Raw genomic sequence first — 72,089 nt, forward strand, 5'->3', positions numbered from 1 at the left:
GGGTCTATAATTCTTAGGAGAAAGAGGGTCCTTATTGGCTTTGGAGATCACCATTAGGTTACAGTTTAGAATGTCTCCATTCATCCAGGTCCGGAGCACGCTCCGTAGAGGCTCAATTAATATGTCCTTGTATTTTTTATAATAAATGGCAGTAAATCTGTTCAGGCCCGGCGCCTTCCCCAATTTCTGGTTAGCAATACGTTGGCTAATTCCTCAGCTGTAACGTCTGCATTCAGAGACTCCCTTTGCTCTTGGGAAATGATGGGTATCAGGAGAGGCTCCATGAAATCACGTCCCATAATATACACACCCCCCCCCCCCCCCGGTTATAAAAGTTTAACCCCCCCCCTCCTCCTTTTGCCACTTTTTTAAAAAAAATAATAAAAATAATAAAACAAAATTACATATTTGGTATCGCTGCATCCATAAAAGTCTGATCTATCAAAATAATGTGTTATTTACCCCACATGATGAACGTCGTCAGAAAAAAAAAGAAAGAATGACAGAATGGCCCTTTATTTGGTAACCCCCGTCTCCAAGAAAAAATGTATGTACTTCAGAAAGAGAGAGAGAGAGAGAGAGAGAGAGAGAGAGAGAGAGAGAGAGAGAGAGAGAGAGAGAGAGAGAGAGAGAGAGAGAGAGAGAGAGAGAGAGAGAGAGAGAGAGAGAGAGAGAGAGAGAGAGAGAGAGAGAGAGAGAGAGAGAGAGAGAGAGAGAGAGAGAGAGAGAGAGAGAGAGAGAGAGAGAGAGAGAGAGAGACGCATTATTAAGGGGTTAAGGTCCTATTTAAAAAAAACTGGAAATGCTGTGATTTTGTCTTCACAGCGTCGCTGTGAGTTCATACAGTTCATATTCGGGCGAGTTTTGTGCGTCTCGCAACAAATGGGTGTTAAACAGACAAGCGTCATACGTAGGACGCGTGCGGCTGTGTGATTACGTGGGCCTGTGTGCTTGTAAAAATGCCCATTTCTGTGCGAGTGCAGTACGATTTGCAAGAAAATCACATCGTATCGCTGAACATGCATTTTTCACGCCTATTTTTCATGCATTTTCAAAGAGACAATTAAAAACGCGTATGAAACTCACATAAACACGCAAGTGCGGTGTGATTTTTTTTCTCACTCACTGGAAATAATGGGGTTTTTTTGTGCAGACGCGCCGAAAAATAGAAGATGCGGAGAGGTTTCAATTTCGTAACATTGCCGCGCGAAAACAAAAACGCACATGTAAACGCGCCTACTGAAAATAATGCGTTCTCTTCCCGTGCGTCTCGCAGCACGCAGAAACCGTGCAGGAAAATCATCTTCGGAATGTCCATTTTATTACTTGCCTTCTAAATCAGAACTGCACTGCCATGTGTTGCTATGACAACTGCGCAGCTCTTGCTCGATATTAGGCGACTTGCGGACAGTATATACGGTAGTATATGGGCTAGAGAACATAGTGCAGTAGACACCGCATGTTGTTGCACGCTCTCTCCAGTAGGTGGCGCTGCTGTACTAGCTTTCGCTGTAACGTCGCCTTGACAACGGCGCTGGTTGGCAGCAAGGATGACGGTTGGTCAGTTAAATCTCGCGGGACTTTCTCCCGAGATTCTCGCTTCGCACCGGAAGTCTCCCTACAGTAATGGAGGAATGGATTCTGTAGGCAGGAAGACTCTGCTGGTCCGGCATCTCCCTTCTGAACTGAGTCCTGGAGAGCACAGGACGCTGCTGGAGAAGAGCGGGGCGGAGAGCGTCCGGCTGTGTGACGGGAGACTGGTGAGAGGCGGGGCCTGTGCGGAGGGTCACGTGGGATGGTGGATGATGGGAGTAGTAATCCTCTGCTCTTTATTTTCAGAAAAATGTGGCTTTTGCAACCTACCCAAATAAATATGCGGCTGCAGAGGTAAGTGGTGCCGGCGGGACAGGCTGCGTGCTTATACCGGGGTCACACCGCCGTATCTCGCAGGCTATGAGAGATATGACGCAGCTGGTGTGCCATGACATTACCTACTGGCTGCACCCCGCCCATCGCCACGTAGTATCTCGCCATGTAATATATCCCAACTTAGGACATGCTGACATTTATCTTGCATGCGTATTTCGTGCAAGTCGTGTGAGGAACAACATGGCCGCCTATGGGAGATCGGTACAGCGTATTATTCGCATGGTATACGCTGTACTGACACGGTCCTGTGAGCCCGGCCCTAGATGATTCCGAACTGTATATCGCTTGCGTGCCACACGGTGTAAGTGCATGGACTTCCGTTGATCCGTCCAGGTTAGCGTGTAGATACGTGCGAGGGATAGATCGCAGCGCTCTATTTCTCCGTGTACCATGCAGCGTGGGCCCTGTACGTTGGTATAGGCAGCGAACACAGCGCTCTCCATACGTAATACATTGCATACGGGCGGCGATTCATATGTGACCGCGCTATGAAACGCAGCCGGGAATTAAAACAAAAAAACCACTGCCATGCTGCACATGGCCGCGCCATACACGGTCGTGTGCAGGACACTCGCCATACGCGGTAATAGCCAGCGTCACACTGACCAGTAAAGCACTGCAGGGCACCCGCAGCGTCTTACGGACACTTAGGCCTCATGTCGACGGGGAAAATCAGGCCCGCCGCGGATTCTTCTTGTAGAATCCCGCAGCGGGTCCCTCCTTTCCCGCAGACATGAGGCTAAAAAGTAATTATTACTTACCTGTCCGGACGCTGCGGAACTGCCCTCCGTCGCGGCCGGATCTTCTTTCTTCGGCCCGGCGGATGTGCTCGGCATGCCGGCAGGGTGCCACGCGCATGCGCCGTGCACTCCTTTTTTTTTTTGAACTCCTCCTCTCCCGTGGGTGTGCCGCGGATCTGGACGGCTTCCATAGGCTTCAATAGAAGCCTGCGGGAGACCAGCACTAAAATGCAGCATGCTGCGGGTGTTTTCCCGCACACGCAATCCACTCCTCAAGGGAAAATGACATCCGCAGGTATTTAACTACCTACAGGTTTCTAATGCATCCCTATGGGGCGCGGATGACGCGTGCGGGTGACCCGCTGCGGATCTGTCCCGTGGACATGAGGCCTTAGAGGTGCTCTCTGCGCACATCACACGCCCGGACTCCATGTACAGGGGTTTTCCACTCAAAATATTATTGATGCCTTATCTTCAAGATAGGTCGGCAGTGTTGATCGGCTGCGGCTCGGTATCCAAGCTCAGCGGGTGCTTGTTGTCAGCGCCGCTGCATGCAAGTGACATCAGTGGGAGCAGCTCCGACAGTTACAAGCGCGGCCACTGCAGCGTTTGGAGCAGCAGCTTTGGCTCCCTCTGTCTATCACTAGTCAGCTGATGGGGGTCCTGAGCGGCGGACCCCCACTCATCAGCTATTGCTGATCTATTATGAGGATGGATCATGGAAAACCCCCTTTATCGTATATGCAGGGTAAAGCTCCGTATACACTGAGGGGGGCCGGTTCCACATCCTTCCATCTGTCCCTTACCTCCTGTACATTTGCAAGGTATAAAGAAAAAAGAAGAAAATCCGCGCTCCTTCAGGAAAAAGTTATCCTCTGGTAACCAATGGTTATGGAAAAAACCTCAGTTTTATTCGTACGACGCGTTTCGCCCTATTGCGGAGGTTTTTTCCATAACCATTGGTTACCAGAGGATAACTTTTTCCTGAAGGAGCGCGGATTTTCTTTTTTCTTTATACCTTGCTACTTTGACACGGATCCATGGAGGGATACGGTGATAAATCTGCTGGCTCTCCTTGTCTCTAGCCTGACAGGATTTAAAGGAACTCTGGAGGAGGATTATATATATATTCAAAGCACACGTGGATATGGGGTGTTAGTGGGTCCCTATACAGGGTCCTGCTATACACCGGGTAAGTGTATACCCAGCGCATTTGGCCAATAGGCACAGTTTTTTTATTGGATTTTATCCTGTGGGTGCTATATATATATATATATATATATATATATATATATGTTATATCTTGCTCCTGTACATTTGGTCAGTTAGCGAGAAGTAGGGAGCACAACGAGGTGAACGCAGGCGACACGGATGTTCAATAGGGAACAGCGCTATAATCTAATGCCCGATTTAAATGGGACGAGAGTCGTATAAAAACTGCCCGAGCGGGTGAGTCACCGCTGAGGTCGTTGGCGCTCGTGCAGAGAATTTAGACTGGCAGAGATCACCGGTGGATCGCAGGCTTCTCGCTCAGCACTTTTATGTGAAGCGAGGAGCGTTTACACGCAACAAGAAGCTCGCGATCCAGTGATTATTTTTATGCTGAGTCAGCAACAACGAAAAGTGACCGAACAGTAAACAATTTTTTTCATTTACACACAACGATTATCAATCAATTTTGTTCGCTTAAACGGATTTTCAGTGATCGTCGCCCCTCAGTAAATGACCATAAGTCGCTGATCAAAGAGGTGCTGCGGAGCCGGGAGGTGTGTATTAATACTCTCCGCAGTCTGAGTGTCTGACTTCTCAGAACGCTGCAGCTGTCTACGGGGGGAGCGTGCGCACAGCGGTCTGCCTGTGGCATAGCAGCTGATAGCAGAGACGGCACGGTGGAGCTCGGCTACGTGCTGTACAGTAGATTGTTTGCTCCAGGCTGTAGATCTGAAGCCGCCCGATGAGCCACTGCTTGTCTGCTGGATGTCAGCGGGGCAGTTCATGCCAGGAGTTAGGCTAATAGTACTGGTGGCTTCTCACAGATTTTTGTCATGTCTGTAAAACCCCAAATCTGTTTGCTTGCGTTGTATACAAATTCACCGTTCTGTCCGATTGGAGTGAAATCTTATATGAGCGTCCTTCGGCACCAGGCGACGAATACTGGCGGGATTAAAAATCGAAAACTCGCTGACTTTCCCCTGTAATTTTTGTAGCCAATAGCAACCAATCACAGCGCAGCTTTCATTTCTCTTTTTACCTCATACTGCTGCACTGTGATTGGTTGCTATTTCTTATACTACTGGAGTAAAATGACAGCTGTGATTGGTTGCTACGTCTTATACTGCTGAGGTAAAATAAAAGCAGCACTGTTATTGGTTGCTATGGGCAACAGCTTTTTATTTTGGATGACTTCCATAACCGTGCGGTGCTGGGCTCATTGTTGTGACCCACTTTGTATATTCCAGGACCGCTATTCATAAAATTGCCGTGCAATATACGGGTATATCGCCCAGTTTTTTAAATGCCACAGTTTTTCATGTGGCTCTCTTTTTTTTTTTTTTTTGCACTGACGGCTTTCATTGAAGTTAACGGAAACTATCCAATCCACGGCCCTTCTGCAATCACATTGTGGAAAGGTCGCGGATTCCGTGTCATTGCTAGGCGATGATGCAGGATTTTCACACCAAACATTCTGTACTGTGCATGTCTGCCGGCTCGCCGTGCGGACCATCCGCAGCACAGATGAAAATCAGGTACGTGCGGGCACTGCTGTTGGCAGAGCCGGATTCTGCACGCAGAGTCCATCTGCCATGTGCAGGGGGCTGTAATATGTGTATTTGTTCTCCCCTCCAGGCTCTGTCGGTGCTCCACCAGCTCCAGGTACTCGGCCATACTCTGGTTGTAGAATACGCCAAGGAGAATGATGTTCACCTCGCCGACCAACCGGCTTTCTCCGAGAAGAAGAGGAGGTTGGTCACCTTTCTGCAAAATATACATCCAAGCTGGATTAATTAGGCCAGCCTATAATAAAAGCTATTTCACAGAAACAAAGTACCCGAAAACATAATTCTTTATTAGTACGGTATATGCACTAAAGACCTTGGGCTATGGACTAACAAGACGAACAAACAGATAAGAATTTGTGCATCAATGTGAGTTACACTGAGGCTTTTTAGACTTCAAAACAACAAAAATGAAGTGTAAAACCTGCACCTCTTATTAGTTTGTGGGTAATTAGAGCATCTAACGAGAACAGAGATGCAATCCTAGTAACCCACGTATAGTACTCTCCCACCTAGATGGACCCTGATGTGGAGTAAGGTTAGAATAAATTGATGATCTTATATTACGCCTTTATGAGCCACTTTTTAATATATATATTTTTTTAACCATTTCCTATATCTCTGAATGCAGTTGGCAGCGTATACTATAGAGACCTATATAACGTACTGGTATCCATGAACACTCTCTGTCTTATGTTTGGCTTGCAAATGTTTGTGTGTGAAAATGAGTGTTTGCCTTTTTCTTAGGATATTCTTGAAGGCAAGAATGGTGCAGCAGAACTACCTGAACTCACCAGGCTGGAGGAATAATCTTCAATTCAACATCTAATATTAATTTTTTTCTTTAAAATTTGCAGTGGAGAGAAAGCCGCTGAAACTAAAGACTCAAAACTTCCTGACCAAGTGTCCATTGAGAGAGGAATCGCGCCCAATCACGGGTTTGTGGTTATAAGTGTTCATTTTTGTTGTGAGCTGTGCTTGTGGTGATTTGGAAACATCCCTCGTCTCCCGTCCCCATTGTATTTTATTCTCTTAGATGTGATTATTGGATTAAATTGAGACAAAGCAAGAAATGGCATCTTTATCTGACAATCCTGAGACTACAACATACTGATAAAGGGAAAGTTTTACAGGGCATCTCCATTTATTTCTCTTTTTATTCCTTTACTACCATATGTAGCTATCTCATATATATATTGAAAGCCCTGACTGACTCGCCACTAATTCTCTAAAGGCCCATTTACACTGAAAGATAACCACTCAAACGACAGTGTTAGTGACAGTTTTGAGCGATCATCTTTCTATAACTCTAAGTAGCTACTTAAGAGTTAATGCAAGCCGAGTGGTATGCCGCCATAATAGCTCCGAGAACAAAGCAGCTGTTTTGTATATGCAAATAGTGCATTGTTCTCTGAGCTTTCAGCTGCTGAGAACTGCTAGCGGGATACCAGCAAAAGAATACTATCAGCGCCGCATGCTGAGAAAATTGGCGTGCGGCGGTGATAAGTCATCCGTGATTCCTATCTTGCTAGAAATCACCGATGAACGAATAGTGCACGATGGCAGCGTGCTTTGACACAACGATTATCACTCAAAAGATGGCTTTTGAGAGTTAATCGTTGTCTAAATGGGCCTTAACTCCCCGGTGTTGCACAAACATGAAATTTTGCAAGAGCATTATTTAGGTCCTAAATAGGGAAAGGGGTCACAACTTAATTATTAAATGCTAAGTGCAAAAGTATTGGCACCCCTATGTAATATAACTTCCCGGCGTCATACAAGTCTGAAATTTGGTGCAAGCATTCTTTAGGTCCTAAGTGAGGGAGTGGGAGAGGTGGCACATTCTGCAGTAGGACATCGGTACGTGCAGCCTGAGGAGAATCTAATGAAGAATTATATTCCTCGGTTCCTCTAAAGTAACTTTGACTTTTTATATAATTTTCTGTGCGAACAACACGTAAACACCTTTATCAAATTAACTCGGGTGAAGCTGGGTATATCAGCTAGTGTTATTTATTTATATATAATATCTATGAGTTAGTGTCACCGGGGTTAGATATTTCCTGCTGTATCTCCCTGTCTTTTTCCTCGGATGGTCATGTGATCTCAGTTCTGACCAGCTCAGGTTTACTTGGGGGTTATGGATTCATTTTCTAGTCAATTTCTCAGTCTGTGTGATGCTGTTACACAGATCTACTACATAAACTGCCTAGAAGTGGATACATAATCTATGGTCACACAGCTGTAATAGAGGAGATCACATTTCATCCTCCTGACTGTATACTTTGTCTGTACCTTATTTAGGTGACTGTAGAAGGTAACCCTTGTGTGCTGCCATATTATACCTCCTCCTATAAGACGCTATGTTATTTCCTTTAAAGGAATGCTTCTAGGAAAGAATACCCCCACAATAAGTCCTACAATGCAGCATGCCATTAAAGAGCCTTTGTGGAAAGCTAAAGGCACAAAGGTGGTCCATATGGACCCATATCAGCTATGTGCAAAGTTGTAATTGTATTTTTTTTTAACCATAGATGTGATTTAGTCCATGAATGATTTGGTTTTTTTGTATGCTAATTAAGCTTTTCATATATATTTTTTTAAATGACTAATCTGCAATTTAATGTTTTCCCTGTCAGACTTGTATTTCCAATCAGATCCAGTCTCAAATACTTATACCCTCCTCCTACAAGCACCGTATTGGCCAACATTGCAAACGCCTTGGCAAGTGTTCCCAAATTCTATGTACAGGTACGGCATTTTTTTTATTTCAGCATTTGGAGTGTTTAAAGGGATTGTCCAGGCTTAGAAAAACATGGCTGCTTTCTTCCAAAAACAGCGCCACCCTTGTCCATAAGGTTGTATGTAATATTGCAGCTCGGCTCCATTGAAGTGAATGGGAGCTGAGCTGCAATACTTACAAGAGTGACGCTGTTAAGGAGAAAACAGCCATGTTTTTCTAACCCTGGACAACACCTTTAAAGAAAACTGGTAGGAAATGAATTCATAAATATTTGTATTTGTAGTCAGAAGCTGCCTGTAAAAAACATGTATGAGAATCATTGTGCCAATGTGGATACAGGCTTGAACCTGTAAAAAGGATGGCAGCGTCGGATGTGACGTCTATAGCACTCTCTACAGAATCATTGTGGACATCAACACCACAATAAAAGTCAGCCTTAAAGTCTGTTTTAGGCCATTTGCAGACTCTTTTCCGATTTGTTGAGGAATTTGTGGATTCCATATTGAAAATCCACAACAAAGTACAACTTAGTATATGTGAATGAGGTTTACTAAACCCTATCCACCTACAGAGGGGAAAATTATTATGGCTCTCTTCTATTCTTGACTGCTAGAGATAGCTAAGCGCTGTGCTGACTATCTCCAGCAGACCCACTAGAATGAATGAATGGTGCGGCGGTGCACATGCTTGACCGCTACTTTATCCATGTGGGGAACTTCTATGTGCTTGTTCTTGTGTTCATTGGCGATCCCAGGGATTGGATGGATCACAAACCCCTTATTCTGGGGGTAGGGGATAACGTTATATGTTGGCACAACCCCTTTTAATTGATGACATTTTATTTTACTTTAGGTCTTACACTTAATGAATAAAATGAATTTGCCAGCCCCTTTTGGACCGCTTACAGCACAGCCTCCTTTGGTGAGTATAGGACTTCATGAAAAATTGTCAGAGAACTGTATGTAAAAAAACATTTTTTTTTTTCTTTCTGCATTTTCAATATTGATATGAATTAGGGTAAAATCCAAATGTTCAAGAAAAAAATATTTGTGGCCCTTTACTCTTTCCAATCCTCATCCGACATTGAGATTTCCCTGCGTTGCTCCCATGTCGGGTGAGCTCCGAAGCATGTTTTCAACACTATGCAGAAGAGAGGTCCAACATCGGATTTCTCCTCTGCATACTGTAATCATATATATAATATTCCCTTACATTTAATTTTTGTGCTTCTGTTAAGTGATTTCCAAGGAATCCACTGTGTGTTTTCCCACCCAAAATAAATAAGAGCTGTGTGCGGGTCGCAGGGAAACTTGATTGGAAAGGGTTAATGTTCCTTTTACGCATGCATTTTGTGAGTAGAAAGTTTACAAATTTTGTTCCCTACTAGAGATGAGCGAGCGTACTCGGTTCGGGTGCTTTTGCACTCGAGCACCGCTTTTTCAGAGTAACTGACTACTCGGACGAAAAGATTCGGGGGGGGCCGGGGGTGAGCGGGGGGTTGCAGAGGGGAGTGGGGGGGGGAGAGAGCTCCCCCCTGTTCCCCACTGCTACCCCCCGCTCCACCACACTGGCGTCCGAGTAGTCAGTTACTCGGAAAAAGCGGTGCTCGAGTGCAAAAGCACCCGAACCGAGTACGCTCGCTCATCTCTATTCCCTACCAATGTCTCCAGGATATGTCAAAGCATTATGATGGTTAAATCAGCTTATGTGTTCCTTAAATCCTGGAACAACCAGGAACTGAAGTTCCTCTGCTTTTTTCCTGCATACTGGCTCATCTCTCACACCTCTGTGCAAAGAACTGCAATACGGTTCAAGTCAAGTGAATCGGACTGTGTTGCAGCTCCCATGCATAGTAAATGCATATTGAAGCCACTATGCATGGACGAATTGTAAAGGAGCCTTAACTTTATGGTGTTTATTCTGAGGCTGTGTATGGATCCTGGCCATCAGATCCAAGCCAATTAGGAGGTAATGACCTATTCCTGTGATATGTCATCACGTGTAATGATGGGTAACCCTTATAAGCTGATGATCCAGTCTAAATGGCTGTTGGCTTGTTTGACCAATTGCTATCACTGCTGAGTTCTCTATGAATAGGGATTTGCTGAGTGTGCTTGCTTACTCCCATAAGGTAATCTGTATTAGCATCTGCCAGACCTCTCTGGCACTGCTTGTCTGCTAAAGAAAGCAACCAATTTGGGCATTGTTAAATCTAAAATGGTTGACCCTTACTGCCCCTGCCCACCGACCTTGCAGAACAATCAAACCGTCCCCAAACAACCTACCTTATTTTTGGGCTATGCTGACCGTTCCATGCTCCATTTTTGATTTGTGCATTCAACATGTTTTTGCAGTATGCAGGCTATTTGGCGAAGCCTTCACCATATCCTCCAGTTCCACCGGACCTCCCTGAGAACCCTCCACTGCCAGAGTTGGATGATGATTATGATATGGATGTCTCCAGCAGAGAAGAGTCAGAATATGAAAGTGGGAATGAGGAGGAAAAAGAGAGGTAAATTCAAACACACTGCACACCACATCTTAAAGCAGTGAATTTCAAGAACAGGGGAACAGGTACAGTTCGTTTATCCACTGTAAAAGCATAAATTATAGTCACCATGGTCGAACTATAATATATAAGAATTTATTTTTTTTTTATTCTAAGAATTTTACTGAATTTTTCAAAATAAAGGTTAGAAAATCTTCTAAACAAAAACCTTGTATATGACCGTACAACTTTCATGCCAGTGTATATTTATTATTCAGAGTCTGCGGATATACAAGATTAGATTGTAAATGGAGATGAGCGAACGTACTCGGATAAGCACTACTCGTCTGAGTAATGTGCCTTATCCGAGTACCGCTGTACTCGTCTTGAAAGATTCAGGACGCGCTGCGGAGCGGGGAGCTGCAGGGGAGAGCGGGGAGGAACGGAGGGGAGATCTTTCTCTCCTTCTCTCCCGCCCGCTCTGCCCCGCTCCCCGCTGCGACTCACCTGTCAGCAGCGGAGCGCCCCGAATCTTTCAGGACGAGCGGCGAGATACTCGGATAAGGCACATCACTCGGACGAGTAGTGCTTATCCGAGTACGTTCGCTCATCTCTAATTGTAAAATAGCTTGCCATTGGAGCTAAATCAAAGTAAAAAAACAAAGAAGTTATAAATTCTGGGTTTTCCAAGTAAAGCTTTGGAGGCCGTATAAAGGGTTTTGTTCTGCAGCTCCAACTTCTCTTTACGTCTGTCTCCTTTATGAACTGCTTCCTTGGCTGCAGCCCTAGTTTGTCGGACGTATTTTGAATTCGTTCTGTTGTCTAATATACCATTAAATGTCTTTATTTAGGACTGCTTTTCTTTTAAAAGAGCTGGTAAATCTGCTCCCAAAGAGACCAAGGGTTAAAAAGCAATCTCGTCCACGGAAAAAGATGAAGCTAAAGGACCTAATAGCAGTTCCTGCCGCACAACATGGGTGAGTTATTAATATTTAATAGCAAAATTTATATTGGACTATCTTTAACGAATAGTGATTGTACATGTGAGGTAATGGTACCGTACAGAATATACAATATAAAGCCGGGCTCACACGACCGTATGCGTAAAACGCTGCATGGGTCACACGGCGCTTTATAGCTGTGGAGCTGGCGCTTACCTGGCATACTGCTGCGTATGGCGGCACAATTGCGTATATATGTGCCCACAGAGAACAACGGGCTCTATTGCAGGTATATCCACTGCAAAATAGAGCAGGCTGCGTTCTTTTTTTTTTTTGCTTGCTTATCACACAATTGTGACATGCTAATGTGAGCGGAACTGCATAAAGCAATGTAATTGCCTGCGAGTTACCGAGTATCACACTGGCTTTCAGCACTCGCCTAATGCGCGGTAATCATACACCCATGTGAGCCCAGCCTAAGGTTGTTTACTTCTTTTTGTTTGTTCAGTAGAAACGCTGCTCTGTTGCCTATAATATTGTATCCCTCTGGATATTATGGGGTCTCTTGTTTTTATCTAAATCTTAATGTGATTATCCAGGGTAAGACCTTCATAGCCAACCCTTACAGTAGACCCTCAATGTATATTCTGTGGTTATCCAACCCCACAAACTTACTAAATGGATTATGTCCAATGTTCCAGCCATCTGCACGTGCCCTTATTGCCTTCTGAAGTCTTTGAGCAGCCAAGTGTAATAGCGCCTAAGAAGATGGAACTTCACATCCCTGCTGACATAGTTACAACTACAGAGGGTAAGCAAATTGGAGGATGTTGGGCATTTAAATAATACACAACTCTGTGGTTTTTATACTTTTTACTTTACTGTAAATTACCTGAAAAAGAAAATGCTTATAAGGTCAAAGTTGTCCAATGAATGTAATCAAATGTTAGTTTGTATTGTGGGCCGGCTGCACACGAACGTGTTGCATTTCGCAAGCGGGAGCCCACAGCAGAATCGGTGACCATGCGTACCAGTCTTCTTTCTTCTTAATCCGTTCTGCGGATGGACCTGGCGGCACACTATATATCTCTGGTATATTAGTTTTACTAATTAAAACAAGATGAGATTTGCGTTTATGCATTTATAAGATATGCTTTACAGCAGAACTCGTGGTTCGTAGATTCAGTGGAAAGAGGGGTGGGGGAGGCTCATTGACCTCTATGGGAGAGTGTTCTGGGCATGCTGTGTGATCTGTGCAGGGAGGGGAAGGAGGTGAGCTGTGACCATAACACAGGATCCACAATTTGCAATATGTAATCTACACTATACATAGGGCTTATCTTTAATTGTAATCCTGCTTGGTCTAATGAGATGTAGATACTGAACAATGAAGGTGAAGCGACCCCACCCCACCCCCCCATAGTGGTTGTTCTTAGTTTGCTAAGGACTATAGATGAGCGAGTATACTCGCTAAAGGCAATTGCTCGAGCGAGCATTGCCGTATCTCCCCCGCTCGAGACTGCAGGTTTGGGTGCCGGCAGCGGGCACGGAGCTGCGGGGAGAGTGGGGCGGAACGGAGGGGAGATCTCTCTGTCCCTTTCCCCCCCCCACCTCCCTCCTGCTGACAGCCGCTACTCGCCGGCACCCGAACCCGCAGTCTCGAGCGGGGGAGATACTCGCTAAAGGCAATGCTCGCTCGAGCAATTGCCTTTAGCGAGTATACTTGCTCATCTCTACTAAGGGCTTATGTCTGATTTAATTAGTGGTATACGTGCACATGTGGAGGTGCTGCCATCCGGTGTAACCCTGCAGATAGCAGGTCACGCAATATATTGTAAATGAAGAAATCTACTACTAGGTGCAACCCTCCTGGGAGCAGTAGCAATGAAGATATAAATGGTATTCTTGATTGAAGTAAGAGGTAAAAACCAGCAAGAAAACTCGTTTGGAGGCACAGCCTCTTCAGTTATGTTGTGGTGAAACACTATATAGCTAATCATCTGAAAAGTAATGGGATACAAAGAAGAAGTATTGGAAGACGCAAGGACTAAAATAAAATAGGGAAACAAATGAAAGATTTATGATGTAGATGAATAAACATAAAATTTAAAGAGGAAACAATAAATGTTACAGAAGTAAAATGACTGGTCAATTCATATGGACAGTGTACGACTAATTCTAACATAGATGCCTCATCGTGTAACTTTAGATGTTTCAAGTAACAGAAGCCAAATATTGAATCAGAAATGTCACAAATCAATATATCATAATGGTGAACGTTTTATGCCAAAATTGTGGCGCATTTAGACACGGCATCTTTTCTATAAAGCTATCCCCTTTTGTTGGATGTGTCTAAAACGTGTCATTAACTTGGTGGAAAGTACCATACACAGTTCTTGGTGCAATTTGCGCCAGAAAACTGCCATTCTGAATAGTAAATCTGCCCCAATATGTGTTCTTTTGGTTGGTATAAAACCCATTGGGGCTGGTCATGATAATCTGCTGCCTGCAAAGGGCTTTTTACTAACAGAAAAGAGCTGGCAAGGGGTGCATTCTTGTGGGGTTTTTAATCTAATTTGTCCAGTTCAGTGACTGTTTGTTTCCTACAGCCATTGCTTCACGCTTGGAGACCAATGTGGCACCTGAGGGAGACGGAGAGGTTTTTGGATTTGGGAAGATCTATCCAGTTGATAAACCCAAGGATGAGGAGGAGAATGAGGAAGATGATGATGAATTGCTGAAGGAATTTATTTCCAGGAGGGAGCTGGAGAAGGGAAGGCTTTCTAAAGAGGGTAAATATAAACTGCTGATGATTAGTAGTAAAATGTCACATGTGTAGCAAAGCTGCCGTCAGCCAATAATAACCAAACTGATTTCAGAAATTAAGCTTGTATCGGATTGGCCCCATTTAAAATGTAACTTTTATACTTATTGCTAAAAGACCAAACAAACACATGCATATGCTAAATCCATATATGAAATCATCGGTATCGCAGGGCAGCAAGAATAAAACCAAAAGGTGATCATGGAGAAAAATGAGAACCGCGCACTAAAGGTGAAGTATTGTAGGACAGAACCTTACAGAGTGTAGGAATGTACTGACGTCTGACATAGGTTGGATGTGGAAGCCCCAATTCTTTTAGGCAGGGGAATTTACATTAATTAAAAAGTTGTGAGCACTCTCCATTGGCAAGTAATACAAGCTCTCAACTTCCTCCCAGGTGTCATAAATCAGCTCAGGGATATCTACTATCTAATAAAAAAAGCTTTATCAAAAAGCTTAAATAAGCACCAACACTTCAAAGAACTTCTGCTCCTCTAACAGCCTATGTATGCATCAGTACCCTTGTAACTTACACTCATTGTCAAAATTAAGCCCCTAGAAGGAGTTGTCGGTTTGGTGCAAAACGTAGCATGCAGATATGCAAATGATTACAGTTGTGGCGTAATTATGTGAACGGTTTTGCCACTTGAGGCTCCAAAAGTGATTCCACCCTTGGCCTATAAAAAGGCTCTCGGAGGCTACTTGTGTGTTGTGACCTCTTTTTCTTCTAGTGTAGAGCATGTTGACCACTAGATGCCTCTACAATGTAATCAAAGAGATTTTGCCAGTTAAGGTTTGGAGGCGGAATGACATAACTAGAATTTGAGAACCTAGATGGTCATATCGACAAATTGCCTGCGACCTGAGCCGTTTTGACCAGACTTTTAGGTGGTGTTGGGACCAGTGGATGCATGAGGACACACATGCAAGGCGTCTGGGCTCAGGATGCCCTTGACAGACTGCCAGCAGAGAGGATCATCTGATCGTTCGACAAAAAGCTCCAACTGTTTCATTGTCTACCATTCAGAGATGGGTGGTACCATCTTACAGGCCTCTGTATCTGTCGGAACCATTTTCAGGCACTTGGCTGAAATACATTTGGTTTTGCGGCGCCCATTACGTGTACTACCTTTGACATCCACCTACTGTCACATCTGTTTGCAGTGGTATTGTAAGAGGCGAAATTGGACTGTTGCAAGGTAGAACAGAATTGTCTTTAGTGATGGATCCAGGTTTAGTTTAGGCACTGACAACTCCCTTGTTCATGTCTGAAGACTTAAGGGCGAGCTCCTCAATCGTGCCTTTGCTGTGGAGTGGTACATTGCCCCCACTGCTGGTGTGATGGTCTGGGGGGCATCACATATCACAGTAGAGGGACAATGACAGCTCAGCGATATGTTCAGGACATCCTGCAGCCACATATGTTGCCTCATGGCAGGGCTTTCAGGAGGCATTTTCCAGCAGGATAAGGTTTGGCCGCACACACAAGGGTGTCACAGGAATGCCTCCACAACATCGCCACACTTCCGTGTCGTGCCCGGTCGCTGAATTTATCGCCAATAGTATGTGCATGGGACCATCTGAGATGCCAACTTCGACAGCCTTTGAGTTAGCACACTCTAGAGTCTGTTACAGCAAATTTGGGGCCAATATGCTGCAGGGTACTATAGGGAAGCTGTATGTCTCCATACCCAGACGTTTTACATCTTGCATCCAAGTTTGAGGCAGCCCAAAGGGTATTAGAGCCCCCTTCAAGTGTTCAGTTTTCTGCGATAAATGATCCTTTTGCTCTGATATTGTAATCACTTACGTATATCAATGTTATAATCGCACACAAAGTTTCATTCGATTCCAACAACTTCTAGGGAAGAGAATTATTATTTTTTAACAATAAGTGTACTTGCATTATTAGGGGTCTCCCTTCGATCACCTTTACAATCTACTGCCTGTTCGGCACTCAGTAACTCTATTAACATGCCAGGAGCATGACGACACTATTGGTTACTACATGCAACAGAGGCGTGGGCATTCAGATCCTGGGCTGCTTTTGAAAAGTAAAGTACGCATTAATGCCAATACATGTATATCCCTCCTTGATGAACTGGTGTTTCCGTATTTAATGACGGAAACATTGTATCCTCTTATGTTACAGTGTACGGAGCTTATGTATCAAATTGATGATACTAATGATTTATCCAGTTGTATTATCTTTCTGCCTAGCAATAAAGTCTTCAACAGGGGCAGGGTAGCTAGTCTCCAGCTGGGGATCACCCATGTCAGGGCAGTTATAGGCAGCCCACTAGCACAGGGCCTAATAGTGCAAGACCAAGGCTGCTCTGTTTTTGGTTTCATTCTTTCAGCCCTTACATACCTATGATTTCCTATATAGATTTAGTATGTTTCTTTGACCTCAATTAAAATGTCATCTTTATTCTTAAGTCAAAAAACTACGTTTTGTGGTGGTAATAGTAATATGTGAGTGGACATGAAAGACTAGGTATGTATTCAAGCAAGGATCAGCCTTCCCTTCTGGAAGTCACCCCCATTTTAAAATTAATTTAATGGTTAAAAGGTCCTTTTTTGGACTTCTGAGCTTTCTTTTTTTTTCTTTACCCAAATACAATTCACATAGTTAAAAATATTAATGTGAAAGATTGTATAAAAACAGCCTTTGTGTTTCTCCCTTGGACACCCTCTGGGCTCCAGCTCATGACTCTGTTACCCAGTAATTAGGGTTATGAGTTCCCTTCCTTGAGAGTGAAGTCATCCCAGCACTACTGATGAAGGGGTTTACTCCGAAACGCGTTTATTAGCTGGATTTTAATTTTAATATTCTAAATAAAACGAGAAGTGGGATATTCATCCAATTGTTCTGGTACCGCTATTGCGCCTACACAACAGATTTTTCTTTTAGCATATACTACTCTCCCACCATCGGTGGGTTAATCTGGGTGGCAGCACCTCCTGTTATCTACCATTTCCAATTCAAGCACTTTAAGACCAGGGTATCTTCCCAGGCCTTTAGTCTCAGTCTTCATTGTGGGTTTGCTCCACTTCTCTCTCCACCTATTTCACTTAATTGGAATTGACTTTCCAGTTTGGGCCCTATTATATTGATGACAGAAGGGTATATAGAATGATCTGTCATTAATGTGGTAGACATATATTTGTTCTAGCTGCATTGAGAATTGACTGCCTATGCCTCAGTGGATAATGTTAACGAGAACTTGTCAGAGGATACAATCGACAGGACTGTCTGCATTCCAGTCCTGCGATACTTCCCTATTTTTTAGTTCTTATGTCCAGCTCCTGGCGCCTGCACTGTCAAGCGAGTGGTCACCTCGCTCCCTCTCAATAGGTAACATCGAACTAGATTGACAATCTGATGTGATCCATTGGGAGTGACCGATGGGGACGGCCCACTTGACACATTGAAAGAGCTAGACCTAAGAAAAGTCTGTCTGGGTGAATGGAAATAAGAACAGAAAGGAAGGACGGACTGACTAGAGTCACTGGGCCCACTGATTGCTTCTCATGACGGGTTCTCTTCAAGGTACCTCACAGGGGCAAAACTATAGGGGATGCGGTTGCACTCGGGCCCAGGAGCCTTAGGGGGCCCATAAGACCTCTCTTCTCCATATAGGGAGCCCGGTACTTTGAATACAGCATTATAGTTGTGGGCCCTGTTACAGGTTTTGCATTGGGTCCCAGGAGCTTCAAGTTACGCCTCTGGTACCTCACTATACTTAAACTAGTTAACGTATATTTCCATTTACTGAACTAAGTGCTATTAAGTATTACATGGCACCACTAAAGTCAGTGCGCATCAGTTTAATAGATGGTCGCATTGAGTCTTAAAGACCTATTATTTGAGCAGAGGTACCTGTGTTTGACATCTTAATGCCCCAATAGGATGCTTACCTAGGAATTACATGAGATTGCTTAATTACAAAATGAGTTTTCTTTTTCTTCACTTTTTTTAGAAATGCGAAAGCTCTCTGTGTTTAAGAACTACGAGCCTGGTGAGCCCAACTGTAGACTCTATGTGAAAAACTTATCAAAACAAGTTACAGAAAAGGTATGCTGCTACATTTGTGTTGAATTGTCAATCTACACTTTATCTCTTTTCTGAAGTTTTTGTTTTTGTTTGTTTTTCAATTCAACAGGACCTGAAGTTTATTTTTGGGAGGTTTATTGACTTTTCATCTATTACGGAAAAAAACATGTAAGTTGCAGGAGTCGTGTTTTTGTGTTTGTTTTATATACATTCTAGGTTTTTAAGCTATAACTGAATAAGCTTTATCGGAGACCTAAACAGTGTTGTGTTTTGGAAAAGTACTCGGGTACTTGTTCTAGTTACCAGCCCATAACCCTGCCTCTTGGTGGTCATAAGCATTTACTCTCGCTTTCTCTTTATTTTGATCCTCATGTTGCAGGTTTGACATACGTCTAATGACAGAAGGCCGGATGAAGGGACAAGCTTTTATAGGTTTCCCCAATGAAGATGTGGCAGCAAAGGCCTTAAAACACACCCATGGATATGCACTTTTCGACAAACCAATGGTCATTGTATCCTTTTATGAAAATTACCCTTGATTTGTTAGTTTTTTGTCCCTGCTGTCTCGCTGCTGGGAGGGAGTTATATGAGACATATACTGTGAGCTACAAAGAGATCAGTGATGTACATCTATGATCTATATTCCTTTACGGATGAGTTCAAATACTGTTTCAGTAAAGGAACATCAGAGTGACAAATTAGTAGGCAGGCAATCACCATTTTCAAAAATTTTACATCACTCCTCGTGAAATTCAAGTTAGTGACAATAACAAGCTAAGGCGTGAGTACTCCTGCATCATGCATTGTATGACCTGATTTAAAGAGGTTGTAGCAAGATAACAAGTTCACAGGATTGGGGAGAACTTGCTGATCGGTGGGGGTCTCGCCATTGAGACCCTTGCCGATCTCGAGAACAGAGATTCTGTGTGCCCTGTCCTCCTATCTGCGGGGTTACATCACCCCCTGCAGTGAGATAGAGACTGCATATAGTCCCCTTTTCTTTTTGCTGGGTTCATTATGCAAGTCCTGTAGGCCATTTACATTAGAAGGGACCTTGGGCTGCAGTTCTACTTACATATTCAGACGTTGTGTTCACAGCCAGTTATCATAAAATCGTTCCTGGATTTTATTTTATCCAGGTGATACCCTGTATGTGGCTCTGTGTACTTTTTCCCTTTAGATACTAGCTACAAGTAGGGCGCATTAATAGTTATGAGCAGCTTACTGTTACAACAGTCACACATGTGTTATACTTAGAGGTTGTCTGGTTACTATGTGATTTTATAAAAAAAATTTTTTTTAAATGACAAGTGTACAGGTATTACAATGACAAATCCAGAAGTCCTTACATGTCCGCAGCCCCCCGCAATTCTCCCGGTCTTTGTTTTGGAACTGCGACCACCTGACTGCTGCACCACCCGGGTGCCGTTCTGGTATATCCGCTCTGATGCTGTGAGTGGATATGCCATGAGAATGACACCGGTCAGGTGTTCCAAAACAAAGATCGGGGGGATCGCAGGGGCTCACAACATGTGAGGATTTCTGGATTTGTTATTTTAACACCTGAGCACGTGTTTTGTTTTTTTGTTTTTTTTGTTAATTTCTATAATAACATGACAACTCCTTTAGAGTCTGTAGTTGAGAATTACTTCTGCATCATTATTTTCATTAAATTGGTACCAGCAATTTGCGCGATCAGCTCGTCCTAAGCCTAACACGGATAAGAAGCACAACAAGCGATAGCAGGAAAGGTAAGATACACGAGTAGTCTTGATCGAACGCACATGAATCTCGGCATAATCGCAGGGACATTTATAATAGGAAAGACACTTCGTTACAACTTTTTTTAAATCAAGGAATGCAAATAAGTATATTTCCTATTTATTTTTTACAATTTTATTTAACCAGTAATTGCCTAATAGACATCTGTTAGAAGATTAGATGTTGCCAAGGTTCTTGGCTGGGACACCATATAGGTATGCTATTACAGAAGATTGAGAGGAAAGGCCAAATATCCCAGTGTTGTACTGCGCCAGTTGTCTTGGGGTTCTGAGCTTTTTGTATATCTGCACATTATGTAGTGAATCCAGTGACATTACTACAGTCCCTATAGCAGTATGCAAGCTCCTGCTCAGAAACTTATAAGGGAGAGCAGGCTGTGAACCGAAAATGGCTGTTGTGAGACTCCAGCCCTCTAAGGATGCGTTCAGACGTGGCAGAAAATTCCGCCACTGACAAATATGCAGCAAGAGCCCCATGACTTGCATGTAGATTTGTTAAGGGCTAGGGATGAGCGAGTATACTCGCTAAGGCACTACTCGCTCGAGTAATGTGCCTTAGCCGAGTATCTCCCTGCTCGTCCCGAAAGATTTGGGTGCCGCCGCAGCTGACAGGTGAGTTGGAGTGGGGCAGAGCGGGCGGGAGAGAGAGAGATCTCCCCTCCGTTCCTCTCTGCTCTCCCCCGCAGCTCCCTGCCCTGCGGCGGCACCCGACTCTTTCCGGACGAGCAGGGAGATACTCGGCTAAGGCACATTACTCGAGCGAGTAGTGCCTTAGCGAGTATACTCGCTCATCCCTGTTATGGGCAAAATTCTCAGCAAGCCTACATGTAAGGCATGGGAATGTATCCTAATAAGGGATACAATTGTCCTAGAATATATCGCTGTTGGGGCACATTCACATGAGAGAACGAATCATGCCCGACATTTTCGGGTGCGACTCGCACAGCACATGGATACTCCGTCCGTGTGCTGTGCGATGTGCAGGAGATTGCACATCTATGTGTCCTGTTCTCATACGAGTCTCACACGAAAATATAAAATGCAATTTTTTTTTTTCTGTCTCGCAGCATCGCTGTGAGAGAAAGTTCCCCCTTATAAATACACCTATTACAAACAATGGGTTGTATTTTTGTGCGTTTCGCAACGCACAAAGCTCACATGATTTTCTCACCTGTGTGAATGCACCCATAGTCTGCAACTACTGCAGCTCTAAAAAGTAGACTACTTCTAGGGCAACCATGATCCAGTACAACTCTGCAGTGTGTGTTATGTCTTCTCTGAAGAGCACAGGCCATGCACTGAACACAGTTGCTATTCTTCTCCTTAAAGATGGCTGTGAAACTGCTGTTTGACATGAAAAAGTGTATCCTTTCCTGTTGTATCCTTTACGATTGATTTCTTTAAGTCCCACATAAGCAACAGATATAAGATCCCGTGCTTCCTGGAAGCTCCAATGTATTTCTTGTCACTTTGCTGTTCTATGTAAAAGTTGCACGTGGAGGTGAAAAGCCTCAGAAAACTTGGTGGCAAATTCAAAAGCTTTTCTGCATCCCAAACAGAGTCAAAGTCTGCACCATCGATGCGAATTTTGACTCGAAAAATGCCAATTTCGGCACACACAGCGCTCACCTACCAATCCTTTCACCTGGTGGCCTATAGCAAGCTCCGAGCTGCTGGTCAGGTGATGCCACTTCATCATCACCTGACCAGCGACATTGTGCTCACTGGAGACCACTGGGTGAAAGGCTGTGAGCTCTGTATCTGTTGAAATTTGCTGCGGATACGCAGCTGATGTCAAGTCAAAATCCGCATCGATGGTGCAGACTTTGACTCTGTTTGGGATGCGGAAACAATGCAGCATTTCTGACCCCATGTGAACATACTCTTCAGGTGGTTTCACAGCGTTTTGTTTTTTTTTTTGCTTTGTTTTTTTTAATCCAGTTTTGAGGCATATCCAGAAGTGATTTGGAAAGGAAGGACTCCCATTTCCTGCTGGATCCACTTTGTTTTGTCTCAAACTGCAGTGTTTTTTTTTCTTGAAGAATACTATATGTGAAACCTTGGTGAAGCAAAACTAAGGAAGCACTGTAGAACAAGGGGCTCCTTTATTTAAAAAAAAAAAAGAATTCTATAATGGCTCTCCAGAAAACCGCTGCTGCAACACATGGGAATTTTATTATTGGATTTGTGTCACAATGTTGGCATTAAAAAGTTAGAAAATATTGTCACATGCCACATTTGCGCAGTGACTTGCAACTTTTTTGTTTGTTTTTTTGCACCTCTTAAAAGTAAGGAGCGGTAAGGCCAGACCTCCCACGGGCCAACAGATTTACTATAATTTATGCAAGAGATGTGTAAATTAACAGTGCATGTGTGGCCAAAGATGGTCCAGATTTAAGAGGATTTATTTTGGATTTACGGCAGTCTAGATGCCGTAAATATCATCCAGTTAAATGACACCCTGACTCTTCAGCTACCACTAGAGGGCGTTTATGAGCTTACTACAGATATTGTATATACACTTTATTTTGGGCTTTCTGCTAAGGCCACAGACGTCTGATAGATTTGTTTTTATGCATTTCCTCCCTCCTGGAACTCTTGACACGAGCCCCATTTACAGGACCGTAATTAGTGTGACTTTTCTTTCTTTTTTTTTTCTTTGCAGAATTAGATCTTTCTTTCTTTTCTCATTAGATCTCTGTCACTATCAGTAACGAGTGCCGTTTCTAAAATAAAATCCCCATTTACTTACTATAGTGTTCAGAAAAGAAATTATATCATCTTTAGCCCAAATCGAAAAGCTCGGTGACTGTAGTTGACAACAATATTTTTAAAGTCTTTAAAGTAGCGCGTAAACTTTGATTCTTCTATATGAAGAAGGTAAAAGCACTGATGATGTATAGTGGAAAATCATCAATTTAGCCATCTTGCAACATTGGACTCATTTGACACTGGGTTCTTCCCCACTACTGCAGATCCTGGTGCTGCAGTTGAAGTGTTTCTAGATGGGTGAATAAATTGAGCTGTTTTCTTCCATATGTCCGGAGTACTGTTGCCACCTTCTGAGTTGCGTGATGCTCTATGCTTGAGACGGGCTGGACACCTAATTCAGTCTGTGCTATGCCGTTACCTACTGCATTAGAGCATGACTCTCTTAACTACTGAGGAGGGGGTCATTATTAAATAGGCTGTCATGGTATGTTTCTATAAAACAAGAAACCATTGTATAGATTTATGGGTGTACCGCTGCAGAGACCTTCACCTTGGTTTGGGATTACAAAGCGCATACGGCGACTGTTTTGGTTGATGTCGGCTTTGGGTAATTTTCTTTTTTTTATGTATTATATTTTTATTTTAGTCATTTTTTTTTATACCACCTATGACCCTCATGATGTCATATACGACCTCTGAGGAACATTCACATGGTCTTTTGTTTTTTATTACACACTTTTCCTCTTTAGATGGGACCTCCATAGGAGCCCTAGTTACAGGGGAAAATATCCCCCTATAGTGACAATAGTCACATTAAACCTGATCATGGCCTGCTTAGGACCCTGCAGCTCTGTTGTAAAAGGGGAATCCCGGTGGTCGCGTGATCGCCGGGTCAAGTAGTAGAAGAAACCCTTCAGCTTTAACTTCTTAGTGCATAGCGCTCATCGAGCACTATGCACCCAAGAAAGGAGGCAGAAGCAGTTGAAAACCGCATCTCCCATCTCCTCTGGGACGAACAGCTGAGAACCCGACCTGCTCCTGTTCGATTGCTTGACCATAATTTACAGTGCTTGGTCTTTAAGGGGTTAATGACGTATCTTACCTTTTATAATGAAGAATTATCTTTCAGATAGTCATTCAAAAGAGTCGCTGAATCATACGAACCACAGTCACTCATTTGCTTTTACAAGGAGCGCTTATTGCTCAGTAGTGCGTTGAGGTATCTTTCGTAGGGGGATCTCATGTAAATTCATCTGCTAATTGTTCAAATACGAACGACTGCAACTTTTAGTCAACCAGCAAATATTTTTTTTTTAGATGAGGTGAAACTAAGTGACTAGCAAGCGCATTCTCACTTGTCACCCTGTTGGTGGCTTCGTTTACACAGAACGACTGTTTGCATTCGTTCTTTCAAACGATTGTTCAGACGATGGTTATCTCGTGTAAAGCCACCCAAAGCAATATACCATAGAGGTTTACTTCCAAATACACCTTTTTTTGTTATATATTGGCTTCTTCTGTTTGCATTAATCAGTACTGGATAGTTTCCCATTTTACTTCACATATGCAAATAGGAAATTTTGCCCAACAAATGTTTGCTGGCCCATTCTTGTCCACCAGAGACATGTTTGAAAGATTGTCTTTGCATTTAAATGAGCCTTAAGATCCCTAGTCAGTCTTTGCATGTACAACAAAAGGATTGACAGTTTTAGCAAACATTTTGCATAAACTGCTAATGGACACTGTCAATTAGCAGTTTATTACCTTCATTTGCGTGTAAATGAGCCTCCAGCAGCTGTTTGCAAAGTTCAGGCCACATGCTGGGATTTGCACTTAGCTGCATGGGCTGCTGCAGGCTGTCAGCTGAATGCAATGTAATCAGCTGCTCCCCTGGAGAACACAGCATGTGGTCCCTGCTATCTCTCTCCAGCTGAACAATGGGTTTTAAGCTCACCTAAAAATCATCATTCAGCCGAAGAGGGAAAGGTGGAAGCATTTACACTCAAGGATTATTGCTCAAAAGCCATCGTTTGAACGAATTTTGAGTGATGATCACTGCGTTTAAATAGGGATTTACACGCAAAGCTGTCAGAATTATATGATACATTACTGTACTCTGTAATAGTTGTGTATTGATTTCACAGGCCAGACACCTGTCTCTTCACAGTTAACATCTCTTTCGTATTCTAGGTGAAGTGATCTTGGCAACGGTGCAGTTTCAGGACACTGGACCCCAGGGTACGGCAGTGAGAAATATTCTGCATTGTACATGAATACTTTTGATTACTGTGTAAATAAACTTTATTTTACAAAAATTGTTTTTTCACTTTATTCTGTCTCTTTACTAGTGCACTTGGTTGGTGCACAATCAGGTAATAAGTCAATGATGATTTGTATACTGACTCCTAATCAGTATTTACCCTGTCTGCTAAATTATTCCATAATACTAGGCTTAGCTTATCATGAGCTTAAAGGGATTTATCAGGTCTCCTTCAACTGTTGCATTGGTGTAAAATGTCACATAGAAGGGTTGTGAAATGATATGTAGAATTACTGCTGCAAGGAATGCAAGATTCAAATAGCAGTAATAGTGGGGTTAATGTGCTGCTGTTAGGGAAAAATGGCCCTAGAACTATTTTGTATTTGAAATTATACTACCCATTTATCATTTAAATAAAGATAACCGGTCTGTGAAACAAGCCAATACAATACCGTGTTTCCCCGAAAATAAGACAGTGTCTTATATTAATTTTTGTTCAAAAAGGTTTAACTTTTTTACATGTATAGCTGCCTGGACACTATTTAAATTGACTTTTTAATTAACTGTTAGCAGGGCTTAATTTTGGAGTAGGGCTTATATTTCAAGCATCCTCAAAAAGCCTGAAAAATCATTTTGCATCCTCAAAAATTCTGAAAAATTATGCTATGTCTTATTTTCAGGGTATGTCTTATTTTCAGGGAAACTGGGTACTAACGTGTGAATAAAAGTTTGTCATTCTGCAGAAACACGTTCACTAAGGCTTAGAAAGGAGCAGCTTTTGATTCTGGCCAATATGACATTCGTGAAGGTAGTCATTGTGTTGCCAAGTAAGCCACACTATCTTATGCAGAAATTACACCCTGAATTTGGACTCAATAACCTAGTACTGCAAGATAGTAATGCTATAGCATGTATATATCTGTGTTAGCAGGAGAAAATCCTGGGTACACACAGGGAGAACATACAAACTCAATACAGGTTCTGGTTGGCTTTGAGTCTGTACTGCAAGGCAACAGAGCGAACACCATATGACTTTCATTTTTAAAAAGTTATATATCTGAACATCAAAGGTACATACAGTAACAACTGTTACCCCGGTGCATATGCAGTAACTTCATACCAAAAGCAGACCAAGGGAGAGGTCTACATATACACATGCCAACAGCAGCGACGTATTGGAGAACCTCCCAGTTCCCCAATACATTGAGGATGTCGTATACACAGCCTCTTGCCTCAGATGTCTTTGTATGCATTTGAAATGAAGTAACTATATATGCATTGGGGGTGACAGTTTTTGTTACTGTATGTACCTTTGAAGTGCAGATATATAATTTTTTTAAATGCAAGTCACATGGTGTTTGCATTTTTGTGAAAAACTGCAGGGAAATGTGGAAGTCAGACCAGACAATACCCTTTGGAAGGTCTTGTAGGCAAAAGAGCTAATCAGTGCCAATATAAATCTCTTTGTGGTTAAGGCCTCTTTCACACGGGCGCAGTGAGATTGCTGCTACAAAATCTCTGCGATATCGCAGCATTGTACATTTTTTATTTTTTTTTTGTGAAAAATGTTGCATCGAATAGCTGCTACCCACAATTTTCTTGCATGATAAAATCGTGCGACGATTGCAAGAAAGTAAATGAGTTTCTAATGTTAAAAATGTATCGCAAAGCAAGAACATCGCAAGTTTGTGCTATGCGATAAACAGGGAGGCTCCATATGGGAAACGTGGGATACAAAACATTTGCAAATCGCGGCAATATTCGGCATGCCATTTTTTTTTTTTGTAGCAACATACCATCAGTGAAAACATGGCTAATGTGAAGAAAACCATGGGCTTCACATACATGTGTTTTGTAGCGCTGTCACTTCGCTACAAAATAGCACACTTTTTCCACTGTAGCTGGGACATCCATAAGAGCCCCGTTTACAGGGGAAAATATCCCCCTATAGTGGCAATAGTCCCAATAGACCTGATCTGGGCCTGCTAGGACCCTGCAGCTCTGTTGTAACAGGGGTACACTGGTGGTCGCGTGATCGACGGGTCGCATTGTAGAAGAAACCCTTTCACTTACACTTTTTAGTATATAGCGCTCATTGAGCGCTATGTACCCAGGAAAGAAGGCAAAAGCAGTTAAAAACTGCATCTCATCTCCGGGTCATCAGCTGTGACTAACAGCTGAGAGCCCGACCTGCTCCTGTTTGATTGCTTGACCATAATTTACAGTGCTTGGTCCTTAAGGGGTTAATTGCATATCTTACCTTTTTATAATGAGCAACTATTTTTCAGATAGTCACTCAAAAGAGTCGCTAAATCATACGAACCACAGTCACTCATTTGCTTTTACAAAGAGCGCTTATTGTTCATTAGTTCGTTGAGGTATCATTCGTAGGGGGATCTCATGTAAATTAATTTGCAAGTTGTTCAAATACGAACAACTGCGACTTTTATTCAACCAGCAACTATTTGCAGCTGCCTTCATAGAGTTGAATGGGCAGTCCTTCTTCTGATACCATGTGACTGGTGAAACTGCATTTACCATTCCATCCATCCTGACAGCACACATGGAGGTTGCCCTCTGAACCCACTGGTAGAGGAAGAGGAGAGTTCAAAAGGCTACCACTATTCTCCAGTTTTCTTCCTGTCCCTACAGACACATAGGAGCTTCTCCTTGGAGTGATGGAGAAGGACGGAAGAATCGCTTACCTAGCGATGAAGCACAGCGTCCTGTGCCAGCACTGCGAGCGGTGGTTATCTCAGAATTACTAGGCCCATCGCATGCACAGCATGCCTATGTATGGGCCCGATGTTGAGTAGTGAGGCGGCGCTCAGTGATAACATGGCCTCTCTATGATGTCAGACGCATGCTCCGGTGGCGTCAGCCCCACCAAATTCAAAGACGTGGCAGCTCCACTGCCCTGGAAAGCCTCTCCTGCGGGATTACAGCTCAGTCACCTCGAAGACACTGGATAGCATGGAAAGTGACAGGGGAAACCTACAAGCCATGAGTAGTTCACTTGACAGGCTATCTGTTTGATGGCTTCTCCTGTTATTTTAGGATAAAACGCCAAAGCCTGATTTAAAAAAAAAAAAAGTGCATTATGCTTCAAGAAGTTAGATGGTAATGCAAAGAAATTAAGTTGCACTGACTGCACGACAAATATCGTCAGGGAGGAACAAGAATTCTCAATGGATAATTTCCGCCAGATGCTCAGAGAAGAGGTTTAGGCATTAAAAGCGGAACCAGGCGCCCAGCCCCAGCTGGGTCACTCTAGACCAGTGAAAATGGCCATCAGATTCCTGGCAGATGCCTTAGCAGAGTCCGTATGCTTTTAAACCAAAAACACAGTACTGGGAAACTCCGCAAGGCGTGCCTTATGGCTTAAGGCCTGGGCAGCAGACACGATCTCCAAAAACAAGCTATGCTCCATTCCCTTCCAGGGAGCGTATTTATTTGGGTCGGAACTAGACAAGATTCTGGGGATAAGAACACAGGTTTCCCAACCAACTACCTACCCAAGAGGAATCCTTCTTTTAGTAAACAGACGTACCAGCCTAGGGATCAGAAAGGCAAGAGTAAAATGGGTAGATGGTCCTATCCAAATGAGGCCAGGGTAAGAGCTTCACCTTTACGCCAAGACAGCCCGAATCCAGATGAAAATAGAGGGCCCGTGGGCTCTCTCTCGGGGAGATGGAACCAGATAATTGGGAATCCCTGGGTTCTGCAGATAATATCTCTAGGGTACAGAATAGAATTCTCATCCTTTCCCCCTAAAAAGTTCTTAGTTACACCAGACTAGTCCCCTTTTCCCCAAGAAAGGTTGGAGCAAGGAGTTTGTGACATGCACTTTGTGTCTTCCTCTTGAATGGGGGTTATACTGGAGATGTATTGATGGCTACTGCCCTGGCCGTATCTACTGGTATAAGTCTATTTCAATTTGTATTATGCTCTCAAAGACTCCTATCACTATGGTGGACTTCTTTGGATGTATGACTTTTCTATATTTAATAAATATTTTTATAAGTCCTGCACTCCAGTTTGCTTTTCTTCTGTTTGACGTAATAAGAGGAGGGCAGTTGTGTTTTTTTATTACATATTTAGCATTTTGTAAACCTTTTTTTCAGTTTTTATTTTTGTTCCACTATGATAAAAACATGTTTTTAATTAAAAATTATTAAAGAACAAGTATGTTCATCTGCAGGTGAGAAACTGCCTTTTTGTGAGTCTCCTCAAGCAGGCATTTGAGAAGGAACATGCACATCAAAAGATTGGCAACTATCTTAATAGCTTCCTCAGTACTGGCGTTGCATACAAAAGGGCCTCCAGGAGCTGTTTGCAGAGCCCAGCATGTGATTATCACATGCTGCACACAGCTGCATTGTTCTTATCAAGGTTGCCAGCAGATTACAATGTTGTCTGCTGACCCCTGGAGATAACAGACAGCTGTCTACTGAGAGAGAAATGTGTTTGCTTTATCTCTGGTAGCTGAACAATGGATTTTAAGTTTACCTTTAAATCATTGTTCAAACAAAAAGTGCAGGATGCCTGCGTTTACATGTAATTATCACTCATTTTCGTCCGTTTGAATGAATTTTGAGCGATAATCATTATGCATAAATGGGCCTTCAGTGGGTCTCATCCTTTTATCTTCCAGAATGTAAGGAGTTTAAAACCGCATGACAAATGCAAAAGGAACAAGTCTAAAGGTGGCCATACGCATTAGATAGAAGTAGATTGATACTTAACCATAAAAATGAAAGATCATAATTAGCTCATATTAAAGTTAATGAGACCTACAGAAATAGCGTAGCACAGCGCGCTTCACTGTTTCTGTAGTTCCCTTCCCTTCAATGAGAGTTACAGAAACAGCGCTGGGCTGAAGCATTTGTCTGTTTTCATAGTAACTGGACGGTAACTAGAGCAGTGGTTGGCCATCTCAATACCCCTTTAATGACTGCATTATTTTGCTAGATAACCAAATGGTCATTACAATTGGCATGGAGGAACATTGTAGGGTACATTGCTATCTGTAGGGTAACTTAACCCTTGACAAAACTGTTAAGGACAATATGAAAGCTTTAAAAGGGCCTAACGGGGCTGTCTCACCACAAACAATTCCTTTTCATGGGGTCCACCTCTTAACATCTCCAGTAACCCACCCAGTTTAACCAGCGAAGGCATAGGCAACCGGGCACTTTCACTACACTATCTGAAAGGAAAATCTAGTATTCATGTAAGCCATAAGATAAATGGGTGCCCTGTAATACATCGAGACCATAAGAATGGGAGGCCACTCTTACAAAGTGGGTACCAAGTGGGCTCATTCTCTATTATATCCATAAATAGGCATATGGACAGAAGTTGTTTTCATGAGATATCCCCTTTAACAGATAGGAAGAAGTAGTAATTACTACGTTACACCAGTAGATAAGGGGAAGTATTGAAAGATGGATGTGGAAAGCAGAATTCAGTGCACAAGAGAAGATTGGAGAGGCTGTAAGCATACAATGGAACACAGTGCTCTTAAAGGCAAGAGATCCGATGACAAGAAATGGGGAAGAGTGACCAGAGGAACACAAAATTACAACAACATATCCATTTCTTGAACTTGCATGTAATGGTAGACGGAAGCTTAATTTCATGTTTTTCTATGGAGCAAAGGGATTACGGTACTTGTTATGTTTATAGACATACGAGTAGGGGCCTGCAAACTACTTTGACATAACTCTCCTATCGTGTTTATACAGTGCCAGTCAAACGTATGGACACACCTTTTTATTCCATGTTTTTTTTCTTGTTTTTTGGTATTCTGGCCCGCTGCGCTGTAGATGTATGACGTGTCAGGAAGGGGATAATAAAGCTGACACATTTTATGACTTCTCTTAGCCTTGCACTCCTTTTTCAAACAATTCACAAAACTGTGTGGTATAAGGTGTCTTAGCCCTTTGCAATCCAATTTTGGATTCAGGGTTTCCTAGGGGTTTTTCTCCTTCTGCCATTATACAATGGCACCACCTGCTGGCTAGAGCTAGTACTGCGGTATGGGACATGCTGAAGAGGCCCCTCGACAACAGAGTGGCCAGTAATATACAGTAAGAATACCCTCCTGGACGTTTTCCGACATCGGAAGCTTTATAGCCTTCAATCAGAATGTCTTCAGACGTCAGCGGATTGGAAAGTGTTAAACACATAATAAATCTGGTGTATGGAATGTGCAGTGTATTTGTGCATTATGAGCTAGCATCTGGCGCATTTTGCTTAAAACTAACTACATCTGATCACTAGAACAAGGGGTTGGAGCTCTCACCGGAGTACCCTAGGCTGTCTTCACTGCTTTCCAGATCCTTCCGGCAGTGGAAGACGGCCTTATAGAGGTTTATGGAAAGCACTGTTAGCTTCTATGAGTCCGTCTTCAGATGTCGGAAGAAGCCAAAAAGCAGCGAAGGCAGCTGATGGGGCACAGTGCTTAGGTGAGCGCTGCAACCGCCTCATTCTAGCGATCAGTTGCGGTTGTCAGCAGCAGGACCCCCCTCTGAAGATTACTTTTGACATGTCTCTATGACATTTCAACAATTAGCTGAAAGTGTTTATTTTTTCATTTTTGTTACAGCTACCGGTCAAGTGTATTTGTATCCTCAGAACGTGGCTACAGTGGGGCAAGAGAACCATAGGTTCCCTGCTCCAATCTTCACCTTGGTCTCCAGCGCTCGTTTATGGATGTTATGTGATGACACCATGGTACCAGAATGTTTTGAGTGGCAGAGGTAGAACAACCAGGACACAGACCGAAAGAGGATTCAATATGGGAAAGACGTTATGCGACTATATTGGCACTTTTATTTTAGGGGTATCGAGTATGCCACTAGTATTTTAAGGGCACAATGTTGGTGACACTATTTGGGGGCACACCCAGTGTGTTATTTTGGGAGGCACAAAGTGCAACACTACTATTGTATTTGGTGGCTTAGGGGATTGCTGTCTCCTGGGTTAGATGGGCACTCTTGACACATCTGGAACACAGAGCATTTCAGACAATTGTGGTACAATTGACCGCAACCAGTTTTATTTTGCTTTTAACAGCTCCTACAGTACACAATAAAAGTTGAGCCTAATCTCCCATTTAAACGAGATGACAGTAGTCTAAACGGCTGCCTGAGCACGGAGATCACCGCTAAGGTCATTGGCATTTGTGCAGAGCATTTAGACAGGCGGTGTTCATCGCTGGATTGCAGGCTTCTCGCTAAGCACTTCACCTTCTTTCATGGGATTTCCACAAAGCGAAAATCCCGTGATCCAGCAAGGCTTTTATGCTGACTGGAAGTCAGCGATAACGAGAAGTGAAGGAATAGTAATTTTTTTTTTTTTGCAGTTACACTGAATGATTATCGCTTAATTTTGTTCGTTTGACCGCCACTCCACCATCAGGGCTGGCGGTCACGCTACCACTTTTCTTTTCCTTTTCTCCTTTTGTTATTGTTTGGTTATGGGATTGTTCCTTTGGTAGGAGATTGTAACAGAACCCAGGGATTATTGGGTCCTCTGGGGATCCTATAAGGAGGAGGAGATTGTGCCTCCTGGGATCACATTCCTTGTTTGGGGTGGGTGATTCTGAACCTTAATTGCCAGTCCAAAGGGCAGTCTTTTGATATGAATTATATGATCTTGTGGCAATTAAATCCATCTTCATCAAGACAATTAGGTTCTTGATGAGTTGTAGGTCCAATAGAAACGTGTCGAACACACTTGAACCTTCTCATTAATTTTGTCTTTGGCACTACCATTTTGAGTCAGGGATTAATTCCCGAACTTCTATCTATCTTTATATAGTGTATCAGTTGTGTTAGCTACCTTTTTATCATAGTAACTATCGCTGCTTGGATTGGGGTGACTTGTTATTCAAGCTGAGTCAATCCACCAAACAAGCATGAAGGGAAATGGGAAACATCTGATTTATTCCTACATAAACTCTGGATACTGGCATCTTTGCTTACAGAATGAACACTGATACATAGCATACAGCCACATTCCAGTAGGACACCTCTCTGGCATGGGGGTTAAAGACAATCCAGCCAGTGAGTTTTTTTGCTTGGGGTTTTCCTCCTACCCCTTGGAGCTATATACCTCTGCTAAACTCCCACCCCTTGCCTGCTCATGACAAAGGGAAGGGGCCAGAGCTTAGCAGAGCTAGTCCCGCTCCTCCAGCCTATGGGAGCTGCCGGCAAGGGGGAGGGAGCAAGACTTTAGCATACTAGCTCTCCCCTTGTCCCGCCCCTCCCATTGCAGACAGCTAGCAAAGGGCAGAGAGGGGGAGAGAAGGGGGAGGGAGTTTAGCAGTCAGGATGCTAAATAGGAGTCTATGGCAGCGGCTGCCATATTCCAGCCAAAGATAGTTCCAGAACTATCTTTTCTGTCCAGCGTAAAAATGTTTTTACACATTGGCAATACGCCTATCTGAACTGATGCATTGGAAACCCATACATCAGATGGGCAGCTTATATCATCCGGCCGTGAAAACGCACCCAATATGCGCTTATGTGAAAGAGCCCTTAGGCCTCTTTCACAAGAGTATTTTGTCATGGCTATTTTTCTCGTGATAAAACACTGTCCGAAAATCACAACTATTTGTTCAGATGGGCGATTTTCCAGTGCATAGAATTGTCCAGAAAAGATAGCACATATGGTGCACATTCCAGACGTACAGCCGGAAAAATAGGACTTATCTTTGTCCGTATTTAAAAAAACGTATACAGGGTTAGACGGAACGATTATATCGTTCAAAAAATAATTTAACTGAGCAAAAGTGAACGATAATCGTTTGGTCAAAACACGAGCCAATAACTGAATGATGAACAAGATTCATTTGCTACTCACACATGGTTCATTTTATGTAGGCATAAAAATCATTGTGGGCTCATTTACTTCTTGTTCAGTGTTTCACGGAGCGAATGTGAAACACTAAACGATATTGAATTATCCTCGTTGAACAAGTCAATGATGAATCTGCCTGTCTATACCGGCTGCATGAGAGAGAATAAGCTGGCAATTACGTCATTAACTCGATTGCTCATGCTAATGAGAATTGTCCAGTCAAAAAGAGCCCTGTAAGTCCTATTCACATGACTGTATGTGTTTGTACATTCGCCCGTATTCACCGTATATTCGTATGATAGAAGAATAGCGTATTTCATGCCATGCACAGAAATCCTCGGAATGACTAATAATGCTTGAATAGAGCCAGATGTCTACTTTTCCCAGCATTGAACACAGAGTAACTCCCCCCCCCCTCCTCTCCCTTTTTTCCTGTTTCCATAGAAGTCTATGGGAGCTTCCTGGGTATTTCAGCAAAATATAGGGCAAGACCTATCTGTTGATGCAACGTATAAAATCGGTGACCGAAAACAATCACGTATGTGCTATTTTTCCCAGCGCAATTTTCTTACGTGCCCAAAAATCGTTCCTCTGAATGAATCCAATGGAATCCAATGCTTCGTATGCTTGCGATTTTTGTGTGTTTTTTTTACACCGCTAAATTCCTGCGTAAATACGGTTGTGTCAATAAGGCCTTAAGGCCCACTTAGACACAACGATTCTCGCTCAAAATTCGCTCAAAGCCGTCTTTTGAGTGATAACCGTTGCGTCTAAATGCATGGACATCGTGCACTTTTCGTTCACGAGTCGTTCATTGTTCAATTCTAGTTTTCTTCAATTGAGTGATGAACTCTTATCAGCAGTGAAGGCTGTTATCACAGTCGGCAGCGCTGATAAGATTCTTTTAGCTCATGTCCCACTTGTAGTTCACAGCGGGACGCGAGCTGTAATCGCGTAATATAATACAGCTGTTTGCTTATGCACAACAGCTGTATTGTTTGCCGAGCGATAGCAGTGGTGTCCCGCTCCACCTGCATAGCTCTTATAGCGACTATAGATTATGCAAAGAGGATCACTTAAAACTGTCACTCAAATGATAAACTGTTATTCAAACTATCGTTTGAGCGACTTTTGAGCGATCATCTGTCAGTGTAAATGGGGTCTTAAACAGGAAACTTGAAGAAATGCAAAGGTCTTCACACACTTCTCCACTGATCCTGTTGCAATGCTTACAAATAACCATTACTACTATACTGAAGTGTTCTCTTTCCTCACTCCACACAACCTTTGCTACAGAGCACAGGAGCGTGCATGGAAATAGCTACTCATCAGACTGCTTTGAGCAGAGGTCACATGAGAGTCTACTGCTATAAATATGCAGAGGATAAGATGCTGGAGCACATGAGCGCTCACCATGACTCTGCTGCTGCTGCTCCTGCTGCTTGGGGTCTGTGCCGGCCAGTTCAATCCCAATGTGGCTTGTGGCAAAACATCTATTGTCCACTTGTTTGAATGGCGCTGGGAGGACATCGCTGAAGAATGTGAACGTTACCTGGGACCAAACGGGTTTGCAGGTGTCCAGGTATGGCTGTGTATCTGTAGCAACTGATTTAATTTGCATCATAAAAAATAGAACATATACGACCGAAATCCACGCCTGCTATTATATGTGAGCTAAAAAAAAAAGGAGGGGGAGGCAGTTTAGCAGCATCCAATGCTGCAGAAAGCTTACAGGTGCCTCTAATTGGGCTTTTGAAGTCATTCCAAGGATTTTCGCAAAAAACATCGCACCCAGCTAATTAGATTTGGGACTTGATCGTGGAAAATCGTCCATTCATGCGAGTTCACGGTGCGTCCGAGAACGGAAAAATGCATGTGAAGGAGCCCTAAGAGCCCTACCCACTCGCAATATGTTTTATTGCGATGCAAAAGCGAGTGAAAACACATAATTATGAAACCAATGATTTTCAATTGTTTCATAATCATTTGCGATTTTTTCATTCAAGCCTCACAGCGCTAAGAGAAATCAGCCATATTACTCATTGCTTTCAATGGGGCTGGCGCTGCTGTGGCCCCGTTGATAGCAATGGGGTGCAGGCAACCCCCACAGCAATGAGTTTCAGAGAAGGGCTTGAAATATAAGCCTTCCCTGAAAACTATCCCTAGCTGTAAAAAAAAAAAATAGAAATTTTTTTTTTGCTCACCTAGAAGAGCCATCCGGCTCTTCTCTCTAGACCTGGCAGTGTTGTTCTGTCTTCTGGAGTCTGGGGGTTAAAACATCCCCGACTCCAGAAAGCACTGCCTCTGATTGGCTGAGCGCTGTAACTAGAGATGAGCAAGCACCAAAATGCTCGGGTGCTCGTTACTCGAGACGAACTTTTCGCGATCCTCGAGGGTTCGTTTCGAGTAACGAACCCCATTGAAGTCAATGGGCGACCCGAGCATTTTTGTATATCGCCGATGCTCTTTAAGGTTTTCATTTGTGAAAATCTGAGAAATTCAAGAAAATGATGGGAATGACACAGCAACGGATCGGGCAGGCGAGGGGCTACATGTTGGGCTGCATCTCAAGTTCCCAGGCCCCACTATTAAGCCACAATAGCGGCAAGAGTGGGCCCCCCCTCCCAACAGCCTTCAGCTGCCCTCATGCCACACGCTGGCCTCATAGCCACACCACCCTCATGTCTATTTATAAGTGCGCCTGCCATGAGGAGGAACCGCAGGCACACACTGCAGAGGGTTGGCACGGCCAGGCAGCGACCCTCTTTAAAAGGGGCGGGGCGATAGCCCATAATGCTGTACAGAAGCAATGAGAAATCCAATCCTGTGCCACCTCCGTCAGGAGCTGCAAACGTGGGCATAGCAATGGGGAACCCATGTGCCACACACTATTCATTCTGTCAAGGTGTCTGCATGTCCCAGTCAGACCGAGGTGTTTTATAAATAGTCACAGGCAGGTACAACTCCGCAATGGGAATTCCGTGTGCACCCACAGCATGGGTGGCTCCCTGGAACCCACCGGCTGTACATAAATGTATCCCATTGCAGTGCCCTGGACAGCAGAGCTAACGTCAGATTAAATGCAGGTGGGCTTCGGCCCACACTGCATGCCCCAGTCAGACTGGGGTTTTTTATAAGTAGACACAGGCAGGTACAACTCCCTATTGTGAAGTCCCTGTGGACCCACAGCATGGGTGGCTCCCTGGAACCCACTGGCGGTACATAAATAAATCCCATTGCAGTGCCCAGCACAGCTGAGGTAACGTCAGGTTTAATGCAGGTGGGCTTCATCCCACACTGCATGCCCCAGTCAGACTGGCGTTTTTTAGAAGTGGACACATGCAGTTACAACTCTGTGTGGACCGACAGCATGGGTGGGTCCCAGGAAGGCACCGGCGGTACATAAATATATCCCATTGCAGTGCCCAGCACAGCTGAGGTAACGTCAGGTTTAATGCAGGTGGTCTTCGGCCCACACTGCATGCCCCAGTCTGACCGTTGTTTTTAATACATAGACACTGGCAGGTACAAATCCCTAATGTGAAGTCCCTGTGGACCCACAGCATGGGTGGCTCCCTGGAACCCATCGGCGGTACATAAATGTATCCCATTGCAGTGCCCTGCTCAGCAGAGCTAACGTCACATACAATACAGGTGTGCTTTGGCCCACAGTGCATGCCACAGTCAGAGTGGTAATATGTACCTTAACAGTAACCGCGTTGGTGGGAATGTGGTGGCGACTGCGGACCTAGTAGCACAGTTTTATTTAGTTGGTTTTCGGAATGTGGCCATGATTAAGTGGGCCGTGGCGGGGGGATGGTGGGGGGGCTCCCTTGTTGTGTCAATAAAGGTGAAATTCTTGGACTGCCACCAGACGGACCAATGCAAAGGTAATAGCCAAGAATGTTTTCATTGTTGGAGGAGGAGGGGGATGTTTTTGAGGCACTACGTGTCCTCTTCACGTGTCCGTGGTTATATGCACCTTAACAGTAACCGCGTTGGTGGGAAATGGCCTCGCCACCATCATGTCTTTGGGAAGCCTCAGTTTCCACACTCCAGTGACATAGCATTAGCAGCGGTATAGGTAGAGCCCAGAATTATTAACATTTCAGCGGTAGCATTAGGGACAGGCCCCAGTGACATATCACTAGCAGCATTATAGGGGGAGCACAGTATTAGTTCCATTTCAGTAGTAGTAGCAGTCCAGACAGGCCCCACTAACATATCACTAGCAGCAGTATAGGGGGAGCACAGTCTTAGTTCCATTTCAGTAATAGTAGCAGTCAAGACAGGCCCCAGTAACAATTCCGAAGCAGCAGTATAGGGGGAGCACAGTATTAGTTCCATTTCAGTAGTAGTAGCAGTCAAGACAGGCCACAGTAACATTCCCGTTGCAGCAGTTTAGGGAGATAACAGTCTCTTTCACATTTCAGTAGTTGCAGTATAGACAAGGCCCCAGTTACATTTATGTAGCAAAAGTGTAGGCCAACCCCACACACCTTGCTGTAGCATGAGTGCAGGCGAAGCCCATAAAAATTACTAGGATTACACTGTAGGCGAGGGCCCCAAAAAATTGGTGTACTAACAGTACTAATGTACCTCAGAAAAATTGCCCATGCCCAACCAAGAGGGCAGGTGAAACCCATTAATTGCTTTGGTTAATGTGGCTTAATTTGTAACTAGGCCTGGAGGCAGCCCAGTTAAAATAAAAATTGGTTCAGGTGCAAGTTTCAACGCTTTAATGAGAATTGAAACGTATAAACATTGTTTACAAAAGTAATATGACTGAGCCTTGTGGGCCTAAGAAAAATTGCCCGTTCGGCGTGATTACGTGAGGTTTCAGGAGGAGGAGCAGGAGGAGGAGGATGAATAGAATACACAGATTGATGAAGCTAAAAGGTCCCAGTTTTTGATGGTGATAGAGAACGATGCTTCCATTCGCGGGTGCAGCCTACATATTGTTTAGGTAGCGCTGCTGTCCGCTGGTGGAGAAGAGAAGTCTGGGGAAATCCAGGCTTTGTTCATCTTGATGAGTGTAAGCCTGTCGGCACTGTCGGTTGACAGGCGAGTACGCTTATCCGTGATGATTCCCCCAGCCGCACTAAACACCCTCTCTGACAAGATGCTAGCCGCAGGACAAGCAAGCACCTCCAGGGCATACAGCGCGAGTTCAGGCCACGTGTCAAGCTTCGACACCCAGTAGTTGTAGGGGGCAGAGGCGTCACGGAGGACAGTCGTGCGATCGGCTACGTACTCCCTCACCATTATTTTACAGTGCTCCCGCCGACTCAGCCTTGACTGGGGAGCGGTGACACAGTCTTGCTGGGGAGCCATAAAGCTGTCAAAGGCCTTGGAGAGTGTTCCCCTGCCTGTGCTGTACATGCTGCCTGATCTCCGCGCCTCCCCTGCTACCTGGCCCTCGGAACTGCGCCTCCTCCTCAGGCCATACACGCTGAAAGGATGACAGGCAAGCAGCATGGGTACCCTCAGCAGTGGGCCAAGCTGTCTCTTCCCCCTCCTCCTCATGCTCCTCCCCCTCCTCCTCCTCCTCCTCCTCAACGCGCTGAGATATAGACATGAGGGTGCTCTGACTATCCAGCGACATACTGTCTTCCCCCGCCTCCGATTCCGAGCGCAAAGCGCCTGCCTTTATGCTTTGCAGGGAACTTCTCAAGATGCATAGCAGAGGAATGGTGATGCTAATGATTGCAGCATCGCCGCTCACCATCTGGGTAGACTCCTCAAAGTTTCCAAGGACCTGGCAGATGTCTGCCAACCAGGCCCACTCTTATGTAAAGAATTGAGGAGGCTGACTCCCACTACGCCGCCCATGTTGGAGTTGGTATTCCACTATAGCTCTACGCTGCTCATAGAGCCTGGCCAACATGTGGAGCGTAGAATTCCACCATGTGGGCACGTCGCACAGCAGTCGGTGCACTGGCAGATTAAACCGATGTTGCAGGGTGCGCAGGGTGGCAGCGTCCGTCTTGGACTTGCAGAAATGTACGCTGAGCCGGCACACCTTTCCGAGCAGGTCTGACAAGCGTGGGTAGCTTTTCAGAAAGCGCTGAACCACCAAATTAAAGACGTTGGCCAGGCATGGCACGTGCGTGAGGCTGCCGAGCTGCAGAGCCGCCACCAGGTTACGGCCGTTGTCACACACGACCATGCCCGCTTGGAGGCTCCGCGGCGAAAGCCAGCGGTCGGTCTGCTCTGTCAGACACTGCAGCAGTTCGTGGGCTGTGGGCCTCTTCTCTCCTAAGCTGAGTAGTTTCAGCACGGCCTGCTGACGCTTGGCCACCGCTGTGCTGCCACGCCGCGCGACACCGACTGCTGGCGACGTGCTGCACCTGACACATCTTGATTGCGAGACAGAGGTTGCATAGGAGGAGGAGGGTGGTTTAGTGGAGGAAGCATACACCGCCGCAGATACCACCACCGAGCTGGGGCCCGCAATTCTGGGGGTGGGTAGGACGTGAGCGGTCCCAGGCTCTGACTCTGTCCCAGCCTCCACTAAATTCACCCAATGTGCCGTCAGGGAGATATAGTGGCCCTGCCCGCCTGTGCTTGTCCACGTGTCCGTTGTTAAGTGGACCTTCGCAGTAACTGCGTTGGTGAGGGCGCGTACAATGTTGCGGGAGACGTGGTCGTGCAGGGCTGGGACGGCACATCGGGAAAAGTAGTGGCGACTGGGAACCGAGTAGCGCGCGGCGGCCGCCGCCGCCATCATGTTTTTGAAAGCCTCCGTTTCCACAAGCCTATACGGCAGCATCTCCAGGCTGATCAATTTGGCTATGTGCATGTTTAACGCTTGAGTGTGCGGGTGCGTGGCGGCGTACTTGCGCTTGCGCTCAAACAGTTGCGCTAGCGACGGCTGGACGCTGCGCTTAGAGACATTGCTGGATGGGGCCGAGGACAGCGGAGGTGAGGGTGTGGGTGCAGGCCGGGAGACGGTAGTGCCTGTGTCCTGAGAGGGGGGTTGGATCTCAGTGGCAGGTTGGGGCACAGGGGGAGAGGCAGTGGTGCAAACCGGAGGCGGTGAACGGCCTTCGTCCCACCTTGTGGGGTGCTTGGCCATCATATGTCTGCGCATGCTGGTGGTGGTGGCTCCACGACTGATCATGGCACGACAAACCTTGCACACCACAGTTCGTCGGTCGTCTGCACTCTCAGTGAAAAACTGCCACACCTTTGAGCACCTCGGCCTCTGCAGGGTGGCATGGCGCGAGGGGGTGCTTTGGGAAACAGTTGGTGGATTATTCGGTCTGGCCCTGCCTCTACCCCTGACCACCGCACTGCCTCTTCCAACCTGCCCTGCTGCTGCACTTGCCTCACCCTCTAAAGACCTGTCCTCAGTAGGCTTAGGAAACCAGGTGGGGTCAGTCACCTCATCGTCCAGCTGCTCTTCCTCCGAATCCTCTGTGCGCTTCTCCCTCAGACTTACTGCAATTACTACTACCTGAGTGATAGACAACTGTGTCTCATCGTCATCGTCCTCCTCACCCACTGAAAGCTCTTGAGACAGTTGCCGGAAGTCCCCAGCCTCATCCCCCGGACCCCGGGAACTTTCCAAAGGTTGGGCATCGGTCACGACAAACTCCTCCGGTGGGAGAGAAACCATTGCTGCCCATTCTGGGCAGGGGCTCGAGAACAGTTCCTGGGAGTCTGCCTGCTCCTCAGAATGTGTCATTGTAATGGAGTGAGGAGACTGGGAGGAAGGAGGAGCAGCAGCCAGAGGATTCAGAGTTGCAGCAGTGGACGGCGTAGAACTCTGGGTGGTCAATAGATTGCTGGATGCACTTTCTGCCATCCACGACAGGACCTGCTCACACTGCTCATTTTCTAATAAAGGTCTACCGCGTGGACCCATTAATTGTGAGATAAATCTGGGGACACCAGAAACGTGCCTCTCTCCTAATCCCGCAGCAGTCGGCTGCGATACACCTGGATCAGGAGCTCGGCCTGTGCCCACACCCTGACTTGGGCCTCCGCGTCCTCGCCCGCGTCCATGTCCTCTAGGCCTACCCCTACCCCTCAGCATGGTGTATTACGAGTAGAGCAGAAACAGAACGCTGTAATTAAATGTGCCGCTTATTGGCCTGTGGTTGGAGGCGGAACACACAGCAGAGCCAGGAAACAATTTTGCGCACGCCTGCAGTGAGACGTAGGTGCGTATGACTCAGCTCCTGGAATCCACAGCGCATAAGCAGTCAAGTGGCCAAAGGGCAGTGGTAGGCCTTAAGTATTTTGCTTCACTTTTTTTAAATGGTGAGCTGAAACACCAGACAGATACTGTATGCAGCGTATATTATGTATACTGTTTCCCTCTGGCGCTATGACGGCGGTGATGTAACGGGCACAGCAGAGCCAGGAAACAATTTTGCGCAAGCCTGCTGTAACGCTTTGCTGCGTATTAATTTGGACTACTACCCCCAGCAGACACGCAGTACACTGAAGACACAGGCAGCCCAAATATAGTATTTTTCCCCAATTTTTTTGAAAAAGCCCACTGCCTATATAGATAGTATATCTCTTTCACCTTTCCCACTGTCCCTGCCTCACCAGTACTGGCCCTATACTCTGTACAATGACTGCAGACTGAGGACGCAATGGTCTGCACGCCAGATATACAAAAAAAAATAAATTGTGCAACACTGCTAAAAGCAGCCTCAACAGTACTGCACACGGTCAGATGTGGCCCTAAGAAGGACCGTTGGGGTTCTTGAAGCCTAAAATAACACCTAACACTCTCCCTATAGCAGCTCCGGCACCAGCAGCACTTTCCCTGATCTATGTCAGAATGCATCTGTGGCGAGCTGCGGGCGGGGCAGATTTAAATACTCGGGTGACACCTGATCTCCCCAGCCACTCACTGCAGGGGGGTGGTATAGGGCTTGAACGTCGCAGGAGGAAGTTGTAATGCCTTCCATGTCTTTCTATTGGCCAGAAAAGCGCACAAATGTCTCAGAGATGAAAGTGAAAGTAACTCGAACATCGCGTGGTACTCGTCTCGAGTAACGAGCATCTCGAACACCCTAATACTCGAATGAGCATCAAGCTCGGACAAGTACGCTCGCTCATCTCTAGCTGTAACCAATCAGAGGCAGCGCCCAGCCGTCATTGAATGACAGCTGAGCGCTGCCTGTGATTGGTCACAGCGCTCAGCCATTCATTTGTATTATTGTACTAAATAGTAAGTAACGGACAAACATTAAAGCCCCTTTTACACAATACAACTGTTAGGTACTAAAACACCTAACAGCTGTTCCAGTTAAAGATCGTTCCTGCGCTTTTACAGATTGTTCAGTGAATGGAGGTGGAACGAGCCAGGCCTTATTCCGTTCTGCCCACCTCCATTCACAGTTAGCAGGCAGTCGATTGCCTGTTTAGATTGAACGATGCAACGGTGGACCAACATTGATTTTATGGTCTGCATGAAAGATCCGATCAGCGATTTATCGTTGATTGGTTTTTCACTGCATGCATTCACATGGCATAATTATTGGGCAAACTACTCGATCTGATGTAATCGTGCCATGTAAAAGGCTCTTAAAGTGGTTGTACAAGAATGGTTCTGTGTCCCCCGTCCTCATCACTGTGGGGTTACTGTAGATGGGAAAAACTTGATATTCCGGTACAACCTCTCTTTGCTCCCAGCAGCTTACCATCTTCAGGCGCTGACACACATAGAATGGTAGAGTTGGAAGGGACCTCCAGGGTCATCGGGTCCAACCCCCTGCTCAGCGCCCCATACAGCATCTTGGCACCGGACATCATTTATAGTCAGATGTTGTTGTTTTTTTATTTCTTTGCTCTGAATGACAAAAGCCAATTTGTGTAACATTTATTTTAGGCTATGAGATTTTGAAACAGCTCTGAAGTGGACTGTGTACTTCTAACAAACACTTTGCTAAGAATTAGGCAATGTATCACTCACTAATAAATTCTAATGGGAACATCTAGTATTATATCTAGTCCGTTACTTGCAAATTTCCGAGTACTGAACAGAAACGTGACTGCTACTCCACTTAATGCAGACATCTCACTTATGGTCCTTCTGACACAGTTCCAAGTAAATTATATTTAAAATGACATTATAAGATGCTTCTGAGCTGCATAACAAATTCCCAAAAGTTCATGTTTAAGGGGTGGACCTTGACCTGCTGTTATTGTAGATAGCTTTTTTGGGGCACTGTTATGTTAAAATATGTGTATTAAAATTGTCTGTCTGCAACCTTTTTGTAGATTTCACCTCCTAATGAGAATTTGATCATCACAAACCCCAAGAGACCATGGTGGGAGAGATACCAGCCAATCAGCTATAAGATCTGCACCCGATCCGGAGATGAACAGCAATTCAGGGACATGGTCACCAGATGTAACGATGTTGGGGTATATACCTTTTCATTTCCAGTAATGTATGTAATGGTTGAAAAATTCGTACAATCTCTTAAAGGTTAATGACACCAAACATTTAGAGATGTCTGTTAAACAAAGGAACAAAAGTACATTTGCTATTCCTTTTCACTTCTTGTACACTTAAAGGGGTTGTCCCGCGCCGAAACGTTTTTTTTTCTTTTTTTTTAACCCCCCCCCCCCCCCCCCCCGTTCGGCGCGAGACAACCCTGATGCGGGGGTTAAAAAAACAAACCGGAGAGTGCTTACCTGAATCCCGGTGGTCCGGCGTCTTCATACTCACCTGCTGAAGATGGCCGCCGGGGTTTGTTCCCTCCGTGGACCGCAGCTCTTCTGTGCGGTCCATTGCCGATTCCAGCCTCCTGATTGGCTGGAATCGGCACGTGACGGGGCGGAGCTACACGGAGCCGGCATTCTGCACGAGCGGCCCCATTGAAGACAGCAGAAGACCCGGACTGCGCAAGCGCGGCTAATTTGGCCATCGGAGGCCGAAAATTAGTCGGCACCATGGAGACGAGGACGCCAGCAACGGAGCAGGTAAGTATAAAACTTTTGATAACTTCTGTATGGCTCATAATTAATGCACAATGTACATTACAAAGTGCATTAATATGGCCATACAGAAGTGTATAGACCTACTTGCTGCCGCGGGACAACCCCTTTAAGTCTTCTGCTTTTCCTCGCTGCTTCATAACAACATATAGTAAGATGTTACTTCTTGGATTTAGGGCTCCTTCACACTGGCGAAAAAATTGTGCGAGATTTGTGCATTGCAAGACGTACAAATCTCACAAAATATGAAACCCATTCTTTAGATTGGGTTCATTCACACTTGCAATGTTCCCCTGCATTGCACCACGTTTTTGATGCGATGCAGCAAAAACATTACAGCATGTCCATTCTGTTTGCATTATCACCCATTGATTTTAATGGGGCCTGCATCAGCAGCACCGGCCATGTTGAAATCAATGGGAGAAGATCGCTACCTCCTGCCGCTGTTGTGACAGCCGCTGCGGACATGAAGGGAACCCCACAGGGATGCGAGGGCGTTTTCAAATGAAAGGGGGTTACCACATGTTTTCAATGGGAGAAGACCATGTTCTCCTACCATGGCTGTGACAGCCATTGCATAGATGAAGGGAACCTCTGCAGAAATGCAAGGCCATTTCCTTGTGAAAATACCTTGCATCATGGGCTTTTTAGGACTGCGGGGATGATATTGGGCCGAGGATGATATTTCTACCTGAGAGAAAAAAATAAATCAATACTCACCTTGAAGGTGCCGTTGGTGTTCCGGGGGCCACTCTCCGGACCTCCATGCAGGTTGCTAGGCACTTGTCAAGCCGGGAGCACTTTGCTAGTGATGGGGATTGAAATCTCCCGCCTCCAGCAAGAGATTGCTCTGATTGTCTGAATCGTCTGAGTGACAGCCCGCTCAGCCAATCACAGCCAGCACTGGCTGTTCCAATCACAGCTATTCATCCATGAATGGAGCAATCCATGAATGGTTGTGATTGGATAGCAAGGTCACGTGGGCCGGCGGCTGTCGGAGAAACTAGAAGCAGCCAACGAAAGTAGAGCCAAAATTCTGCGTTAAAGAATTGGTGAAACTGGGAAATGGCAAAAGAGGAAGGCAACGAAAGTAGAGTTATGACTGTACATCCAACAGACAAATCCCATAATTGTAATTCTTTAAAAAAAATTTCTGCTGCCTTGAGGGCAGGACGCAACAACAGTTTCTCACTCAGATCTATATCTGAATGTGTAGGACCTATTTTTTAAGTCATATTTTACATATATTTAGCCCTTGGGTCAGATGTACAGGGCAGCCCACCAAGTCACTAAAGGGGTTTGCGGTACAAAACTATTGATAACCAATCCATTACACTTCTGGCACTTCTGCCTCCAACACCGGGATGTATGCGGAAGTGTAATAGCCATTCAACTCCTGTTGAATTTAATGGGAGTGAAGTCTGCTAAGGCACTTCTGCTCATATGTCCTATGACGCACATCCAACGCACTGCGCTGACAGAGGGCTGGGTGATCAGGTAATTGCCAGGGATCCCAAGCATCGGGTTCCTGGCAATTAATTATTGATGGTCTATCCTGAGGATAGGTCATCAATAGTTTTTGCCCATAAAACCCCTTAAACAAATTGTATGTCTGTGAATGGTCAGTGAAGTAATAAGGGGGAAGACCACACTTAATAAGTAATCCTTGAATTCATCTCATTATCATACCTCTGTTCGGAGAAGGAGATATTATCTAGCCCATCTTTTGACATTTGTAGAGCCCAAGCTTAGATTGGGTCACCGTTTTGTGGAAATTTATCAAAGATTTTGTTCTACGCTTGTGATGTAGAACAGTTGCAAATCATGACTTTTTACACCTCTCACCATTTTTCAAAAGCGGGAAGACAATTGGGCAGGTTTTAGCGGCAGAGGCAAGGCCTCCTGTGGACCAATAAATTTACTATCACGCCTCAAAATGGCACAAATTATAGTGCAAATCTACACCTGCTCATTGCAAGCATAGATTTCAACGTCTAGATTAAGCGGCCTTTAGAAACAGGACCGTGATCATGAACAAGCATTGACTAGAACACTTCTTCACCCAATCATTGACCTATGTAAACAGAGCAGCAATCAGCCGACAAATGAGCAAATGCTTGTTTATCAGCTAATTGCATCTTCACAAAAAATATCTTCTTGGCAGCATATCTCTGCATGTGAATGGGGAATATGCTGTGAATAAGGTCAGGGAAATAAGTGTCAATCATTGTGATCAGTGTTCGTCAAATGCAGATCTCGGCCGGAGCAAAAAGAGCTTAAAGGGGTATTCAAGGAATTTTACTCTTGATGACCTATCCTCAGTGAGAGTGGTGGATTCCCAATGATAAGATGATCTTTCTGTCCACTGTCAATGTAGCATCAGTAGTCGGGGCTGGAAGTGTAATGGATGGCTTCATTCCCATTGAACTTAATAGGAGCAATGCCTTCCATTACACTATTGGCTTCTCATTGAGTCGGAGGTGTAATGGAAGGCATTGCTCCAACTGATTTAACCCTTTCCAATCCACTGTCTGACCTCTGAAGACATTATGATTTAAAGTTGAACAGCTCTGATGTTAGAAGACATCCGTCAGGGTTCTCTTACTGTATATTGCCAGCCTCTCTGCTGTTGGAGCCTATCCAACGAGTCACCTCATGCAGTACTGGCTTTAGCCAGCATATAGTGCCATTGTATAACAGCAGAAAAAGAGTAAGCCCCCTAGGAAAACCAGGATACAAATTGGATTGGAAAGGGTTAAGTGGGAATGAAGCCATCTATTATACTTCCAGCCCTGAGCACTGATAACAATGTATAAACCCATTACACTTACAACAGACCAGAGCATCAGCTAATTGGTGGAGATCTTGAGCGAAAAACACCAACAATCAAATTTTTATGACCTATCCTGAGGCTAGGTTATCAATAGTAAAAGTCTCAGAATACACCTTGAAGAACAACCAGTGATGCATTTTACTCCAGCAACGTATGAATTACGACTGGCATGAAACTGGTATGAATAGCCAACCTTAATTAGTCTCCCCATACGTCTTTTCCAATTGACAAACACTAAACTCTGATCACTGCTATAATCCAAGATATGCAACATGAAAAAAGTGCAAAAATAAATTCTTGACCCCTCCAGCTATTTTAATAACTTTATTCCCTTTGCTCAAGAAATGAATTGCATCTGTTACTAGTTGTATTTGTCTGCCAAGAAACTCGGCCAGTTATCGTGCTTGCCAACGTGCCTTTTACATGCACATGTGAGTCATTTTTCACGTGTGCTAGAGGATCGCAAGTGTTTTCCATTAATTTCAATGGGAAACATCACATCGCACCAGCATGCACACCGCACTTGCTTGTGATGTGTTTTAGGTTCGTTCACACCAGCGTGCTTTTCACTCTCTAATAGCATGGCCAAGAAATCGTATAGCGCTCCGTAAAAAATTGCGTCAACGGGTGATTATCAGCTATTAAGTCTCAAGCTGTGAATTAGCTGTGAAATTCCTGGTTCACATGATCGGGAGCTGCGTGGTACTTGTTATCCAGCTCCCATAGGAGTCTATGGAAACGCCCGCGCAGCTCGCACCAAAGATAGATCAGGTCCTATCTTTTTTCACAGCACGGACCTTAGATGCGCGCATTGCAGTCGGATGTCCTAACTTTGTTGGGTGTGAGTATTTTGCCCGTCTAAAATTCCTTCATCGGAATGCTTCTGTAGAAAACCATTTGTTCGATTAGCCGCGATCTTTTCACTAATGCGCTAAATCCACGCTCGTGTGAACAAGGCCTTACTGTCCCATTGAAAACAGTGGGCAATGTGTTCCGAGGAAACGGGAAAAGATAAGACAAAAGAATGGAGTTCATATTCGTGTGAGTTTTGTGTGTCTCGCAACACACAAAACTCACGTGAGATTTACGCTCGTGTGCATGTAGTCTAAAGATGAAAAATTATTGGGACTCTACTTTGATGCTGGACTATCTTCCATATTGATTTTTGTTGTGGGGCTTCTTTCCAGGCTTGTCCACGTCCAGGTGGGGGGGTTCACCATGTGTTTGATTCCAATATATCAGCGTAGGTTCAACTTCATCAACCTAAACTTTAATTAGCATGTATAAAATTTAGAGCTTCTTCTACTAATGATTATTTACATGATCGTTTTACAATATTTGCTTTTCCTAAATACAATGTTACACCAAATGTGTGATAACTGCTTTTCTTGATATATTGCAGGTTTATATTTATGTAGATGCAGTCATTAACCACATGTGTGGATCCGGAGTTGGAAAAGGGAATTCTTCTACATGTGGCAGTTCCTATGATACAAATACAAGAAGCTTTCCTAGTGTGCCGTACTCTGCTCTTGACTTTAATGATAAAAAGTGTAACACTAGTAATGGTGAAATTTGGAACTACGGAGATACAAACCAGGTATACTATTGAAAATCTGCAACTATTAAACTGTAAAGCAACTTCTTCAACATTTGTTTGACAACTTTTTGTGACTTACTAGTTATTATTCCCCCACTTGATCTGAATTCTGCACAGGTCAGAAATTGTCGTCTTGTGAGTCTTCTGGATTTGGCATTAGAAAAAGAACACGTCCGTGGGAAGATTGCCGACTATTTGAACAAGCTCATTGATATTGGTGTGGCTGGCTTTCGACTCGATGCTTGTAAACACATGTGGCCAGGGGATATTCAAGCCATTATTAGCAGGCTAAACAATCTGAACACTAAGTGGTTCCCCAGTGGATCTCGTCCTTTTATTTTCCAAGAGGTAAAATAATGTAATAGTAACCAAAGTAATATTTGATTTGTGAGGCATTCAATAATTATAATCTTCCATTAACACCAATCAACATTATTAGAATCCTTTAGTCATCTTTGTGAGAGGAACTATAATTGGGAATTTGATTCCTTTTTAAAGTCCATCACGGAGGGCCAAAAGTGTATGGGGGTAAAATTAATTTCAGTCTGAAAACAAAGGAATCCATGGCAAATGATATAGTCGAATTTCTATAGCATTGCTTCTGAAGCTGAGGCACCCCCTAGTTCATGATGGCACATCTTCTGAACTTCTCATTTTAGATGGATAGGCCCCATGTCCTTTATTAAGACTCTACTGTCTCAGCAAAACTGATCCGCCATAGATCACTGTATCCTGCCAAACATTTTGTTGTACAGATTGGAACAGGATGCACAACTTGACTTCCTTCTTACGGTAGAAGTGACAGTAGAGGTGGAGACATTAAGTTACTCGGGGCACAGTGACTGTTATTTGGAACTCTTTGGCTGGGGACTTTAAATCCAACACCTTGCATGATCCTCTTTTTCCATAAATATTAACTATTGGTGAGGCCCATGTGACACTATACTTTGACTGGGAGGCCCTGGAAGAAAAGTATTTGAGAAGCCATGATCTAAAGACCGTGAATACTGTATTGTTGAGCCAACCAAACTATTAGAATAACCAACTTAATGGGCTTACTTTATAGTTTTGCATCTAGTGTCACAATCAACCTAACAGCATAACTAACATGGATTGATTTCTGTTAGGTGATCGATCTGGGTGGAGAAGGAATTTCGGCGAAGGAGTACAATTACATTGGACAGATAACGGAATTTAAATATGGGGCCAAACTTGGAAAAGTAATTCGTAAGTGGGATAAAGAAAAGATGGCATATCTTAAGTAAGTTTACAAGTGAGTAATAATGGGCACTCTCCATGTACAGCTTTAAACTGCACTTACCTTCTGTTTTTTAATCCAGAAATTGGGGAGAAGGCTGGGGTTTCATGCCGACTAATAGAGCCTTGGTTTTTGTTGACAACCATGACAACCAAAGAGGCCATGGCGCTGGTGGATCTGCTATCCTCACTTTCTTTGATGCACGGTAATGAATGCTATCTTTAATAAGATTTCAAAAGATTTATTCAGGTCTTTTTCAATACCCTTAACATTAATAATCTTTACAGCCTGTACAAAATGGCAATGGGCTTCATGCTGGCACATCCTTACGGATTTACCCGTGTCATGTCAAGTTTTAGCTGGCCTAGAGACTTTGTACATGGGAAGGTAAGATATAAATTGTCATAGCAACTTCTGTGACTTTGTGTCTCCTTTCTTCTCCTTTTTCTCTCAAGGATCTTTTTTTTTTGTTTCAACAGTTTTTTATTGTGAGATTTGCTAAAGCAACATGACAAAAAACTTACCAATTTGTATAGTATTGGAATATACAGTATGTGGAAATATTCTATTTCTAACTAAGTGCAAAATAAACATTACAATATTACTGGTACAACGGTACCTTACAATTATTAAATATTCCATTATTATCTACTCAACAAAATGTTGATGTTGGCACTAAGATTTGTTTACATTTCCTAAAAAATGAGGCAAAATTAAACAACAGTGTAGTGACCCAGAAGAGTCTATATTAAGGTAGTTCAAACATTTAGACATGGCATGAAATGGTTAACTGCAGTTTAATCTGACCAGTAAAGAGGTTGGATATAATCTGCCCAGGAGCCAGCCTCTTTCCTACTGGTTGCTAGCAGTTCTAACTCTCATTGGCCAGTCTGCTTAATGAGAAGGAGTCGTGAATTGGCTGAGAGATAGTAGGGTGACAGTAAGAGGGAGCCCGCGATTGGAGGAGAGAGAGCATGAAGGGAAAGTCCTGTACAGGAAGGCAGGAAGTGACAGTTTATTACTTAAGTGGCATAAGCTTACTTTACACACTTTTTTGTGGCATTTTCTGTTAACAAAAAAAAAACACACAATGGTACATGTACTTTTCAAACTATTTTTGCGATTGCTTTTCTTTTTAACTCACACATTTTAACTTGCATTATTTTTGACAATTTTTCATGTTCCTTATAGAATCCTATGCAAAAACACCAGGAAGAAAAGCCAAACCTACAGCCTGCTGCTATTGCATAAAAGGAAAAAAATCCACTGACCAAAAAAAATAAAAAGGCCACAAAAAAATATATTGTTTGTAGTGCAATTAATACTTTCTTAGTTGTGAAACCACCCTTAATGGCCACAGAATAATACACTTAAATATACAAAAAAGTGTTTTAATATATTAAAATACATAAAAGAATGCAATCAGTATCTGTAAATTCATCCTTTGTATCTTGTGGTTGCAGGACAGAAATGACTGGATCGGTCCACCGAGCTACAGTAATGGGTCCACTAAAGCAGTCACTATCAATGAAGACACGACCTGTGGCAATGGCTGGATTTGTGAGCATAGATGGAGACAAATAAAGTAAGCAACTGTATATGATTCAATGTGATTAATACATCTCAGGGCTTAAACAGACAAACGTGATTTCGGCATTTTTTGCTGCCATGAAAATCACGGCCACAAAATCTGACAAAACGAAACCAGTGATTTGAATGTCTTAGTTCTCACTAGCAGGATTTTTGCACTTTAATACTAGGCAAGAAAATAGTTTTTCCACATGCGTGAAAAGATAGGGCAGGACTTATCTTTCTGCTTTTTTTTTAACCTGCATGCAATAGCGTGAAATTTGAACAAAGGATTTTGACTGGTTCATGCGCTAATGCGCTCCGTAGCAGCGAGCGTATTTGCGCATGTGCTTGTCTGTTTAAGACTAACAGTGTGAAATAATCCATTTATTTTTAAAAAATGTGTCTTACTTCAATCAATTTCCTGTCTAACATGTAAATGGATATTTGTATATATCTGTACGTTCATTGATGGGCACAGACTTCTTAATACCCAAAGGAATATTTTACTCTCATAAGTTGTTGTTCAATTTTTTCATAGGAACATGGTCATCTTTCGAAATCTCGCTAATGGCCAAATGCTGATAAATTGGTGGGACAATGGTCAAAATCAGATTGCCTTTGGACGTGGAAATGTGGGCTTTATTGTGTTTAATAATGATGACTGGTGAGTAAAATTTAGTGTACACAAACAATATGATCCTCCACTTGGCATCTACAGCAAAATCCACACATCTTAAATCCATACTTCACCTCTTTTACTTTGGTGAAGAAATACTGTCAAGGTAAAGAGTTTATGGCATGGGCAAATTATAGGATTTGACAGGGTGCATCTGACAATGGACATGTGGTCTAGCAAGCATGGCCAAGGGTATTGCATATCCTTAACTGTACACTGGGTCAATGTTATGCAGGTGGGGCATTGTCAAAAAGGGTGGTCCATGTTTCATGGTACCCCTAAGAGTTGTGGGACATTCATCCTTGTCTATCCACTCCTCACCCGCTACCTCCTTCTCTTCCTTCACCTCTTCATATCACCTTTCAACACCCTCCACATTGGCACAGATATCCGTATATGACAAAACACGACCTCCATACCTCTGCACATGTGGTAAACACCAAAATGCTGTCCTAAAACTCATATGTCTGATGATGGCTCTGCAGGCACAAGCCGACATGTTGCTGACCCCACACAGTCTGAAGTCAGGCATGGTCGTGTGTGTGACAATCGGGCCAACCTGCTGGCAGCCCTTCGCTTCGGCAATCTCACACACATACCTTGCTTGGCCCATGTGATGAACCTGGCAGTGAAGCACTTCTTAAACAACAGAGGTTTTGCATAGTTTTTTTAGCCTGCTGCAGTCTGCAGCAACAGCACAGGGTAGGACTCGGTCACAGGCAGCAAGATGGTCCAGGAGTATGCCAGCTGTCGACGTGGATATATTCAGACATGACGTTGGCCTCTTTGACTTCTGAGTGTCAGAAAGGTTGTTCAGCACAGCTTGGAGTGTGATAGCTGACAGATGCATCAGCCTATCCACAGACAATGTGGATCGCCGGATGTTTATAAAAATGAACCAGACATGGGTTTTACCTGACTTCTGCACCTTCGTGGCTGATCAAAGACCAAACTGTATCATCAATGTGCTGTTACTGCTGGTCATGTTACTGCTCTCCTTCTCTTACTTGCACCATGTTTCCTCCTCCTACTTTCCCCCCAAATGAAAAATATGTCATATGGAAATACAAAGCTACAGCCCTCAAGGTGCTATTGCTGCTGGTAGTAGCGATGCTGCGACTAACCTCCTCCTCGTTCCAGCATGATTCTTCTTCCTTCTCCTTCTCTTAAAATGAAAAACTTTCAAAACACAAAAAACAGCTGTAGCTCTGCATCTTTTCCTTGGAGAAGGGCCGTGCTTGGCTGTTCTGTTCACCTGGTAGAATTTTTGTTTTTTGCAAACTTTATGACATTGCTATTGAACATGCAGCACACCTTTTTGTTCTCAGGGACCATATGTGGGCCTTCTTGTGTCTTCAGTGACACCCCTGTGCTACGATTGACCATTACACCACTGTAAAATATTTTGACCAATTATTGGGAGGAACACAGTGTTCTCCAGATGTGTGGCTGTAGTCCCATCTCCCATGCGATTTGGGGGGCTTTGGCTACACTAGAGACTTTCTGGAGTGCAAATTAGTGAACGTGATTTCTACTCCCAATGTATTTAATGGGAGTCGAAATTGGCTGTCTCGATTTATGATGATTTTTGTGAAATCTGGCTAATACCGACACAAACCAATTATTCCAATAATTGCTCATCACTAGTAGTCATATATGTAACGTAAGTCTTGTCCTAAAAAGCATATTAATATTCTTTCAGGGACTTGGATGTTACATTGAACACAGGGCTTCCCCCTGGCACTTATTGTGATGTCATCTCTGGGGAGAAGAAATCCGCCATTTGTACTGGCACACGGATTACTGTGAACAGCAATGGCACAGCACATTTCAAAATCAGCAGTTCAGCTGAAGATCCATTTGTCGCCATTCATATTAATGCCAAACTGTAAAACTGCACTATTTACTAATTAAACATATATGTTAAATACACTGTAGCAGCTTTATGTGTATAGCGAAATGCTGAAAAACTAAAGGAAACAATGGAAGGTTCTCTTTGCTAATAGCATACAATATTTCAATATGTTCCTACTACTCTTGTTACAATATATACAACATTCTAATATTACTGTATCATGAACAAAAATCAAAATCTGGTTAATTTCTCGTTTGGGATAAGTAATGCGGTGTAGTGGTTCCAACACAACTGAGCTCCACAGCATTGTTGTTCTGCTGATTGTGGAGGTCTTGGATCACTAGACCAATAAGGCTAAATTGACATCTGTTCTAGGGATTCTATTTTCCTGCTTCATTATGGCACAGGAAAACGTAATTCCCTGATGAATGGATCTGTCTCATAACTGAACCAAACTCTCTCGAACAGACCCATTGACTATAAAGGGAACCGCTTAGTTCCTGCACCTATCCGTCATTTTTACTAGATGAAAATGTCCAGCATGCACGACTTTTTGATCCGGAATTTCATGCTGGATTTGCACCGGAGGCTTCAAATGGAACCTCCAATGCATGTGTGAATAGAGCCTTACACATAATGATTAGAGATGAGCGAGCGTACTCACTAAGGCAAACTACTCGAGCAAGTAAAGATTCGGGTGTCGGCAGGGGGAGAGCGGTGAGTTGCAGGAGTGAGCAGGGAGAAGTGGGGGGGAGAGAGTGAGATCTTCCCCCCCCCCCGTTCCCACCCGCTCCCCGCCGCTCCCCGCCCCCCGCCGGCATCCGAATCTGTAGAGACGAGCAGCAGATACTCACATAAGGCACTACTCGCTCGAGTAGTTTGCCTTAGCGAGTACGCTCGCTCATCTCTAATAATGATATATTCTCAGTATAAGCCCATAATGTTAATCCCACAAAAGATACATTTACTGTAAAGTTGTGCGAGAGAGGCCTTACACATTAGTGAACTGACAGTAGTGTGATGTATTATAGAGCTGGCACTAAAGGTTAATACAAGCTGATGTAATGCACTGTATATGACTAGACGAGTGTCCATGTGCTGTCTGATGCGAGTTGCCGAAGAGTTTCTCAGGCACGACTTGCATTATATCCATTTGCCTCTTGTTCAAGATTAGAAATGGGAAAAGGAGCGGTAATAAACTATATGATATTATTATGCGCCTGACTGTAGGTGTGGGGAAAGGGAGAACACTAATGTGATGTCATATATATGGACCATTTCTCTACTAGACATATTGCCAGTTACCGTTCTGAGATTAGTCATAGGTACAATTGACCTGAGTCTGCTAAGAAAGAACCAGCAGCTATAATATTCAGAAGTTACATAGCAATATTAAATTTCTGCACCACTTCTGTGCTCTGTATCGGTTCCTCCTCTACGTAGATGGGGATTAACACATGTGCAGAATGGAGGTAAAAGCACTGTCCACAACAGGAATTTCCTAATATGCAAAAATTCACTGCACTTTGTCCCAAGTAATGAATAAGGTTTAGGGGCCCTGCAGCAAAGACCATATCCAGCTTGGGGGGTTAAGGGCGAAAACCGAGGTTCCCCAAGTCCTGCATCCCTAGAAAGCCCAAAGTCAAACTGATGTGTGGCAAGCTGTATCCATACCCTCCTGCCTGACATGCAGTTTGTACCTATTTTGATGTCTGAGATTTGTATTATTCTATAGGGTCTGGTCTGGGTTCTGCATTTATTTTGAGATCTTGTTTTGAGTCTGTATTGGGTTTCAGCTAACATGTAATGCATGATTTAGGTTTTTCTGTTAGGGAACTGATTGTTTTAGTTTCCAATTACAGTACAGGTTGGCAGCAGGAACATAACTAGAAAAAGCTGAGCCCCAGAGAAAATTTTGAATGGGGCCCCACTAGATCATGAACACTTATCAGTCTTATAGAAAAGGCCAGATAAGGACTCGCTCTCATGCTAAGAATAAATCTCCCCATCCATAGTTCCCTAGAGAGTAACAATGCCACCCATAGCGCTGCACACAATAATTGCATCTCCCCTTCTGTGACCCCTGTAGGTCCCAAACAGTAAACATTGCTTTTTGCGCCCCCAGTAATAGTGCCTCCTTATGCTTCAGCATAACAATGCCTTCTTATGTCCCCACTCAGTAATAACTTCTCCTTATGCTCCCATTCATTACTAATGCTTTCTTATATCCCCCATTGTCTAATAATGCCCCTGATGAATAATCTTATTTGTGCCCCTGCAGACAAATAAGGCCTTCTTGATGTCCTGCTCTGTGATAATACCTCCTTATGCCTAAATTGAGTAATAATACCTACTTATGCCCCTGCTGAGTGAGAATGCCCCCTTACTCCCCCACTCAGTATTTATGCCCTTCTTTATGCTGTAAAGTAAAAAAAAAAAAAAAAACAAGAGGATACTCAATTCTTTCACTGCAATCACTCTGCTCTCCACTACTCCATTCCACCTTATCTCTCGGCAGCAGGTCACATCATCAGTGTCAAACAGCTAAGGCTGAGGATTGGTCGTAGTGGTCACATGCTCAGATAGCACACAGGGGAGTGATGGAAGAACAAAAGGAGGTGAGTATGAGTGAGTAAACTCTCTTTTTTTACTTTACATCATTCCTCCAATTTTTATAATAATCCCAGTTTTAGGGGAGCCCGGGGTTGCTAGACCAGACTTGGCAGCTGGGCCCCTCCTGAGATGCTGGCACTGTAGCAGCTGCTATGACTGCTACAGCAACAGTTACGCCTCTAGTGGTCAGCGTGGCAATAACTGCATGCGTGACAGCAGGCAATTCTATCAAAACAAGGACAGAAAATAATGTGCTAATGAAATGGGTATTGCTTCATGTGTTGTGAACAGGAAGATTGTCATTTGTCTGTCTGTGTCTGTTGAGTTCTCCACCTAAACTACATAGCATCTCTTTTACCTCAATCCCGAGAAATGTAATTCCTACAGCTTCATTTCCTTATAGCAGAATAATCTCAGGAGCCGTAATGGACATAACTACAAATGGGTCTCTAAGTCATAGCTTGTACACATTTATGAGATGGGAAATGCCAAGAGGTGAATGCACAGTATGCAGGAAAGTAGGAAATGTTCCATAACTCCACAGTAAAGAAAAATAGGTGCACATACAGTTTGCTTACTAATAAAGTGTTCCTAGGGTATCCTTTTCTAAATTAATACCTGACTTTTTCCTAATATCCCTGTTATGGAATATAAAGTGTTAAGTTTCAGAATGAAATAAGTGTATGTTTCTTATCTTGCATTGGACTATTGGCCCTTAAATAGAAGACTAAAATCTATGCTTTGTAGCCGGTTACTAGGATTTTAAGATAAGAAGTCAACAGAAAAGTTAAATAAGGCTAAGTTGTGTTAACAGAGAAGACACACCGCTATAGAAGAAATAGTGTATAATGCGATAACAATATCCTGACTGCTGTGATTCCCATATCTAAGTCAAGCCTTAAGAGCTTTGAGACTATTTGGTAGATGTCAATAAGCCTTAGGATCAATAAGCTTTGTCACCTTTGTAATACTAACCAATTGGCTGGTGGAGAATACCACACCCAGCCAGCTCAATTAACCCCTGCCTGTGAAGGTGTGCACAAGGAAGCCTGTAGAACTACAGGTCCCAGTTGCATAACCTTAGCAGTTATATAACTAACATTCACCACTACTAGTCCCTGCTTTCTACCCCATCAATTGTATTTGGTGATCGCCACTTTTTAGAGCCTATTTAAATCCTGTTCAGGCCTCTCCCGCGGTTTCAGCATGGAATTCCATTTGGGTTGTCAAAAATAGAATGCAGGCTGAAACCTGGATGAAACCATAGGATTTTATTACTCAAGTGGAGACCAAAGAGGTGTTCCTCTGAGCAGGGTTCCATCTGTTTCTGGCATTTCTCCGGTGAAAATAGCCTAGTAGTCGACTATGCCTGATATGAGCAGTCTATGGTGTATATAACAGTAATCCTGTGGCGGCCCTACACCCTTCTATTCCATTGCAACCACTTTTTTTCACCACATCTAAAAAATTAAAAGAAGTGTAAAACAGCAAAATGCCACAAATCATTGTGCAAACGGGGCATGTGCCATGATTTGTGGCATTTTGCTTCATCATTGTGGAACAAATCGAACAGGAAAGTTTAAAGGGGTTGTCTCGCGAAAGCAAGTGGGGTTAAGCACTTCTGTATGGCCATATTAATGCACTTTGTAATATACATCGTGCATTAAATATGAGCCATACAGAAGTTATTCACTTACCTTCCCTGCGCTGGCGTCCCCGTCTCCATGGCTCCGTCTAACTTCAGCGTCTAATCGCCCGATTTGACGCGCTTGGGCAGAAGGGTCTTCTGCCTTCGGGTCTGTTCGGCAGCAGCGGCGTTCTGGCCCCGCCCCCTTCTACGCATCATCGCGTAGCTCCGCCCCGTCACGTGTGCCGATTCCAGCCTCCTGAAGTTAGACGGAGCCATGGAGACGGGGACGCCAGCGCAGGGAAGGTAAGTGAATAACTTCTGTATGGCTCATATTTAATGCACGATGTATATTACAAAGTGCATTAATATGGCCATACAGAAGTGTATACCCCACTTGCTTTCGCGAGACAACCCCTTTAACAAATGAATTACAATAGCTGTGGAGTGTGCTTTGAGTCTCTTGTGAGCAAGGCTGTCTGTCCACGGGTGTTTTTGCATTGCATTACTCGCGGCGACAATCCGGCCGCGGGTAACGCAGTGCATGCTTTCCACAGCATTGCTATGGAAAGTGCAGCCCCCTGTCCACGAGTGGAGAACCATAGCGATTCTGCACTCAAGAGATTCAAATCGCGGCATGCTGCGATATTCCGCAATTCTCCGCGATGAGCCTATCTATTAGATAGGCTCACCGCAGAAAATTGACAGCTCTCCCCACTCATCCCCCACTGCAGAATATTCCGCAACGGCAGTGGACAGGGGGCCTAAAGTACATTAGAAATTTTAGTTGTTAAGTGTAAGCAGCCAGTTATATGGTTCTGACCTAAACATCAAGTTTTAGTTATGCTATAACAATTGCCAGGTAGGAGAGAGCTAAATTTTATGTAGAGAGACTCAGAGACAAGGTCTAGTAGGCTGCTTGTCACAGGCATAGCAAAAGTTTTGAGACTGACACAAATTTTGGTTTCCACAAAGTTTGTTGCTTCAGTGTTTTGGGCTCTTTTAGTCAGATATTTCTATGGCATACTGAAGTACTGAAGTTGTTGGCATTTCATAAGTTTTAAACTTTTAGTGAATGATACATCAAGTTTAGGCAAAGACTCAATATTTAAAGTGTTGTATCTTATTTTTCATGACCTCAACAATTTGCCCTGGCATACTGAATATCAGCTGAAGCTAAGCCAAATCCTGACTGACGGCAACCCATTTTTTTGCCTAATCAGTGCTTGGAGTTTATCACAAAGTCTTTGTTTTTGTTTATTCCATGGCATGTTGTGCTGGAAAAAGCATACCAAACTGCTCCTGGGTGGTTGAGAGAAGCTGCTTTTCGAGGATGTTTAAATACTAGAGATGAGCGAACACCAAAATGTTCGGGTGTTCGTTATTCGTAACGAACTTCCCGTGATGCTCGAGGGTTCGTTTCGAACAACGAACCCCATTGAAGTCAATGGGCGACCAGAACATTTTTGTATTTCGCCGATGCTCGCTAAGGTTTTCATGTGTGAAAATCTGGGCAATTCAGGAAAGTGATGGGAATGACACAGTGACGGATAGGGCAGGCGAGGGGCTACATGTTGGGCTGCATCTCAAGTTCACAGGTCCCACTATTAAGCCACAATAGCGGCAAGAGTGGGCCCCCCCCCCCCAACAACTTTTACTTCTGAAAAGCCCTCATTAGCATGGCATACCTTTGCTAAGCACCACACTACCTCCAACAAAGCACAATCACTGCCTGCATGACACTCCACTGCCACTTCTCCTGGGTTACATGCTGCCCAACCGCACCCCCTCCCCCCCACAGCGCACACCAAACTGTCCCTGCGCAGCCTTCAGCTGCCCTCATGCCACACCACCCTCATGTCTATTTAGAAGTGCGTCTGCCACGACGAGGGACCGCAGGCACACACTGCACAGGGTTGGCACGGCTAGGTAGCGACCCTCTTTAATAGGGGCGGGGCGATAGCCCACAATGCTGTACAGAAGCAATGAGAAATATAATCCTGTGCCACCGCCATCAGGAGCTGCACACGTGGGCATAGCAATGGGGAACCTATGTGCCACACACTATTCATTCTGTCAAGGTGTCTGCATGCCCCAGTCAGACCGGGCTTTTTAATTCATAGACACAGGCAGGTACAACTCCCTATTGTGAAGTCCCTGTCGACCCACAGCATGGGTGGCTCCCTGGAACCCACCGGTGGTACACAGAAATATCCCATTGCATTGCCCAACACAGCTGAGGTAGTAATGTCGTGCTTAATGCAGGTGGGCTTCGGCCCACACTGCATGCCCCAGACAGACTGGGTTTCTTTATAAGTGGAAACAGATGCATTTATAATTCCCTGTGGACCCACTGCCTGGGTGGGTGCCAGGAAGCCACCGGCGGTACATAGAAATATCCCATTGCATTGCCTAACACAGCTGAGGTAGTAATGTTGTGCGTAATACAGGTGGGCTTCGGCCCACACTGCATGCCCCAGTCAGACTGGGGTTCTTTAGAAGTGTACAGATGTATTAAAAACTCCGTGTGCACCTACAGCATGGGTGGCTCCCTGGAACCCACCGGCGGTACACAAAAATATCCCATTGCATTGCCCAACACAGCTGAGGTAGTAATGTCGTGCTTAATGCAGGTGGGCTTCGGCCCACACTGCATGCCCCAGTCAGACTGGGGTTCTTTACAAGTGGACACATGTAGGTTAAACTCCCTGTGGACCCACTGCCTGGGTGGGTGCCAGGAAGCCACCGGCGGTACATAGAAATATCCCATTGCATTGCCCAACACAGCTGAGGTAGTAATGTTGTGCGTAATACAGGTGGGCTTCGGCCCACACTGCATGCCCCAGTCAGACTGGGGTTCTTTAGAAGTGTACAGATGTATTAAAAACTCCGTGTGCACCTACAGCATGGGTGGCTCCCTGGAACCCACCGGCGGTACACAAAAATATCCCATTGCATTGCCCAACACAGCTGAGGTAGTAATGTCGTGCTTAATGCAGGTGGGCTTCGGCCCACACTGCATGCCCCAGTCAGACTGGGGTTCTTTACAAGTGGACACATGTAGGTTAAACTCCCTGTGGACCCACTGCCTGGGTGGGTGCCAGGAAGCCACCGGCGGTACATAGAAATATCCCATTGCATTGCCCAACACAGCTGAGGTAGTAATGTTGTGCGTAATACAGGTGGGCTTCGGCCCACACTGCATGCCCCAGTCAGACTGGGGTTCTTTAGAAGTGTACAGATGTATTAAAAACTCCGTGTGCACCTACAGCATGGGTGGCTCCCTGGAACCCACCGGCGGTACACAAAAATATCCCATTGCATTGCCCAACACAGCTGAGGTAGTAATGTCGTGCTTAATGCAGGTGGGCTTCGGCCCACACTGCATGCCCCAGTCAGACTGGGGTTCTTTACAAGTGGACACATGTAGGTTAAACTCCCTGTGGACCCACTGCCTGGGTGGGTGCCAGGAAGCCACCGGCGGTACATAGAAATATCCCATTGCATTGCCCAACACAGCTGAGGTTACGTCAGCTGTAATGCAGGTGGGCTAAAAATTAATTTGATTACACTGTAGGCGAGGGCCCACAAAAATTGCTGTATCAACAGTACTAATGTACATCCCAAAAATTGGCCATGGCCAGCCAAGAGGGCAGGTGAAACACATTAATCGCTTTGGTTAATGTGGCTTAAGTGGTAACTAGGCCTGGAGGCAGCCCAGTGTAACGAAAAATTGGTTCAAGTTAAAGTTCCAATGCTTTTAAGCGCATTGAAACTTTTAAAAATTGTTCTGAAAAATTATTTGACTGAGCCTTGTGGCCCTAAGAAAAATTGCCCGTTCAGCGTGATTACGTGAGGTTTCAGGAGGAGGAGCAGGAGGAGGAGGAGGAGGAATATTAGACACAGATTGATGAAGCAGAAATGTCCCCGTTTTGGATGGTGAGAGAGAACGTAGCTTCCATCCGCGGGTGCAGCCTACGTATTGCTTACGTATCGCTGCTGTCCGCTGGTGGAGAACAGAAGTCTGGGGAAATCCAGCCTTTGTTCATCTTGATGAGTGTTAGCCTGTCGGCACTGTCGGTTGACAAGCGGCTACGCTTATCTGTGATGATTCCCCCAGCCGCACTAAACACCCTCTCCGACAAGACGCTAGCCGCAGGACAAGCAAGCACCTCCAGGGCATACAGCGCGAGTTCAGGCCACGTGTCCAGCTTCGACACCCAGTAGTTGTAGGGGGCAGAGGCGTCACCAAGGATGGTCGTGCGATCCGCTACGTACTCCCTCACCATCCTTTTACAGTGCTCCCGCCGACTCAGCCGTGACTGGGGAGCGGTGACACAGTCTTGGTGGGGAGCCATAAAGCTGGCCAGGCCCTTAAAGACTGTTGCACTGCCTGGGATGTACATGCTGCTCGATCTCCGCACCTCCCCTGCTACCTTGCCCTCGGTACTGCGCCTTCTGCCACTAGCGCTGTCGGCTGGGAATTTTACCATCAGCTTGTCCGCAAGGGTCCTGTGGTATAGCAACACTCTCGAACCCCTTTCCTCTTCGGGAATCAGAGTGGGCAGGTTCTCCTTATACCGTGGATCGAGCAGTGTGTACACCCAGTAATCCGTCGTGGCCAGAATGCGTGCAACGCGAGGGTCACGAGAAAGGCATCCTAACATGAAGTCAGCCATGTGTGCCAGGGTACCAGTACGCAACACATGGCTGTCCTCACTAGGAAGATCACTTTCAGGATCCTCCTCCTCCTCCTCCTCCTCCTCCTCCTCCTCCTCCTCAGGCCATACACGCTGAAAGGATGACAGGCAATCAGCCGGTGTACCGTCAGCAGCGGCCCAAGCTGTCTCTTCCCCCTCCTCATCCTCCTCATGCTCCTCCTCCTCCTCCTGTACGCGCTGAGAAATAGACAGGAGGGTGCCCTGACTATCCAGCGGCATACTGTCTTCCCCCGCCCCCGTTTCCGAGCGCAAAGCAGCTGCCTTTATGGTTTGCAGGGAATTTCTCAAGATGCATAGCAGAGGAATGGTGACGCTAATGATTGTAGCATCGCCGCTCACCACCTGGGTAGACTCCTCAAAATTACCAAGGACATGGCAGATGTCTGCCAACCAGGCCCACTCTTCTGAAAGGAATTGAGGAGGCTGACTCCCACTGCGCCGCCCATGTTGGAGTTGGTATTCGACTATAGCTCTCCGTTGTTCATAGAGCCTGGCCAACATGTGGAGCGTAGAGTTCCACCGTGTGGGCACGTCGCACAGCAGTCGGTGCACTGGCAGCTTAAAGTGATGTTGCAGGGTGCGCAGGGTGGCAGCGTCCGTGTGGGACTTGCGGAAATGTGCGCAGAGCCGGCGCGCCTTTACGAGCAGGTCTGACAAGCGTGGGTAGCTTTTCAGAAAGCGCTGAACCACCAAATTAAAGACGTGGGCCAGGCATGGCACGTGCGTGAGGCTGCCGAGCTGCAGAGCCGCCACCAGGTTACGGCCGTTGTCACACACGACCATGCCCGGTTGGAGGCTCAGCGGCGCAAGCCAGCGGTCGGTCTGCTGTGTCAGACCCTGCAGCAGTTCGTGGGCCGTGTGCCTCTTATCGCCTAAGCTGAGTAGTTTCAGCACGGCCTGCTGACGCTTGCCCACCGCTGTGCTGCCACACCGCGCGACACCGACTGCTGGCGACATGCTGCTGCTAACACATCTTGATTGCGAGACAGAGGAGGAGGAGGAGGAGGAGGAGGGTGCTTTAGTGGAGGAAGCATACACCTCCGCAGATACCAGCACCGAGCTGGGGCCCGCAATTCTGGGGGTGGGTAGGACGTGAGCGGTCCCAGGCTCTGACTCTGTCCCAGCCTCCACTAAATTCACCCAATGTGCCGTCAGGGAGATGTAGTGGCCCTGCCCGCCTGTGCTTGTCCACGTGTCCGTAGTTAAGTGGACCGTGGCAGTAACCGCGTTGGTGAGGGCGCGTACAATGTTGCGGGAGACGTGGTCGTGCAGGGCTGGGACGGCACATCGGGAAAAGTAGTGGCGACTGGGAACTGAGTAGCGCGGGGCCGCCGCCTCCATGATACTTTTGAAGGACTCCGTTTCCACAACCCTATACGGCAGCATCTCAAGGCTGATGAATTTTGCGATGCGGACGGTTAACGTTTGAGCGTGCGGGTGCGTGGCGGCGTACTTGCGCTTGCGCTCGAACACTTGCGCAAGCGACGGCTGGACGGTGCGCTGAACTACACTGCTGGATGGGGCCGAGGACAGCGGAGATGAGGGTGTGGGTGCAGGCCATGAGGCGGTAGTGCCTGTGTCCTGAGAGGGGGGTTGCATCTCAGTGGCAGGTTGGGGCACAGGGGGAGAGGCAGGGGTGCAAACCGGAGGCGCTGAACGGCCTTCGTCCCACCTTGTGGGGTGCTTGGCCATCATATGTCTGCGCATGCTGGTGGTGGTGAGGCTGTTGGTGTTGGCTCCCTGGCTGAGCTTTGCGCAACAAAGGTTGCACACCACTGTTCGTCGGTCGTCAGGCGTCTCTGTGAAAAACTGCCAGACCTTAGAGCACCTCGGCCTCTGCAGGGTGGCATGGCGCGAGGGGGCGCTTTGGGAAACACTTGGTGGATTATTCGGTCTGGCCCTGCCTCTACCCCTGGCCACCGCACTGCCTCTTGCAACCTGCCCTGCTGATGCCCTTGACTCCCCCTCTGAAGACCTGTCCTCCTGAGTAAGCGTTGCACACCAGGTGGGGTCAGTCACCTCATCGTCCTGCTGCTCTTCCTCCGAATCCTCTGTGCGCTGCTCCCTCGGACTTACTGCCCTTACTACTACCTCACTGCAAGACAACTGTGTATGATCGTCATCGTCCTCCTCACCCACAGAAAGTTGTTGAGACAGTTGGCGGAAGTCCCCAGCCTCATCCCCCGGACCCCGGGAACTTTCGAATGGTTGGGCATCAGTGACTATAAACTCCTCTGGTGGGAGAGGAACCGCTGCTGCCCAATCTGAGCAGGGGCCCGAGAACAGTTCCTGGGAGTGTTCCCGCTCCTGAGCAGGTGTCATTGTAGTGGAGTGAGGAGGCTGGGAGGAAGGAGGAGCAGCAGACAGAGGATTCGGATTTGCAGCAGTGGACGGCGCAGAACTGCGTGTTGACGATAGGTTGCTCGAAGCACTTTCTGCCATCCAGGACAGGACCTGCTCACACTGCTCATTTTCTAATAACCGTCTCCCGCGTGGACCCATTAATTGGGCGATGAATGTGGGGACGCCAGAAACGTGCCTCTCTCCTAATCGCGCAGCAGTCGGCTGCGACACACCGGGATCAGGAGCTCGGCCTGTGCCCACACCCTGACTTGGCCCTCCGCGTCCTCGGCCGCGTCCACGTCCTCTAGGCCTACCCCTACCCCTCAGCATGCTGTATTACCAGTGATTTGATTTCACAGGCAGGAAATAAATTGGCGCAAGACTGCAGGCCAAATATAATTTTTGCCCTTTTTGGAAAACGAAAGGCCCCACTGCCTCTAGTGAATGAATAATCTAAGTTTAATAACTGTGCTGTGTCCCTGCTTATGTGTCACAGAACGTGAGGGTAGCAGAGTTATTATAACTCTGGCAGAGCAGGTATTTTTTTTCCCAATTAAGGAAAGCAAATGGCGAAGCCAGCAGTAAAGCGTAGCTGGGTGCGTATGATTTAGCACTGTTCTTCACGCAGCTCACACGTCTCCACCGCCCGTAAGGACGGACAGAGGCTGGACAAATAGATTTGTTTTCAGTTTTTTCCCACCAAAAGGCAGCACTGCGTATATTCAATGAACATGAGAAGTTTAATAACTGTGCTGTGTCCCTGCTTATGTGTCACAGAACGTGAGGGTAGCAGAGTTATTATAACTCTGGCAGAGCAGGTATTTTTTTTCCCAATTAAGGAAAGCAAATGGCGAAGCCAGCAGTAAAGCGTAGCTGGGTGCGTATGATTTAGCACTGTTCTTCACGCAGCTCACACGTCTCCACCGCCCGTAAGGACGGACAGAGGCTGGACAAATAGATTTGTTTTCAGTTTTTTCCCACCAAAAGGCAGCACTGCGTATATTCAATGAACATGAGAAGTTTAATAACTGTGCTGTGTCCCTGCTTATGTGTCACAGAACGTGAGGGTAGCAGAGTTATTATAACTCTGGCAGAGCAGGAATTTTTTTTCCCAATTAAGGAAAGCAAATGGCGAAGCCAGCAGTAAAGCGTAGCTGGGTGCGTATGATTTAGCACTGTTCTTCACGCAGCTCACACGTCTCCACCGCCCGTAAGGACGGACAGAGGCTGGACAAATAGATTTGTTTTCAGTTTTTTCCCACCAAAAGGCAGCACTGCGTATATTCAATGAACATGAGAAGTTTAATAACTGTGCTGTGTCCCTGCTTATGTGTCACAGAACGTGAGGGTAGCAGAGTTATTATAACTCTGGCAGAGCAGGAATTTTTTTTCCCAATTAAGGAAAGCAAATGGCGAAGCCAGCAGTAAAGCGTAGCTGGGTGCGTATGATTTAGCACTGTTCTTCACGCAGCTCACACGTCTCCACCGCCCGTAAGGACGGACAGAGGCTGGACAAATAGATTTGTTTTCAGTTTTTTCCCACCAAAAGGCAGCACTGCGTATATTCTATGAATAATAACTGTGTTGTGGCCCTGCCTATACAATTCTTTCCCTGCAGTATCAATGGAGGGTGGAATGCTCTGCAGAGGCGATTTTGAGAAGCCCAAAAAAAATGCAGCACAGCCAACAGCAGCCTGGACAGTTGGATGAAGAACAACCCCATGAATGGTCTCAGAATGCTTTAATGTTGCTTTAATGTTGCATGACACATGACTCATGGCAGCGCTTACCTTTTCTTCTCCAGACGATCAATCTTCCAGATGTCCCAAAAAGTATAAAAGAGGCTTCATCAGAGAAAATGGAAACAAATAGACATAATAGGTACTGCAAAGTTCGTAATAACTAGAGATGAGCGAACGTACTCGTCCGAGCTTGATACTCGTTCGAGTATTAGCGTGTTCGAGATGCTCGTTACTCGTGACGAGTACCACGCGATGTTCGAGTTACTTTCACTTTCATCTCTGAGACGTTAGCGTGCTTTTCTGGCCAATAGAAAGACAGGGAAGGCATTACAACTTCCCCCTGCGACGTTCAAGCCCTATACCACCCCCCTGCAGTGAGTGGCTGGCGAGATCAGGTGTCACCCGAGTATATAAATCGGCCCCTCCCGCGGCTCGCCACAGATGCGTTCTGACAGACATCAGGGAAAGTGCTGTCTTGCTGGAGTTGCTATAGGGAGAGCGTTAGGAGTACTTTAGGCTTCAAGAACCCCAACGGTCCTTCTTAGGGCCACATCTAACCGTGTGCAGTAGTGTGGAGGCTGCTTTTTGCAGTGTTGCACATTTTTTTTTTTTGTATATCGGCCGTGCAGAGCATTGCACTCTGCAGTAATTATACATAGTCCAGGGCCAGTAGTGGTGGTGAGGCAGGGACAGAAGACATATATTTATTGAATATAGGCAGTGGGCCTTTCCAAAAACATTTGGGAAAAAAAATCTATTTGGGCTGCCTGTGACTGTGTACTGGGTCTGTGCTGTGTTTAGTTGTCCTCCTAATTCATACGCAGCCAGCTAAGTCTTACAGCAGGCTTGCGCAAAATTCTTTCCTGGCTCTGTGTTGGCTGTTACATCACCGCTGTATTCCAGTCCACAGTGCAACAGTCTGCAGTTATTTTACATACTCCAGGGCCAGTAGTGGTGAGGCAGGGACAGAAGACATATATTTATTGAATATAGGCAGTGGGCCTTTCCAAAAACATTTGGGAAAAAAAAATCTATTTGGGCTGCCTGGGACTGTCCTCAGTGTACTGGGTCTGTGCTGGGGGTAGTTGTCCTCCTAATTCATACGCAGCCAGCTAAGTGTTACAGCAGGCTTGCGCAAAATTCTTTCCTGGCTCTGCTGTGCGTTCCGTAAGCGAAGTCAGCCTCCAACCACAGGCCAATAAGCGGCACATTTAATTACAGCGTTCTGTTTCTGCACTACTGGTAATACACCATGCTGAGGGGTAGGGGTAGGCCTAGAGGATGTGGACGCGGGCGAGGACGCGGAGGCCCAAGTCAGGGTGTGGGCACAGGCCGAGCTCCTGATCCAGGTGTATCGCAGCTGACTGCTGCGGGATTAGGAGAGAGGCACGTTTCTGGCGTCCTCACATTCATCTCACAATTAATGGGTCCACGCGGTAGACCTTTATTAGAAAATGAGCAGTGTGAGCAGGTCCTGTCGTGGATGGCAGAAAGTGCATCCAGCAATCTATCGAACACCCAGAGTTCTGCGCCGTCCACTGCTGCAACTCTGAATCCTCTGGCTGCTGCTCCTCCTTCCTCCCAGCCTCCTCACTCCATTACAATGACACATTCTGAGGAGCAGGCAGACTCCCAGGAACTGTTCCCGGTCCTCTGCCCAGAATGGGCAGCAAGGGTTCCGAATCCTCTCCCACTGGAGGAGTTTGTCGTGACCGATGCCCAACCTTTTGAAAGTTCCCGGGGTCCGGGGGATGAGGCTGGGGACGGCAACTGTCTCAAGACCTTTCAGTGGGTGAGGAGGACGATGACGATGAGACACAGTTGTCTATCAGTGAGGTAGTAGTAATTGGAGTAAGTCCGAGGGAGGAGCGCACAGAGGATTCGGAGGAAGAGCAGCAGGACGATGAGGTGACTGACCCCACCTGGTTTGCTACGCCTATTGAGGACAGGTCTTCAGAGGGGGAGGCAAGGGCAGCAGCAGGGCAGGTTGCAAGAGGCAGTGCGGTGTCCAGTGATAGAGGCAGGGCCAGACCGAATAATCCACCAACTGTTTCCCAAAGCGCCCCCTCGCGCCATGCCACCCTGCAGAGGCCAAGGTGCTCAAAGGTCTGGCAGTTTTTCACTGAGAGTGCAGACGACCGACGAACAGTGGTGTGCAACCTGTGTCGCGCCAAGATCAGCCGGGGAGCCACCACCACCAGCCTCACCACCACCAGCATGCGCAGACATATGATGGCCAAGCACCCCACAAGGTGGGACGAAGGCCGTTCACCGCCTCCGGTTTGCACCGCTGCCTCTCCCCCTGTGCCCCAACCTGCCACTGAGATCCAACCCCCCTCTCAGGGCACAGGCACTACTGTCTCCTGGCCTGCACCCACACCCTCACCTCCGCTATCCTCGGCCCCATCCACCAATGTCTGTCAGCGCACCATCCAGCCGTCGCTAGCGCAAGTGTTGGAGCGCAAGCGCAAGTACGCCGCCACACACCCGCACGCTCAAGCGTTAAACGTGCACATAGCCAAATTTATCAGCCTGGAGATGCTGCCGTATAGGGTTGTGGAAACGGAGGCTTTCAAAAGTATGATGGCGGCGGCGGCCCCGCGCTACTCAGTTCCCAGTGGCCACTACTTTTCCCGATGTGCCGTCCCAGCCCTGCACGGCCACGTCTCCCGCAACATTGTACGCGCCCTCACCAACGCGGTTACTGCCAAGGTCCACTTAACAACAGACACGTGGACAAGCACAGGCGGGCAGGGCCACTATATCTCCCTGACGGCACATTGGGTGAATTTAGTGGAGGCTAGGACAGAGTCAGAGCCTGGGACCGCTCACGTCCTACCCACCCCCAGAATTGCGGGCCCCAGCTCGGTGGTGGTATCTGTGGCGGTGTATGCGTCCTCCACTAAACTACCCTCCTCCTCCTCCGCAACCTCTGTCTCGCAATCAAGATGTGTCAGCAGCAGCACGTCGGCAGCAGTCGGTGTCGCGCGGCGTGGCAGCACAGCGGTGGGCAAGCGTCAGCAGGCCGTGCTGAAACTACTCAGCTACTCAGCTTAGGAGAGAAGAGACACACGGCCCACGAAGTGCTGCAGGGTCTGACAGAGCAGACCGACTGCTGGCTTGCGCCGCTGAGCCTCCAACCGGGCATGGTCGTGTGTGACAACGGCCGTAACCTGGTGGCGGCTCTGCAGCTCGGCAGCCTCACGCACGTGCCATGCCTGGCCCACGTCTTTAATTTGGTGGTTCAGCGCTTTCTGAAAAGCTACCCACGCTTGTCAGACCTGCTCGGAAAGGTGCGCCGGCTCTGCGCACATTTCCGCAAGTCCCACACGGACGCTGCCACCCTGCGCACCCTGCAACATCGGTTTCATCTGCCAGTGCACCGACTGCTGTGCGACCTGCCCACACAGTGGAACTCTACGCTCCACATGTTGGCCAGGCTCTATGAGCAGCGTAGAGCTATAGTGGAATACCAACTCCAACATGGGCGGCGCAGTGGGGGTCAGCCTCCTCAATTCTTTACAGAAGAGTGGGCCTGGTTGGCAGACATCTGCCAGGTCCTTAGAAACTTTGAGGTGTCTACCCAGATGGTGAGCGGCAATGCTGCAATCATTAGCGTCACCATTCCTCTGCTATGCCTCTTGAGAAGTTCCCTGCAAAGCATAAAGGCAGACGCGGAAACAGAGCCGGGGGGAAGACAGTATGTCGCTGGATAGTCAGAGCACCCTCATGTCTATATCTCAGCGCGTTGAGGAGGAGGAGGAGGAGGAGGTGGAGGAGCATGAGGAGGAGGGGGAAGAGACAGCTTGGCCCACTGCTGAGGGTACCCATGCTGCTTGCCTGTCATCCTTTCAGCGTGTATGGCCTGAGGAGGAGGAGGAGGATCCTGAAAGTGATCTTCCTAGTGAGGATAGCCATGTGTTGCGTACAGGTACCCTGGCACACATGTCTGACTTCATGTTAGGATGCCTTTCTCGTGACCCTCGCGTTACATGCATTCTGGCCACTACGGATTACTGGGTGTACACACTGCTCGACCCACGGTATAAGGAGAACCTTTCGACTCTCATACCCGAAGAGGAAAGGGGTTCGAGAGTGATGCTATACCACAGGACCCTGGCAGACAAACTGATGGTAAAATTCCCATCCAACAGCGCTAGT

The 72,089-nt window shown here is 45.6% G+C and overlaps 2 protein-coding genes across 3 annotated transcripts; both read left to right on the forward strand.

Annotated features, from left to right (window-relative positions):
* Positions 1–1,598: 1,598 nt before the first annotated feature.
* Positions 1,599–25,307, forward strand: RNPC3 (RNA binding region (RNP1, RRM) containing 3). 2 transcript variants are annotated; one of them, XM_066597206.1, is made up of 15 exons: positions 1,599–1,760; positions 1,840–1,887; positions 5,517–5,632; positions 6,304–6,384; positions 8,086–8,197; positions 9,042–9,110; positions 10,544–10,701; positions 11,529–11,654; positions 12,320–12,429; positions 14,228–14,410; positions 18,426–18,520; positions 18,609–18,667; positions 18,879–19,011; positions 20,183–20,250; positions 21,610–25,307. In XM_066597206.1, exons 1-14 carry the CDS (start codon positions 1,635–1,637, stop codon positions 20,240–20,242), a joined length of 1,476 nt encoding a protein of 491 aa, XP_066453303.1. In that variant the 5' UTR covers positions 1,599–1,634; the 3' UTR covers positions 20,243–20,250; positions 21,610–25,307. The 2 variants fall into 2 exon arrangements, with proteins under 2 accessions (XP_066453303.1, XP_066453304.1); XM_066597207.1 differs by having other exon boundaries at positions 25,183–25,307.
* Positions 25,308–35,492: 10,185 nt separating this feature from the next.
* LOC136619991 (pancreatic alpha-amylase-like) lies at positions 35,493–54,937 on the forward strand. Its single transcript, XM_066594720.1, has 10 exons — positions 35,493–35,702; positions 44,366–44,512; positions 49,324–49,521; positions 49,639–49,869; positions 50,649–50,782; positions 50,862–50,984; positions 51,067–51,166; positions 52,243–52,364; positions 52,890–53,015; positions 54,730–54,937. The coding sequence occupies exons 1-10, from the start codon at positions 35,535–35,537 to the stop codon at positions 54,917–54,919; spliced, it is 1,539 nt and encodes a 512-aa protein (XP_066450817.1). The 5' UTR covers positions 35,493–35,534; the 3' UTR covers positions 54,920–54,937.
* Positions 54,938–72,089: the final 17,152 nt, after the last annotated feature.

The sequence above is a fragment of the Eleutherodactylus coqui genome, chromosome 3 (assembly GCF_035609145.1).
Source record: "Eleutherodactylus coqui strain aEleCoq1 chromosome 3, aEleCoq1.hap1, whole genome shotgun sequence".
Taxonomy (NCBI): Eukaryota; Metazoa; Chordata; class Amphibia; order Anura; family Eleutherodactylidae; genus Eleutherodactylus; species Eleutherodactylus coqui.

What these genes read in the sequence shown, in the direction of transcription:
- RNPC3 (XM_066597206.1), top strand. Translation starts at nt 1,635, where the DNA reads ATGGATTCTGTAGGCAGGAAGACTCTGCTGGTCCGGCATCTCCCTTCT. An exon ending in ATAAATATGCGGCTGCAGAG is followed by an intron (nt 1,888 to 5,516) that starts GTAAGTGGTGCC and finishes TCTCCCCTCCAG; the next exon opens with GCTCTGTCGGTGCTCCACCA. An exon ending in TCGACAAACCAATGGTCATT is followed by an intron (nt 19,012 to 20,182) that starts GTATCCTTTTAT and finishes AATTGGTACCAG; the next exon opens with CAATTTGCGCGATCAGCTCG.
- LOC136619991 (XM_066594720.1), top strand. Translation starts at nt 35,535, where the DNA reads ATGACTCTGCTGCTGCTGCTCCTGCTGCTTGGGGTCTGTGCCGGCCAG. An exon ending in CCAGATGTAACGATGTTGGG is followed by an intron (nt 44,513 to 49,323) that starts GTATATACCTTT and finishes GATATATTGCAG; the next exon opens with GTTTATATTTATGTAGATGC. An exon ending in ACTACGGAGATACAAACCAG is followed by an intron (nt 49,522 to 49,638) that starts GTATACTATTGA and finishes AATTCTGCACAG; the next exon opens with GTCAGAAATTGTCGTCTTGT.